At 29.1% G+C, this 67106-nt stretch overlaps 2 protein-coding genes across 12 annotated transcripts; both read right to left on the bottom strand.

Annotated features, from left to right (window-relative positions):
• Nucleotides 1-6458: 6458 nt before the first annotated feature.
• On the bottom strand, nt 6459-56044 carry LOC129616307 (transcription factor HNF-4 homolog). Of its 10 annotated transcripts, none has more exons than XM_055531898.1 (7): nt 56025-56044; nt 54444-54660; nt 31695-31959; nt 29916-30415; nt 29719-29856; nt 29431-29667; nt 6459-11752 (listed from the first exon to the last, which is right to left on the bottom strand). In XM_055531898.1, the coding sequence occupies exons 2-7, from the start codon at nt 54532-54534 to the stop codon at nt 11049-11051; spliced, it is 1935 nt and encodes a 644-aa protein (XP_055387873.1). In that variant the 5' UTR covers nt 54535-54660; nt 56025-56044; the 3' UTR covers nt 6459-11048. The 10 variants fall into 10 exon arrangements, with proteins under 10 accessions (XP_055387873.1, XP_055387870.1, XP_055387868.1 ...); XM_055531895.1 differs by lacking the exon at nt 56025-56044 and adding an exon at nt 55363-55679; XM_055531893.1 differs by lacking the exon at nt 56025-56044 and adding an exon at nt 55595-55673.
• Nucleotides 56045-60643: 4599 nt separating this feature from the next.
• LOC129616308 (uncharacterized) lies at nt 60644-61643 on the bottom strand. 2 transcript variants are annotated; one of them, XM_055531903.1, is made up of 3 exons: nt 61189-61643; nt 61008-61124; nt 60644-60952 (listed from the first exon to the last, which is right to left on the bottom strand). In XM_055531903.1, exons 1-3 carry the CDS (start codon nt 61581-61583, stop codon nt 60646-60648), a joined length of 819 nt encoding a protein of 272 aa, XP_055387878.1. In that variant the 5' UTR covers nt 61584-61643; the 3' UTR covers nt 60644-60645. The 2 variants fall into 2 exon arrangements, with proteins under 2 accessions (XP_055387878.1, XP_055387879.1); XM_055531904.1 differs by having other exon boundaries at nt 60644-60949.
• Between the last annotated feature and the right edge of the window lie 5463 nt (nt 61644-67106).

Below are 67106 nucleotides of genomic sequence, written 5' to 3'. Positions count from 1 at the left end.
AATGTAATTCGCTTGATTTGATGATTCGCAAATTTCTCAATTGACATTTTAAGAATGATTTCTTCGCATAAGTGAACTTTAAACGAAATGTAACAAACAAATAGTACAATAATCAGTTGCGTTGACAACGTGCTATAAACTAGTGCTTGTTGATGATGAGGGACGACCTGGCAGAGCATATCATCCGCCACTGGTTGGAGCGTCGGTCACCAGCTACCCCAGCCTGCACCTGGGTGTGTCCCGGAACTTCAGCCTGGGGTGGGTTAAACAGAAATAGCAGGTTACCACTAATGGCTACGTATCATAACCAGAAAAAAATTATACACCCGTTGAAAAAATAAAAAAAAAGTAAAAAAAATTAGTGCGATTGCAAAATAAAGTAAAGTTGGATTTAGCTGTAACATCTTGCAGTGAACCAGATCGTGAAGCATTGGTATACGGTGCACCACACGGTACATCATTATGCTGACAGGGTAACAAATCACCCCGAGCCCTACCTTTCCATGAGTCTTCCATGATGATGTTGAAACTCCCAAATTTTGCTCGATAACTTCTAAATTTTAGTATTTAGTACCCCAGGTGGTAATTCAACTACGTTGGAGAATCCATCCCCTTCGGAGGTCGGCTCTACGGATTGTGGGGAGAGCCATTTATTGCATTTGATTGATCCGGTCAGGAGGAACGCGAAAACCCGGCGTTCACCATCTACATCTGATGTGCGGATTCTAGAAAAGAATAAAAATATAGAAGGTGAACTACCGAACACTCAAATTCCACGGACCAATAAGGATATAAACATGAGTAAAGCTCAAGCCAAAAAAGTGATGATCAGAATGCTAACATACATAAAAGGATTAGCCAACTAGAACAGCTCTGTGTGGCTTTGAAAAACGAGGTTCTTCAACTGAGGGTTGAGAATGAGAAGCTAAAGAAGGAGAAACATGTGGAAATTACAAACAATAAGTCTAATGATAGTAGTCATAAAGAAAATTACGCTGCACCACAAGCAAAGCAGGTGAGATCAATCTTGGACGCCTACTCAAAAACTCGCCAGAGAAACAGATTGGATCCTAAAGCAAAAGAGGTCCAGTAAAAAAAGAAAAGCGGAATCATCTCCGGAAGTGGTTAAGGTGACGATCAACGCTGAGAAAGCGGATGTTCCTGATTCTAAAAGTCGAGGCGATGTCACGAAAAACTTTAGGCCGCCACCAGTAGTCATAAGTAATGTGGCTGACTATAATCAAAAAGAGTAAACATTAAAAAATAAAGACATCAATTATGAGGTTAAAATGAAGAATAACAATCAATTTAAGTTTACTGTAAATTCCGAAATGGGCTACAGAACTTTACCAGGCCCATGAATGGATCTGAACTAGAATGGCATACCTATGAAAACAAGCAGGCCAGACCAATAAAAGTCATGGTAAGAAATCTTCACCCCAGTTGTAAACCGGAAGATATAAAAGAAGACTTAAGCTCTAGGGGTTACAAGATCTTAGATGTAACCAATAAAATTAAAAAAATAAAAGAAAATGGCAAAAACATTATGGTACCTCTACCGCTGTTTATGTTAACATTCCCAAATGACGAGATGATGAAAAAAATTTATGAAATCACATAAACAGGATGAAAGTTAGGATAGAGGCACTTCGAAAAGATATAACAATTCCGCACTGTAAAAGGTCTAAAAGGTATGGGCATACCTAAAATTTTGCCAAAAAGAACCGAATTTGCGTTAAATGTGTAGACAGGCACATAACATCAGATTGCAGTAAGCCAAAGAGTACTGCAGCAAAGTGTTCCAATTGCTTGAAGGCCCACCCAGCAAACTATAGGCGATGCCTTGTAGCTAAGGAGCTGCAAAAACGTAGAAATAAGAACAGCAACAACAATTGAAAAAGAGTTCTGACCGGCCACCGAGGCAATTCACCTCGAGAATAGTCTCAAAAGATGTAACATACAAGGACGTTCTCCAAACGAGAACTGATGACGGTGGTACGAGCAATAAAGTAAGGGTCAGTGACGTGGGATTTTTGTATAAAATTCAAAATGTGATGCAGAACATGCTAGATATGATGGACAAAATCTCTCAGAGATTGAGTATTTTAGAGAGCGAAGGGGAAAAATCGAGTACCAAAACAGCTGGTAAATAATGGCACGAGGTAATTTTAAAATGGCAACATGGAATTGCAATGGTATTGCAAATAAAAGGGACATGCTTGAAGTTTTTCTACATATACAGAATATAGACGAATTCTGGGGAGAGCCATTTATTGCATTTGATTGATCCGTTCAGGAGGTGTCTCGTAACTGAAACACATATGACCTTAACCATTGACACCATTGAATTATAGCGAAGGGCGGAACGGCGATAATCATAAAAGAAAATATAATGCATTGCGATCTGCACCATATGCAAACCAAGGGAATGCAAAAGACGGCTGTTCAGATCACTTCAACCAAGCAAAAATTTAGAGTGGCTGCCTTATATTGTCACCCTAGATTTAAAATTACGGCAGAAATGTTTCAAGGCATTCTGACAGAACTAGGATTTATATTGGGGGGTGACTCTAACGCCAAGCGCACTGATTGGGGTTCAAGGCATACTTCAACTAGAGGAAGAAAACATGATAACTATGATCTTAACTCCGATGATTCTGTGGTTATTCTTGAACTTAAGGAAAATATAGTTATGAAAAGAGCGAAACCTGCGCTGACAAATGGAACTACAGATTGGTCAAAATTTTGCTTAGAGATTGAACGACAAACAGATCTAAGGAAAAGAATAAGAACGACCCAGCACATAGATGAGGGGACCGAAAACTTTACTAAAATTATTCAAAATGCGGCTTGGAGTAGTTCCAAAATTAATGTTATTAGAAGGGGGGCATTAACTATCCCCCACATATACTAGCAAAAGTAAGACGAAGCAAGGCAGCAAACGCGTGATCCTACTGATAAAACCAGATATAATCGTGAATCGCAGTAACTAAGACGCTGTACTGGAAAATACAAAGAGGATTTGGTTGCTGATTATATTCAAAATTTGACGGCGTGTGAGAAAACCAATTACTCACTGTGGAGGGCAACAAAGAAAATGAAGCAACCTATCAAACATCTCGCCCCTATTAAAAACAAAGATGGAACGTGGCCAAAAACTGACAAGGACAAGGCAAATACGTTTGCGGATCATTTGGCCGATATATTCTGCCCGCATAACAGCCAAGGCGTGTATGAAAATAAGGAATCTGCTTTTGTTGAGAATAGCGTGACTATTCCAATTGTCAAGAAAAGAAATGTAATAGAAGAAATCAAGACTCTTAAACCTAAAAAGAGCCCAGGATTTGACCTAATAACGGCGGATATTTTGAAATAATTACCCAAAAGGGTATAACGATGCTTACGCACCTAATAAATGTAATAATTGAAATTAAAAGGTTAATCCCGAATCATCAATTTCGTTTTCGTCGGAACCGCTCAACCATAGATCTGATTCATAGAATAACAGACCTAATAGAAAATTGACTGGAAGAAAAAACAATATGTGGTAAATTGTTAAACGTCAAATTTTACAAAATCTGAGTTGTCTGAGTTTACGAATACTCTACTGCGTTTTTACTTTCAGTCAAAGTTTAAATTCTTAAACGTTTAAAAAAAGTCAATTAAGCGTCAAAATTGCAGATTTTTTTTTTTACATGCAGACAGTCTGACGTAGTAATTCAGTAAATAAATCAGATGTATTGAGTGACTATCATTACGTTAAAAATAATATAAAAAATATTTTTTTTCTTAATTTTTAATATGTAAGTATAAAATTATTTTAAATCTAAAAAAAATTTTTTTTTTGTTTTGACGTTTACGGATGATCAAAATTCAAAGTCAATTACCGGTAAAAAGTTTACTACATTTCTGTCCGTAAAAGTTTTATACGTCAGACAGTTTGCAGACTGAAAACAAAATTTTGACGTTAAAGAATTTGCGGATGTTCTATCATATTTTTGAACGTAGAATATTACATAAAGAACAAAAATTTTAAAATACCTGTTATTTTACAGTCGGAATTTTTGAGTCATTTGTTAAAATACCATTTATTTCAAAAATAAAAGAAATATTCAAATCCGGCCATAAAATATATGATTGTTTTTTCCAAACATTTTAAATATTTTTTTAAATGATAGTAAGTTTTTAATATTTTTTCAAATAAAAATAGAGGTAAAATTTTGAAGTTTATATAAAATTTGTATTTAACAAATAATATTTGATTGTATTTTAGTTATTATTTTCTAATTCCCTCTTCAAATTTTTTCTTTACTATGTATTTATATCAATATTCAATAATTATCTTTCAATAATTATATTTTCAACCTGACACCAAAGTTACTCCCCATATCTTGAGTTAACTTACCCTATGAGAAAAAAAAGCCGTTCGCTTAAAAATAATCCCCTCTATTATGAACATCGGTATCGGCCGATATATTATCTGCAGTTCTAATCGGTTTTAGGTTTCTTCTGTATTATGAACCGATACCGATAAAAATATTTCAACCGATTAAAAGAAGCTTTTTCATACAAATTTTTGTTTTTGTAAATTGGAGAAAAAGTTTTTTTTTTCTAATGACATTTGTTTTCTTTCAAAAGTTATTTTCAAAAAATTTTTAAAACTATTTTGAATTTGGTTTTGATGTGCTAAAAAGTTGTTGTAAGCAAATTATTTTCTGTTAAATTTGTAAAATAAAAATATACATACATATATCGGGAAAATGTCGCGTGCATTATATTTTGAAAGTGAAGAAACGGTAGTAAGTGAAGAAACGCAAGCTATTCAAAGACGACATATAAGAGATTCAACTAATCCATTGGATTTAGACAACAAAATGTATGTTTATGTACCTATTTTATTTTATTATTTATATAATATGTACACATTTTTTAGGTTTATCCAGAATTTCAGATTACCATTCCTTGCCAGGTTTAAGTCCTCTTCCATTTTTTCTACTAACCGCGCAATTTGTTTTTTGTTGCTTACGATTTTACTCCTAAATAAAATATATGTATGAATAACATTTTGAAAGAAAATAATTTAGAAAAAATGCTTACATTTTAAAAAAGCAATTAATTACACCAGTTTCCTTGATAAAATGAAGATTTTACAAAAAAAAAAATTTGTCGTCTAAAAATTTGTACCCGCTTTTAAATCGGTGAAAACCCGACAATTTATCGTTTTCATAATACCAGCTAATACGTTTCCTATACAGGGAAAAAAAGCTTTCCAGACTCCGATAAAATTTACCGATAAACAATGTTGGTAATACAAACGCAAAATTTTGCCGATAAATTATCGTTTATCGGCCGATACCGATATACATAATAGAGGGGAATGAAATGCTTTCAGTAACATATAAAACGTTGAAGGCGAAGGATGTGCTTGTTGTTTTTCCGCTTTTTTTTTAATTTTAAAATAATTATCAATGAAAATATTAATATATTTTTTTGATTTTTCAAATATATTTTCTAAATTTTACCTGCTTTAGAATAAGTGTGAATTTATTTTAATATTTCTTCTCAAAAAATAGCCACTTCGATTTAAAAAAAACCCATATAAAATAAGGTCGTGCTTTCAAGTTTCTCTCTGACCATTGGGACTTGTTAGATATAAAGGCATTAGCATGGGTGTTGATCTTATCCATATTAGACAATGAAAATTATATGTACATGTGTATTTTTGAATGTTTTTTGCGTATTTGCTTCTATGTGGGATTGAATGGATAAGCTGTATAAAATAATATTCTGCATCTATAGGCATATACGAATTAACGTAGAAAAAAAGTAATAACAATTGTAATTCTGATCATTCATATCAATCAAAAAAATGTATAGTATATTAGTAAAATAAATAGAAATGAAAAAGTAGTGTAGAGTAACAAAATGTATGGATAATTTTAATTCTATGAACATTTTTTGTTGTATGGTGGGAAAGGAAAATATGTGTAGATCAATAATTAATGTTTGGGGTAACTGATTTTTTTTTTCATACACATTTTTTATATTACTAGGAACAAAATGTTATGTTTGTATTTAAGCACATTTTATCAAGTTAATTTAGCTGTAAATTGATATATGTAAAACAAAATTTTGGAATCCTTTTTTTGAAAGAAAATTCTTTTTTTTTTTTTAACTTAGGGTTTTTTTGAAGTTCGTGATGGCACCCCTGTTTTTTGTCGCCCATTGCAAATGCATACTTTGCATATATGAGAAATCCGGCCTTGGTGATATTAATACCCACTTTAACTTACATATATTAGTTGTAATTGTTGAATTATCACAATACCTGCTAGGAATAGAAAAATTAAACAACAAATTTCGATCTTTTATTTAACATCTTGTTTCTTTTATACACTTTTGAATTTTTGAAAACGACAAAAGATTCATTAATATATGAAAATAAGATATAACAAATATTGAAAAAAATTACGCATGAATATAATAATATGTGTATTAAACAAGAAATCTACTTATGTATATGAGTTCACATCAAATTTTAATTCTCTTTAAATTGTAAAATAATTAGAAAAGCAGTTAACTAATTAATAAAATACATTTGCAATAATATCAGGCAAAAGATTTAACCTTATCACTGCACACATACATAACGTAGATCTTTAATATATTTATAGGATAAACATATTATAAATTTATTATAACTAAAAATACTATTTATTGTCAATCAATTAATCATTTCGATTCATACGGGTCGAGAAATGATATTCTTAATTATCGTGCTACATGCTTAATTAACTTATTTTAGGACTACCGCCAACATCCTCAAATATATTATCTTTTGCGATTTCCTATGCCTGATTTTCTATTGCATATGATTTTAATAAACTTTAATATTTTTTTAATTGTTTTAAGTTATTTGTTGGTAATCATAAAATTCTATTTAATTTGAAATTCACTATTGTAAAGCCTATTTTTTAAAGAGAGAAAATAAATTGAAATCAAATATTTTGCAAAGTTGTGAACTGTAACCATGTGCTGAATAAAATTTCTATTATTACAATATATAAAAATCTTTGCACCAATGCCAAATAAAATGAAAAAAAAACTTATAAGTATAATATGTATAAGTTTTTGTTTTTGGTTTTTGTAAAAAAAATAGTATTAAATGCAATTAGTTTCGTTTAATTGTAATTACATTAAAAAAAATTCTTAACCTATTTCATTTTGCTGTCTGCTTATTTACAATTAGCAATGAAACGAATATTTGAACAAGTGACTTTATTATCCATATTACAATTTTATATTTATTTTACTGAAGCAAAAAAAGAAAATAGTAGTGCCTTGTGACGACTATTACTTATTGGTTGTATTTGGTAAATTGATAAATTGCAGATATTAAACTAAAATCGATTAGAATAAATATTATATGATAAAATTAGATAGAAAATTAGAGCCACATGTGTGATTGTGTTGATTTACAAAAGTTAAATATTTAATAAAAAATTATGGTCCTTTTTTTATATATGTATATATGTCTGCACATTTAATTTTTATTACTTATATGTGTTTTAAGTATCGTCATCATGAATGGTTCATTTGACTTGTTCAATTGACAAATTTTTAGCACTTTTCCAAAAATTTTTTGAAAAAAAGTGCTTATTAGTTTCACTCTGTCCGTCCGTCCGTCCGTCCGTCCGTCCGTCCGTCCGTCCGTCCGTCCGTCCGTCCGTCCGTCCGTCCGTCCGTCCGTCCGTCCGTCCGTCCGTGTGTCTGTTTACAAAACTTTTACACCCTTGAAGATAGAAAGCTGAAATTTTGTACGTACATAGATCTTTACTAGAAACTTATTTCCGTAGAACAAAATTTTCACCTATCTCCCCCCCTCTAGAAGTTATACCCCCCCAAAACCCTAAAAATGGCCTTTTTTAACTATTTGTTGCAATGAAACCATAAGCATTTTTTAAATTTTGCAAACGCATAAAGGCAGCGGCTTGCTTCCCCTAGCGCGGTATACTATGGTTAAACTTTAGAAAAACAAAATGGCCGTTCAAATTTACCGTTATCTAAGGTCTTTTTTTTCCAAATTTTTGATGTCGTTTTTCTTCTAGACCCCAGCTTGTAGAAGCTTTAAATTTTAGGGACTTTTAGACATTAATAAATAGTTCATTTCATTGGAAGAAAATTTTTTTCCATCTCCACCCCCTCACAAGTTATCGCCTCTTGAAATTTGTAAAATTTGAATTTTTGACACCTTATATTTTCGAAACCGCAAGCTTTTTCAAATTTCTATAAACACAAAAAGCTAACGGTAAATTCCATGAAATTAAAAAATATAATTATTTTTCTTATCCCACACAATTAACCTTTAAAATCGAGCATTATGTTAACTCCTTTTTATATTAATTTTTGCTTTATTTCAAAGACTGCATATATGCGTCATCCTAAATATATGCAATCCTAGCAATAGTTTTGTATATGAATGAAAATAATTTTAATAGTATGATAGGTATACATAGACTGTATTTAAAAGCAGAATTTTCCCTTGTTGAAGGGAAAAGTGCTATAATACAAACCATTGGTTTGACCCAACTTTATTATTCGTATATAATCAAATGTTATATCGCCGATTATAATATTAAGACATGGTATTTATTAACTTATCTGCGTAAAACGTTTTTGGTATGATTGTTATTTTTTACATTCAAAATTTTTCTGACTCATATAATTTATAAACTTAAAATAGCGCTATTGATATTCTACACAAACTGAGCCCAAAAGAATTCTTTTATAAATCGGAACCTGCTTTTTGGAAGCGCGATACATACATATTTCTCAATAACAACTTTATTATTAATTATTATTTATATAATTAAATTTATGAAATTTGATAATAAATATTGTTCTTTCTTTTTATATCCTTAAAACACAAATATTAAAGTTCTCATTATAAAACTTATCAAAGAGGTTTCCGCTCTTAAGTTTTATGTTTCTTTTGAAAATATTAAGAGTAATTAAAAATAGTATTAAGAGTTATTACAATAATAAATATTTTATTGCCTCAATGTAGCAAGCGTTAAAATTTTCGGGTATAAGATATTGTTATTTATTTTTAAATTCAAGCGATTTATTTTTTTTGCAAACATCTGGACGTTTCTGGTTTTTGGGTTCAAAAATTCGTAAACGTTGCTTCATTGCATCACATTATATAGGAAAAAGCCATTATAATTTTCTTAAAAATAATATAAAAATTAAAAAAAAACCGTGTAACAAAAGTTAAATAACCATAGTATGCACATTATATCACTTGTATACATTTATGTAGGTATTTTTCATATATATCAAAAATTTTTGAAATATAAAATAATTTTTCAGCTATAATTGACTAAAATTGTTATCAAATTTGCTTTTTTTAAATAGTTCTTAATTAATAGACGTTACATTCACATATTAGCCAATAACCAAGTTTACAATATAGTTTATACATAATGCGATTTGAATTATAATTACATTATTACCCCTTTAATGAATTCCAATAGTTAATAATTTCTAAGAAAACACTAAAAGTTTTTTATTAATTTCGAACTTACTTTCAAAATTCGATTTAATAAGTTTTGCTTTCAAAATTTGTAATACTATTAATTATGAGTTTCATTCGTAAAAAAACGTCAAAAAGATACGAAAGAATTATCTATTTTAGGGTTTTTTATCAGAATATGATTTCTACATTTTTGATTGACAAAAAAAAAGTTATGAATGCTTATTACTTAAAATTTTAACCGCTTTCTAATGCAAGAAAAAAAAATTTAATTTTTCCAGTTAGTAGTTTTTAAAAAAACTCCTTGAAGAACATTACTTATAACTAACCAATTATTCCAAAAATTTTCCTGACAAAATTAGACATCTACAATTATTTACTTCTCAAGATCATAAAATATTCTAAGAAGACATTGAAATAAAGATATGTCGCGTTGCACACTTTTGAAATGAAAACGTATTCTTGTTTTTTTACCGTTTCGTTTCAATTTGAAAATGCAATATCTGCACATATTCATTTTTACATTTCGTATTTAAACGTTCACGTTGGTTATTTTCATTTAAGTGAAACCGCACGTTTAAAAACTTTTAAAACTAGATAAGTAAACTTATTCAGTTCTGATTGACATTAATTGCCAGTGGAAAAAGTGTGTATCTTATTTGATATACAAAAATATGTTAAAATTTTAATAATACCAACTTCACTAAACGTTCACTACTTAATGTTAACACAAAACAAAACTAACACAAAAAAAATTTCAGTGATGTTTTACTCGAAATGGCAAAATTGTATATATCATGTTCTGATAAAAAAACTCTATAAATGTTGCCTTCTTCACTTGTCCAAATTTGTTTTACTTTTTTTCTTAAAAAATTTAACCTTAAGGCATTAATTAAACAAATAATTTTTGACTTCTCCTCTTTATTTAATTTTCATTAAAAATATTTTAATTTTTTTATTAAATCATTATCAATATTTAATTTTTTAAATATAAAATATTTAAAAAATTTAAATAAAATCTAATTAAATATTGATTTTTATTCTTTTTTTTTATTGGTATGAAGAGGAAACTTCCTTTTATTCGGAATAAAATACTTTTTTTTTATTTTTTGCTAATATATTTCGTGCGCTACATACGCACTTTATCAAAGCTGATTTTCTTCTGAAGAAAATTTTCTTCTGAAAATTTTTCAAAAAATAAAAAAAAGTATTTTATTCCGAATAAAAGGAAGTTTTCTTTTCATACCAATAAAAAAAAAAAAAAAGAATTATATTTCGGAAAAATTATCAACCATTGAAAAAATTTTTTGAATTGAATTTTATATTTCAAAAAGTAGTGCTACCATACCTTCCATACGTTTTCGACTGAAATTTATAATAGTTCAGTCTTCAAAAGTGACTTTGTTAATAATTATTTGTAAAAATCTACAATTGGAACTCATTACAGGGCCGTACTAAATATATGTATATATAATATAACCATTAAAGGTTTTTTCTTATCTTTTTAATAAAATTATAGCACTGTTTCTATTTCTTGTTTTAAAATGTTTATCTGATTATTTGAAAGGGTACCTTTTATACTTATACTACTTCGATTCCCTTCACCCTCATTTTTAATATCTTTATTATAATCTGTTTTCATAACAGGAATTAATGATTTATTATATGGATTAAATTCTTCCAAAATATCTCCATTAGAATTTGAATTTTTATTGCTGTGGCATTCAGCTAAATTAAGCTCACTGTGGTGATTCCGTATATACCGAATACAGTTTGAAGACATTTTTAAATTAACGTTATTTGGTGAAATTGTTTGAAAATTTTGATTTTCAAAATGATGTGATATTGTTGACAAATTAACATAATCATTAACTTCTAATTCTGGAACATTTGAAGTAGTACTACAATTATTAGGCGAAATTGGTTCCATAATAGGTGGCATAGTGGCACCTTCCATATTATCATCAACACTATTTGATTCCACATTTCGAGAATTAATTTCTGAATTAATTACTTGGGCATTATTTAGAAGAGAGATTGTATTCTTCATTTCTTGATTGTTATCGATAGCAGATTGAATATTTAGTTGATGATCATGATTTTGTTGAAGTATATTTATTGAATTATTTTGATGTTGCAATTGGCACTGCTGTTGCGATGGACTAAAAGAGCTTAAAAGCGGGGGTGATAACGGCGATGAACTGTCGGCCAATTCTCCTAAAAACCATTAAAAGAAATCCATTAAATTACTGACGTTAAATTAATTACATTACTGACGTTAAATTAATTAAATTACTGACGTGATTTAATCTTTATGCTTTTCGACATGCAGCTTTTTGCTGTATTATTATTTTTATTATTTATTTATTCAATTTTAAGACTAAATAGTTAACAATTACATATATAACTTAATAATAAAGTAAAATGAAAATAAAGATGACCCTATCTATTGCCGTTAACGGCAAGTGACGAAGTGAGATTTATACTAATTTAAACTTAATTAATTCAACAATTTATTTGTGGTGGGGATAGCAAAGAAACCTAATTAAGTAATAAAAAATTCAAAAATTCCGAAAAAGCAAAATCTAGAATCTAGAAGGATGAGTGATAAAAAATTGCAAAAATTTATAATTTACTTGCTAATATATAAAAATACAATGTACAATTTCATACAATTTATACATTTGAAAAGTTATTAAAGCTATTAACATAATAAATTGTAATCAAATCTTTATTCAAATATAACTTTTGGAATCACTAGATTGTGCATCAAACAAATTTTGCTGAATAAAAGTTCGATTCGTTTGTGATCGAAATTAAATAACCATTTTTTAAAAGTCTTTGCAAAAAGTGGCAAAGTTCAAACTCTTCTGAGATCCACTGGCAATAAATTGAATACTTTTGGCGCAACCGAGATATAGAAATGAGAAAAATGATAAAGTCTAGCGCTTGGAACAACTGCAATATTCATATTATTAATTCTCAATTTATAATTAGAATAAAACCTTTGCACCAAGTAGGCTGACCGCGTGAAGAAGACTTTTAAAGATTTATAAAAACATAGGCGCCGAAGGGGGAGAACATTTAAGTATCTAAAACAATGGAAAACTAGGTACAAACCTATTCTTCCTCGGTAAGACTCTTATGCAATGCTTCTGAGCATTCAAAATAGAGTATATCTTATTAAAATCAGATCCATCCCAACAAACAATACCGTATCGAACAGTACCAACTTAGATGAAAAATCTTTCTTATAACATTTCCAAAATAATTATTTAAATTACGTGTTCTGTCATATATTTATGTGAGTTAACACTTTCAGCTTTAAAGCACAATTTATCACAAATAGAAACACTATTATAAGAGTGCGAATGAATAGGGAATTTGCAACAGCTAGATGAATGATAAAATAAGTTACAGTCGGTGATAGAGCTCTCTGTTAAGTTAAATATGATATATTTAGTTTTGTTGCTCATTATCATACTATGAGAGAAAAGCCAACTTCTAATTAAATGTAAATCATAATATAAAGCGCAGTAATTTCCGTTATATTTTTTCACAGTATGTGAAGACACAATCATCTGCAAAAGCTGTAGCATTTCCTATATTAAATATAAGAAAGAAAATTGAATAATTAATAAAAATAAGAAAGAAAATTGTTCCTAAAACGGAGCCCTGAGTCACTCCACATTTTATTTCAATAAGATCACTCAATACATTGTGGATTTCAACCCTTTGTTTCCTGTTACAAAGATAAGAGCAAAACCAATGAGAAACGAAGCCTCTAGATCCAGTTATATAATAATACATAAACAGAGCTGCACAGGAATAGTCATCATTTACGCTTTAGAGATTTCACTGCAAAATTTTAATAACGACCCTCTGTACTTAATTTATGGCGAAACCCAATTTGCGAATTACCAAAAAAAAATTTGTTTTATCTAAAAATTTAACCATCCTTGATTGAATGCCTATCTCAAAAACTTTGGAAATAGTGGATAATAGCAAAATTGGTCTATATTTATTTAGATTTTGTGAATCAGCTTTTTTAAAAAGAGGATAGACCTCAGCAATTTTGAGGGCACTTGGGAAAATTTCATTCAAAACACTTAAGTTAAAAATGTAGCATATAACATCCGAAATGAGAAAAGAAATTTCTTTCAACAAAGTATTTGAAAATGAACCAGTTGAAACAGAAGTGGGGGGTAAATGGATAGAATGCGTAACATAGTTGATAGTTTCCAGCTATATCAACCCAGCCTCTACTATCTAACGCCTAGTTTTACCTTCACGTGGTACCCCCTGTACGCTGAGTAACCTATACGAAAGGTCAGGTAATCAACCCTGGCGGTGTAGATAGGTCAGCAACAAACAACACTGGCGGCTTCTGAGAGCGACTTCGACATTTCAATTTAGGGGTCCAGGAGTTAATAATCGGAGCGTCTGACCTAGAATAGATGGCCCCAAACAGCGTCTGTTCCCTTGTTGGGCGGCTGAGTCAAAAAGAAGGAAAACTACCGAAAACCCTTCAGAAGGCAACGGGAAACCACTGAAGTATAATTTCCCTAGAAAAATACAATGTGTGAAACAACAGATGAACGGCCCTCAGTCTCCGGCAAATCGAGGGTGCTAAGAATCCCCGGAGGTAAAACCAAACAACATATAAACATCGCAACATGGAACGTGCAAAGCCTATTTGAAGCTGGTAAATTAGCCAATACAATTAAAGAGATGAAACGTTTAAGCATCAATGTTCTCGGTGTAAGCGAAACATGGTGGTCAGATGTGGGAGAATTTCATTCAGAAGAAACAAAAGTTTATTACTCGGGAAACAAATCGACAAGACACAGGCAAGGTGTAGGAATAATTGTCTCAAAAAATGTAATAAAATCTGTTCAACAATTCATCCCTTTCTCAGATAGGGCGTTGTTACTCAAAATAAATGCTAAACCAATTCCTATAAATATAATTCAGGTCTACGCTCCTACAGCTGACAGCAGCGATAGTGATATCGAAAGTTTCTAAAGTGAGATTTCGGAATTATTAAAACTTACCAAGAGACAAGAAATGAACATCATCATGGGCGATTTCAATGCAAAAATTGGCACCGGAAAAGTAGAAAATATTGTTGGTCCATTTTGAACCAGAAATGACAGAGGTGAACGTCTTATACAATTCTGTCAAGAAGAAGACTAAAAAATCACAAATACCTGGTTCTCTTTACCGCCTAGAAGGTTGTGTACGTGGAAATCTCCCCAAGATACTACAGGAAATATAGTGCGAAACCAAGTAGATTTCATTTTAATTAATAAAAGATTTAGTACATCCGTAAAAAGCGTGTCTACTTATCCAGGAGCCGATGTTCCGTCAGACCATTATCTACTTTTGGCTAAATTCAAAATTAAATTAACCGTAACCAGACCGCACCAACCGCGGAAAAAACAGCTAGATCTAGATAAACTTCAAAATAGTGAGACAGGAGCACAAACCGCTTTAGAGATAAACGCTCAACTTAGATCTATCAACGTAGGAAGTACTAACATTGCACTATGGAATCAAACCAAAGAAATTTTAAACAGCACTTCTAAAAGAATACTAGGTTACAAGAATTTCACCCCAAAACAAAAGTGGATGACAGAAGAAATATTTAACTTAATGGAACAAAGGCGAAAATATAGAGGCAAAAATGATGCTACATACAAGCAAATACATCGCTGCATAAGAAGAAAAATAAGACAAGCGAAAAGCGAATGGCTCACTCGAGAGTGCGAAGAACTAGAAAGACTTCAACGCACCCATGATACTTTTGCATTACATAAAAAGATTAAACAAACTGCTGGCATCTACCGATATACGAAACCATCTGTTCTAGTGAATGAAAATAATCAATTCGTAACTGATCTTAAAGAAAAAGAAACAGTCTGGGAAAAACATATTGAAAACCTCTTCTCAGACGGTACAAGATCGGCGGAAACTTTAATTATTCCGTCATCAGGAAGATTATTAACAGGACCACCTATTACTAGAGGTGAAATTCGAAACGCTATTCAGTTGTCAAATAACAGAAAAGCCGTAGGACCTGACGAAATACCAGTAGAAATTTTAAAACTTATTGATGACAACAATCTAGGAGTGCTGGAAAGAATTTTTAATATTATATATGATACCGGGACATTTCCAAAAGATTTCTTACAATCCACATTTATTCCGATGCCAAAGAAAAATAGCGCACGTAAATGTGACGAACACAGACTAATAAGTATAATGAGTCATGTTTTAAAAATTTTTCTTAAAATCATCCATAGCCGAATATATAAAAAATGTGAAACAAAAATGGGACATGAACAATTCGGTAGCCGGCATGGGAACACGGGAGGCATTATTATGTGCCCAGGTGTTGGTGGAAAACTGCCGCGATGTCAAGAAAGATGTCTTTCTATGTTTCATCGACTATGAGAAAGCATTTGATCGAGTCAGACATGACAAATTAGTTGAGGTGTTGTGCAATACAGGAATAGATGAAAAAGATATAAGGTGTATCGTTAATCTATATTGGCATCAAACAGCAACAGTCAAGTCAGGAGATATTAACACGGATGACGTTAAAATCTCAAGAGGTGTGCGTCAAGGATGCGTATTATCTCCGTTATTGTTCAACATATATTCCGAAGCAATTTTTGAAGAAGCCTTAATGAACATAGAAAAAGGAGTTAAAGTAAACGGAAGATATATCAATAATATACGATACGCTGACGACACCACCCTGAGAACTGACAGTTTGGAAGACTTGCAACACCTAGTAAATGCGATAAACACACACAGCAAAGTCCTTGGTTTAAAAATGAATATCAGCAAAACCAAATACATGATCGTAAGTAGAAGTAACCACCAATACAGTAACGCATCCATCATAATCGACAATTTAGCTATTGAAAGGGTGTCAAGCTTTAAATATCTCGGTTGTTGGCTGCACGAAAATTGGACCGCGGATAAGGAAATTAATTGTCGAATACAAATGGCGAGATCCGCGTTTACCAAATATAAAAAGGTTTTCGTCAACAGAGACATCAACATAAATCTGCGAATACGTTTCATGAAATGCTATGTGTGGTCAGTCCTGCTTTATGGTTCTGAAGTATGGTCGTTGAAAACTAAACATATGAACAAGTTGGAGGCTTTTGAAATGTGGATCTACAGAAGAATGGAAAAAATATCGTGGACAGAGCACATTTCGAATGCAGAAGTCTTGCAAAGGGTACATATGAATAGAGAACTCTTGATTACAATAAAAAAACGCAAAGCTGCATACTTCGGTCACATAATGCGTGGTCCCAAATATAGTTTGTTGCAACTTGTCATTCAAGGGAAAATCGAAGGCAGGCGTGGTGTTGGTAGGAAACAAATGTCTTGGTTAAGAAATATAAGGCACTGGACTGGTATTCGTACAATAGGAGAATTGGTTCATATAGCAACAAATAGAGAGGAATACGCAGAAATCGTTAACAGTATTCAATAAAAACAAACATAAACAGCAATAGTAACAGCAAAGAAAATCAAGATCAACAAAGTTGCACGAGAAATAAAATAAACATTGCGCAACAAATAAGATTAACATCAAAACATTGCACAACAAATAAAATTAACATCAAAATTTGCACAAAAAACATTGTATTACGCAACATTCCGGAGTGAATAGGCAGTTGAAGAAGAAGAAGAAGAAACAGAATCCGAATTTTTTAAAACCTTAATAATTTTATAAATTTCCGTTGGTTAATAAGAACCAAAACTTTCCCTTTGAAAACCATGAGTTTTCAGATTTAAAACACGCGAATCACAATTATGATGTATTTAGATAATTATAAGATATCTTTTACATTTAGATAATTATTTAGGTATGGTTAAACTTAACATACAATGATCTGTAATTCCCAAGTCTAATACATCTGCAACAAACTCATTTTTATTATTTCCGTGTTTCCTTACAAAAATATGGTCAATACAAGAACCTGAAATTAGACGAGATTCTAAACCAAAAAAAGAAAATAAAAATATATAATCATCAATATCGCGGCTTTGACGCAAAATATCAATGTCAAAAATGTCTACTAAAATTAAGTTTTAAGAATTTTCCTTATACAGTATATGAGCCAGGAATCCAAATAGTTCCAACAAGACAATAAAGAAGCAAAATTTTCGCTTAGACTGCCAATATTCTGATGCACCAGCCTGAAACCCGAAATTTGCTTCTTCTTCATATGAAACCCCAATAAATAATTTACAAATTCATAATGTCAAAATTGTTCTTGCATATGGCACTCACGGTATTTGGAATTTTAAAACTCATACTCGATTGAAGCCCTTCGTATTCAATTTCAAGTAAACCAAACATTCAAGACCACTTTTTATAAAAAAATTAGTATTAGAAGAATCGTAAAGCGCCTCTTTTTTATCAAAAGTAGTCTGTTCTGGCCAAGTGATCACCAAGAAGGCCAAATCGCCAAAACATTGGATATGTCACTTCCAGCTATCGCAAGGAGTATCCGTGACTTAAATAATGCGTTGCGACGTAAACTTTACAAAGTATCACCAGAAATAAGTAAGAGATTTTGAATTGAAACATTTTTTAGTTAGATGTCGCTAGAAATTGGAAAGGGACTTTTTTTCTTTTGGGCACAAAATAAACATAAAAAAAATAAAAACAAAAAAAAAAAAAAAAAAAAATTAAATTTTAATATTTTGAAGATTTTAAAAAATATTTAAATAATTTTAAAAATGATGTTGATGAATTTGATGCTAATGATGTTGATCATTTTGTCTTTCATTTATTTTCATTTAATTTTTTTGGGACTCTTCAAAAATTTTGAAAATTAGTGCTTATGGTTTCCCTCTGTCCTTTGATAAGATAAGTTGAAAACTTTGAGTTTGTCATTACGCAATCAACAACAGTTTTTCAATAAATTTAATGACCAGAAAGAAAAATTTGTTAAAGCAAGTTAATATCTGAAATGATTGCAAAAAAGTCAAAGGCGTTTGCAGAAGGTGAGTTTATTAAAGAATGCATGCTTAAAACATCAGAAATTATATGCCCGGATAATGCAAGAGATTTTGAAAACATTTCATTATCGCGCAATACTGTCGCTGATAGAATAGTTGATTTATCTTCCAGTTTAATAGAAGTCTTAACAGGCAAATCTCAAGAATTAAAGTTTTTTTCTATAGCAATTGATGAATCGCGCGATATTCGAAATGTTTCACAATTGGCAATTTTCATAAGAGGGGTTGATAACAATTTGACAGTTACCGAAGAATTTTTGGATTTAGTTCCAATGAAAGGTTTTACAACAGCTAAAGATATTGTAGAGTGCATTATGGCAACTTTTGCAAAATATAATTTAAGTTTGAAAAAATTTCCTTCAATAACAAGGGATGGTGCACCTGTTATGTTTGGAAAAACAACTCTTTCGCAAAATAAGAAATCATCTCATTCAATTTTAAAATCTTTTCATTGTATAATTCACCAAGAAGCCCTATGTACAAATATTATTAAAATGGACCATGTCCTTAAAAATGTGGCACATATAGTTAATTTCATCCGATCTCGAGCACTGAATACTCTAATAATACTGAGCCCTTTTTCAAGTCTTTTGGCTGAGTTAGGTTATCATTATCAAACATTACCCTATTACACCAAAATAAGGATGTTGTCATGCCAAAAAGTTTTAAAAAGATTCGTCGAATTAAAGGAGGAAATAGTTTTATTTTTAGAAATGAAAATGGAAGATGTTTCAATAATTAAAACAGAGGCGTGGCACATGGATCTATTGTTTCTTACTGATATTACGGAACATCTTGCTGAATTAAATTTAAAGCTGCAAGGAAAAAACCAAGTAATTACTGATATATATTATCATATCCGTTGTTTTCAATCGAAACTAATTTTATTTGAATTGATATTTCGTGCGCTACATACGCACTTTATCAAAGCTGATTTTCTTCTTCACTAGAAGATTCTTCTTTTTCAGAAATACATTAGCAAAAATAAAAAAGTATTTTATTCCGAATAAAAAGGAGTTTTCTTTTCATACCAACAACTTTATACCCTGCACTTCGTGAAGGAGTTTGTAACTACTTGAAGGAGTCGTCTCCGGTATGGACATACATATATATTCTTGCTCAGTGTAAAATTTTCCGTCCGTCCGTCCGTCCGATCGCACGATAACTCAAAAACGAATAATGCAATCGCCACCAAACTTTCACAAGTTTTTTTCATTTGTGCCAAGGACGAACCCTATTGTTATTGGACTAAGTCGGACAACGGGTTCGGGTAGCTGCCATACAACTCAAAGAGTTTATTTTAAATATTTCAAAAACTAATAAAGCTATAAATATTAAATTTTGTATACATGTGTCCAATTATATTCTACACATGCTATAAAAATTATAATGGGATAGCTGCACCGGTTCGGGTGGCTGCCATACAACTCCAACAGGAAATTTTTTATATTAGGCAAAATAATAAAGTCAGATTCATGAAACTTGGCAGTCAGATGTCCAATTATAGGTCAGACATGTCCGTGAAGTTTGTAAAGAATGATTTCACAGGTTCGAGTAATTGCTACACAATAACGAAAGGTGCAGGGTATAATTCAATCGGTTTATACCGATTGAAACGTTTTCACTTGTTTTTAATTTTGTTAGCTACTTTTAATAAAAAATCATTTCGATTTGTAAATAATTTATTTTGTTCATAAAAAACAAATATTTATTTGTGATACTATGGCAAAATGTGTACATACTCGTATTAATGCAGTCAGTACTTTTAATAATAAAAAAAAAGTGTTCTTTTGAAAAAAAAAATGTTGAAAATCAAATCATATGAACTAAATAATTTGAAGATTTTAAAAATTTTTAAATTTTTGACAAATGTTTGAAGTGTATATTTATTATAAGCATGTGGGGTTGCGTATTTCTAATAAAAATATTTGTAGTTGTGTTTGTATTTTTCATAAATATACGCAGGCAAAGAAACGGTTTTTATTAAATTTTTTTAAGGGAAATTTCTATTTTCCAGTTTTTTAGAAAAAATATTGGTTCAAGTCATCAACTATAATTTTAATATTTCATTTTTGTACCTACTTGAATAATTTTATATGTTTTGTAATTTTCAGCATACTTTTCTTAAAAACTGAAAAGTAAAAATTTCCCATCCAAAAAAACTGAAGAGTAGAATTTAAAAAGCTTAAAAGTAGGAGAATAAAATGTTCACGTTTTTCTGTATGAAATTCTAAGTCTATAAAACAGTTTCTTTTATTTCATTCCAAAATGCTTAGCAAAAGCTCTTGATATTGTACACGTTTCCTAAATGCGTTCTATACGTAGTGAATACGTAAAATAAAAGTGAATTGGGTATCGAAAAAATCGAGCATGCTTTTCTTACATGTCATATAAATATTGTCAGAAATAATCAATTAAATAAACTAGCATACATTTTTAGCAATAAAGTGCTGGTTATTAAGTTTTTTTTTCTAAATTGCAGTATAAAAATGCTATGTTTTTAATTATGTGGTAACGTTTGCTGAAAATAAAGATTTGCACAGAACTTTGAATTGAAATTTTCAAACAAACGTTAAAGTATGTATTGATATTGTAATAATTGTATTCGAAAATGTATCAAAAGCTTTAGTAGTTTTGTTTTACAATGTAAAGTTATTAAAAGCTCTGAGGCGGTACTAAAATCGTATTAATACCGTAATTAAACTTTTTATAAAGCATTATTGAAGCCCCGGTATTTCTGATTTATTTCAGTCGTATTTAGGCCATATATAGCTAAACCTTTCCACATGCGTTCAGAAAAATATTAATCCATGAAATACTAAAAGTGTGTGTGTAAAATAATCTGACTGATAAAATCTAACAATTTGGTAAGAACAAGTGTAAAACTGACAATTAGGTCGATAAACGGCTGCATCATTTTTTGTAAACCTTTGGTTTCCTTACAGAAAAAAATATTCACCAAATGATAAGCAAATACATTACACTTCATTTTTAGCACTTTTCCAAAAAATTTTTGAAAAAGTGCTTATTAGTTTTACTCTGTCCGTTCGTTCGTCCGTCCGTCCGGCCGTCCATCCGTCCATCCGTCCGTCCGTCCGTTCGTGTGTCTGTTTACAAAACTTCAACATCCTTGAAGATAGAAACCAAAAATTTTATATGTACATAGATCTTTACTAGAAACTAATTTTCGTAGAACATAATTTTTACCTATCTCCTCTCTCTAAAAGTTATACAAGCTCAAAACCCTATAAATTCCATTTTTAAACTGTTTACTGTAGTTGAACCAGAGAGATGCTTCTTATATCACGGCATACTATACTTGAACTTTAAAAAAACAAAATGGCCCTTAAAATTTATCGTTACATAAAATCGGTTCTTTTTTAAAATTTTTGATGTTGTTTTTCTTCTAGACTCAAGGATGTAGGAGCTTGAAATTTTAGTAGCTTTTAGGCATTAACAAATAGTTCATTTCGTTAGAAGAAATTTTTTTCCATCTCCACCCCTCTCAAGTAATCGCCTCTTGAAATTTGTAAAATTTGAATTTTTGATGCCTTATATTTCCGAAACCGCAAGCTTTTTCAAATTTCTATAAATGCAGAAAGGTAACGGTAAATTCCATGACATTAAAAAATATAACTATTTTTCTTAACTCACGCAATTAACCCTTAAAATTGAGCATTACGTTAACCGCTCTTTAAATTAATTTTTGCTTTATTTTAAAAACTGCATAAGCTGTTCATCCTAAATATATGCAATCCCAGAAATGGTTCGTATATGAATGAAAATAATTTTAATAGTGTGGTAGGCATACATCGATTGGTTTGCAAATCAGTATATTCGCTTGTTGAAGTGAAAAGTGCTACAATACAAACCATTGGTTTGACCTAACTTTATTAATTTTTGTTTTATATTTGATATAATAAAACATATTGCATCAGGGCAATTGTCATGTTTCATGCTTTCACAGTCTCCTGCACAGCTGGCAGATTGATGTGTAATGTGAAAAATCATTTAAAAGGACTCAACCAGATATAGAAACGAGCATGTGAAATGTAGTAAGAAGGTTTGGGTTAATGCTAGACAACATAAATATTAAAAATACTGGAATATACAGACTTCAACAGTTATTATATAGATGACATCCAGCAACTAACGTGGATCCAATTAAAAAAAAACTTGTTTAAACTATGTTGCAAATAGTATTTTTATTTTACATGCTTAGTTCAAACATATTATGATATAATATACACATCAATTAACATATTTTGACTTACAGAAAACTAAATAATATTTAGTTGTTTATTATATATTAAATCCAAAAAAAACAATGGTTGTAAAACAAACAATACAAAAGATTAAAGATATTCTGAGAAACTGCGTCATTTACAGAACGGATTCTATTGAAAATTTGTATATCACCAGCATAAATTAACACTCCACTGCAATTCCAAACGGACGCAACATCATTAACGGCGATGATGAGGAGCAATGAACCAAGGTAGCTGCCTCGGAAAAGTCCAGAACTAGCCACAAGCAGAGATGATACCGATTAACGAAGAAGGACCATATATTTCCTTCCAGAAAGATAAGAGCCAACGCAACTTACAAAATTATTGGAAAATTTTAATAACCTTGATTTCAAAAGAATCGGTCTAATGACGGCTTCCTTTCAAACGGAAGAGAAAATTCCTGAGTAAGATTTATTGAAACAAAACACAGCCAAGCCGTTAAAGTGGAACAGTACTTACGCAAAATTATTTCAGGAATACCGGGAAAAGGGCTAGAACCTAAGTTGAGGTATTTTTCAACTGTTCAATGACAAAATTGGAAAGTGGTTTTTGGAAAGTTGTTGATGTGTCGAAAATCATCCAAATTCACTGCAAATGGAGTAGAACAAAAACATTCGGCGTTAAAGTCCCGAAAAAGTTCAGCAATCACATTAGAATTATTAATTGAAGAACCCTTTAACTTCAACAAAGTTGGATAGCTGTAACATTTCCGCTTATGATTAATAAATATCCAAAAACTTCTAAGATTATGTATTTTGTCGTCAGAAATTCTTAAAATATGCATATCGTAATGTTGTTTAGCTGTTAAATTGAAAATATCATACGCAAGCTGAAACTCGCCATAATCGCTAACACTCCCAGAAGATAGATATGTGTGCCAAAGAATTTTTTTTTAATAATCAGAAATAAAAACCAAATTCATTTGCTTTGAATGGTGGTTCAAAACTGACGAAATTTGCTGCAAGTTATCCACAAAAGATAACTCCAGCTCACTACCACAATCTATTAGAACCAAAAATGGTTCCTCGTCACGTGTCGTCTACGTTATTTCGGGAAGATTGAAGTCTCCAAAACAGAAAACCTCGTCGTCTGAACTAATAAAATTGTGTATGTTTAAAACCATTGAAGAAAATCTAAAATATACGTCAACACAAGTTTTTTAGAAATTAATTCAATTTTAACCGCTTTTAGCTGCAACAAGTACCCTACCTCTGTTAGAAGCACGTTCCTAAGAAACATTTACAAAACGGTCCCTTCTAAATACTGAAAAAGCTGAACCAAATAACTCTAGGATATTAACAGAAGGAATCAACCATATTTCTGTTGGAGAAAAAACGTCACACCCCATTACGGAAAAATTCAGCAAAACAACACTTTTATATGCGCAGCATTTTAATTACAAATTGAAATAATATCCAAAGTTATTTTAATGTTACGGATGTTGGTACGTACGATCTTAATGTTACGGATGTGTCTGAACCCAAATCAGATTATTTCGAAAAGATTTTGCTTTTTCTTTTTAATTTTATTAGTGCAAATACTATTACACATTTAATACAATTTAGTATTTCATTAACTCATAACCTTGTCCAACAAAATATGTTTTTAAAATATCAATTTTTCAAATACGTCACTTCTAATATGTTTCAAAAAAGAAAAACAAATAAAAAATTTGAAATTATATAACTTTAAAAAATCTTAAAATTAAAAAACTTAATAAAAAGGAGCTTTAAATAAAAAAATTGTAATTAACGAAATCATTATTAAACTTTAATTAAAATCAAATAAAATAACAAAAAAGAAAGTAGTAGAAAATAATTATTTATAATATTAAATTTCATTATGTATTATATATTAAATTCTATAATGTATTGAGTACATTACTAGAATATTTTTAAAATGACTCAAACGGCTTTCATTTCTTATCACAGCAGGCAGATTATTAAACGTCTTCGGAAAAACGGCAATCTCAACAAATTAGTTCTCAAATTAGTTTGTAACCTTTCCAACATAATTTTTGAGATAGTTGGGAAGCAAATGATGTTTTATTTTAAAAGCATACACCAAAACCTTGAAAGCAAGGGTATAATCGGAAAGTAATCAAAAATGTGCATCAATTCAGATTTGATGCAAAAAAAAGTTGCTGATGCTATACCGATGTGATGCGTTTATCTAGCTGATGCAATATTATTTTGACATTTTTGGGGACTTTCTAAATCATTTTTTGGCGTTTATTTTGAAAAGGTTTATAGCTTTAAAATTATTTAAAACACTGAAAATTTATTAGAAAAAATTTTTTTAAATTTCAATTAAATTTTGGAGATTTTAATATAATGGAACATTTAAAAATACTAATACCGTGCATAAAGAAATAATTAACTTTTTTAGTTATTGAGTTAAAATAATAAATTATTAATTACTTCTGAGCTTCCATTTAAAGAACTTTTCATCAATACAAAATCACAAAGAATATTGATGCACAACTGATTTAATATGATGCGTATTTTCGACATTTTTGGACACCAAACTTTAAAGAATTACCGTATTGACGCATTTTTGTACAAGTTTTTTACATGATTACACATGTGATATTTCTTCTTCTATTGCATTTTAAAATAATACGTGTTGCCTGATTTTGCAATAATTGTAATTTATCTTTTTTACTTCATTACATAAAAATAATAAAGACGAACAATAATCCAAATGAGGCAATATTGTTACATTTTAATGTGAGTTTGTGTCTTATTCTGCCTAAATATCCAACTGTTTCAGTTATTTTAGAGCTACATGATCTGCATGTTTATCTAAATTCAATTCCCTGTCTATCAACACTCTCAAATATTTAATGCAATCCACTCAGAATAAATCATTTAGATCGGCATTCATTTTAACACAAGATTCATCAACACCACGTCCAAGAATATCAACTAAAGCATTATCAGCAATGCAATAATTATACAAGATCCAACACTTAATTTGATTTCATTAATATGCAACAAGAAACTTAAAACACCTAGTATTGTATCCTTGAGGGATTCCGTTGTCTGAAAATTCCTCGTCTATAAATGCCTTTTGCTTTCTACAATTTTTAAACTATTTAGAATTAGTGCCACTACACCATATTTTTTCAAATTTGTCCAATAATATTTTCGGATCAACTGTCTTGACAGCTCTCTTAAAATCTAAAAATACCGCTAATATCTCACAATTATTTTCCTTAGCTTTTTTCGAATCATAGAAAACAATATTCAGAGCTGTTTGACATGAATGTTTGCCTCTGAACCATTCTGTTCATCACATAATATGTTGTTCTCATTCAAGTATCTTTCTAATTGTAAGCTTACAGTTTTTCTAATATTTTTTATCGGTGTTTATATTGATTGGTGTAACTTTGCATGATGACTTTTGTCTACCTTTGTTTGCATGAATACCTTTTGTATTCAGACAAACAATTGATTCTTTTCAAGTAAGTAGGAAAATACTCTGCAAAGATGAATTTATCAAATGAGCCAAAACATCGTCAAATATATGATACGAATCTATTATTATTTTAGTGTTTAGTCCTTTTTGCTATTCATTGATTTTATTGTTGTATACAAGTCATCTTTGTCATTTCCTCCAAATTTAAATCACAGCTTGATTCATTAATTAAATTTTGATACTCCACAAAGAGGATGTTATCGAAAATTTTTTTAATACTATTTATGAAAAATCTGTTAATTGTAATTATGCTATTATTTGCTGTTATCTTTTCAATTACATCATTTTTATTTTAGTGACATATTTTTTTACTGATCTCCACATTAAATTAGAATAGAATATTGAAGCCTTTTTTCAATGAACTCGTCTTTAGCTCTTCTTATAGCAATATTGTAATGATTTCGACTAGTTTTGTAATAATTCCATAGATTTCTATCATTTGTTAAAGACGCGCGTTGGCAAGCTAATGTTTTTCTACTGTTCAACTCGCGTAATTCATCATTACACGACTCTTGATTATTAAGATATATTGTTACTTTCTTTCTAAATATTTTAATCGAACTCTCTACTATTTGTTGGAACAAGTTCTCACATAACATTACACAAATTTTGAAATTGTTGCTCATACAAAACCTCTTCTAATCTGTTCCTAAGAATTTTAATTGAATCAATCTCAATTCGCCGAAAATCATATTTTTCTTTGACACAAATTTTGATTTCAATTGCTTGATAATTAGAAATTAAATAATCAACTTTGTTGGAGGTAGTAAATCTATTTATTTCAGGTAAACTAATTATTACGCAATCACTTAGCGTCGAAGAGGAGTCAGTTATTTCTAGTTGGAAAGCAAAAAACTTGTTTTAAACTACTGATATCTATTATTCCTTTGATGGCTTGTTTATCATTGTTCTCTTTTAACCAGTTCACGTTAAAATCACCACAAATAAAATCTTTATTTGCGTTCATAAATTCTAATGCAGCAAAGTCTTCCGTTATTCCATCGATATTTCAATATATGTATACAACTTAAGGAATTTATTATATTTTTTGAACCTATCTGAAATTTTTTTGTTTTTCAATTTCAATTTTCTTCATTAACGTGGACAATATCTATCATATATTCTGCGCTTAACATCCAAATTTAGGTTCAACGATCTATTTGCTCTGATACAATTTATATATTGAATGATATTGTTTGTGCATTTTTTTTGCTAAGAGTTCTCTACCACTTTTAATACAATAAACGTTTTCAGCAGAAAATTTGTCCGCATTGTGGGTAAAAGCCAAACATTTAAAGCATCTCCTAACATCAAAGTTTTCATAAGTTTTGCATATATCCCATCCAATTTAATTTTTCCAATTGACATTATATTCTTAAGGTCTTCTCTAGCAACTTGAATAATGAAAAACGAATCGTTTTATTCTGCGTTCACCAAGAATTCCAATTCCTTTTCTCAGTTTTCAAAAAATTTTTGCAAATACATAATATGTAAATATTTTATTCGCAATTGGAAATTTATATACATACATAGTATTATACATATTTCTAATTGTTTCATTAAATTTTTTTCAAAAAAAAAAATTAAAAAAAAAATTAATAAAATTTTCAATTTTTTGAGCTGTGTATTGAAAAGAGAGTATAAAAAACACAAACATGGTAATAATTAATAGCTCATTATATTTACAAGTATGTACACACACAACCATTGATTTTTTTTGTAATATTTATGATTTTATAATCATACATTAATCATACAAACATAATTTTTTTTTTCTTTTTTTGTTAAAAAAAAAAAAAAAAATATAAGTTACTGATTTTTTATTTCAATATTTTCTTTATAAATTTAAAACACATACATATTTCCCATAAATAAACACGTATCGATATATTTCACAAAGTACGAATTAGTATTAATTCACATTTTTTTTATAAATTGCTTTATTTCTATACCTCGTTAATTGACTTGAAACAGTGCGTGTTGTGTTTTTTACCATATCAGCTAGAAAGCCCGAAAATGACGTTTAGATATTAAATTTCAAATCACTATCAACATCGCAAGCCAAGTACGCAAAATTTTTATTGACTTGAGGGAAGACAGCTTCACATTAAGTAATATTTGTACAGACATAAAATAGGCTTCAATTTTTTCCTGTAAACAGGCTAATATATCGCTACATCATACTGTGTATCTATTCTTATGTCTAATATAACTATCCAATATACAAATTCATATATACCTATTGCTTTCATACATTGAAATGTTTTTATCTAACTTTTTTGAATCGGAAAAAAAAATAAATTTTGTTCTTATTAAAATAAAAATAAAATTTTTAACAAAATTTAATTTTATTTCAGTTCGGTATTTTTGATACACTCGTTTGTTTACAATATTTTTTTTTTGCCTATGCAGCTCCTACTAACATTTATTTATTAAAAACGAAATATTTTGAGAACAGTGGAAGTGGTGTGCAAGGGAAAATTAAGGGCTAGGAACAAGTTTCGAACTACTCCTTAAATAGATATACTTTACTTAAAATATATATTAAATGTTGATATATTAATAAAGTATACAACACAAATAAAACTAAAAGACTTAAATAAATATCTATATTCAATTTAATATAAATGAAATGTACAGTATTCTACTACATTCAATGAATTTAATAGAATGCTATACAAATAAAAGTGCTGATTCACTTGCATCGTGAATACTTTACTATAATTCCATTAAATTCTACTACAATTTAGTTAATACAAAATTCAGTTTTTACTTTATTTAATTATAAAACTTCAAAATTTTCATTTTATTTTGTTATAAAACTACAAAATTACAAATATATTCATATATATGTAAATAAATTCCATGCGAAGTTTTTTTTTTTTGTATTCTTTATTTTTTGAAAAAACTTTTATTTTTTCCATTTTTTTCATTGGTTTTGTTAAAAATGGGGTCATGTTATGAAAATTTTTTATCTTGAATACAAGGAAAATCGGGTAAAGTTTATTTACGTAAGTACTTCATAATATTGTGAATATAAATATTTAAAATTTATGATCAAAAGTTTCATACCTCCTAATAACATTTCTTGCAGTAGAGAGTCAATGTGTGCAACTCCAAATATTTTGGCAAATTGTATTTGTTCAATCATTTGCCAGGTTATGGACTGCAAAACTGGAAGAATTAGTAATATTTCTCCGAATCTCCCTCTTGACTCATAAAGACGATCAGAAACGTAATCTTCTAGGTTGTTTAAAATTTGATGACGCAAGTTCTTAATACGCTGTGGTTCATTCAGTCCGCGGGCATCTAATTAAAAATAAAAATGAAAATTCCGCAAGCAAAAAACGTTCTACTTACTCGGATCAAAGAAAACCAAAGCTTTAATGCAAGCTAGCTCTGCATCATCAATATTTATATCTTTAAGAGCATAAACAAGTTCATCTATAATTCGTGCTCCTATTCTTGAAATATCTAAATTAGGTGATAAACGCTCGTCTAGAATGTGGTTTCAGAATAAAATTGAAATAATTCATATTTGAGCAAAATGATCTCACCAGGACAATGTTTTGTTATGATACAATTATTTCCTAGGAGAAGCACTTCCTTTAAATGCATTGATCGCCGAGATAAACCGAGTAATAGATGCTCGCCTGCATGCGCTCTCAATAATGCAACCTGATCATCTAGCTGCAGCTCATTAAAAGCTGGAATATGTTTAGCCCATTCAACCAAAGTTAATAATTGTTGTTTCATGGATTCACATACATCATTTATGCTAGCATATTGCCTATTTTTTAAATCAATGTCATCTGGCCCATTCTCCATTGCTGCTCCTGCTTTTGACTGCCGGCTTTCCATTTCAGCTTTTAGCAATGCAATAACAGATAGACCTTTCGATGGATTAGAATCTTCATACGACGTGCGCCGGCAACTTATTCGATCCCGCTCGTTTTGAACAGCTTCTTTTTTCATTCCCGCTTTGAAACATTTTCTGAGACGGCAATACCTACACTGATTACGTTTATCTTTATCGACAACACAGTTTCGCGAAAATCTGTAAAGGAATTTAAGCTTTATTTTACTGCTTACTTTTTTGATTAAAATTAAAACATTGTTTTGTTAATTCAAGAGCAACTAAAGAGTGGTCATAAGAAAGTTGGCAATATCAAATAGAATCTTGATTAGAATTAAAGATATGATAGCTCCTATTGCAACGAACATAATAAAGTTTAAGGTCAATTTATATTTAGCGATTTTTTTCATAAATATGTTCAAACTTTACCGGGGATAAAGACAGAGACAATAAATTGAATTTTCCTTAAAAACGAGAAAAAAAGTAGAGTTGACCTTGTCAACTCTGTGATACCCATACGAATTTGTTATCCTATGTGCGAATAACTAATGTGCCATAACTAACTATGGGGCAGACTATGACTTTAAGTTGCCGTATTACCATATTAATTCATGCAAAATTTCAGTACTATGTGTTTTTCAAAATACTGGTTGTACCAAACTACTATTGAAGTTGTATGGCAGCTACCACAAGGAGCCAAGAAATTTTAGCGAATTTTATCAAGCACATCGGCCCTACTAATATATTCACTTGTGTGAAATCTCAATATCACAACTTTTATAGTTTCTGAGATATAGCCAAATAACTTTTGAAGTTGTATTGCAGGTACCAGAAGGAGCCAAGTAATTTCAACGACTTTTATGAGACACATTGGCCCTACTAATATATTCATTTGTGTGAAATTTCAATACCACAACTTTTATAGTTTCTGAAATATAGTCAAATAACTTTTGAAGTTGTATGGCAGGTATCAGAACGAGCCAAGTAATTTCAACGACTTTTATGAGACACATTGACCCTACTAATATATTCATTTGTGTGAAATTTCAATACCACAACTTTTATAGTTTCTGAGATATAGCCAAATAAATTTTGAAGTTGTATGGCAGCCACCCGAACCGGTACCCCGATCACGTCCAATTTAAATAGGGTTCTGGCACTTACTACAATAAATCATTTGTGAAAATTTGGTGAGCTTAGCTCAATTAGTTTTTGAGTTATCGTTCGGACGGACGGACAGACAAAGCTAAATCAACTCAAAATTTGACACTGATCAAAAACATACACTCGAGTCTATATCTAACACCGTTATTTCTTAGCGTTACAAACGGTAAAGCAAATTTAGTATACCCTTCGAACATACGTTCGTATGTGTATAAAAATGATGGCTACCAATACACTTTCAAATAAGGGTATGAACACTTAAAATGTTTTCATATATGATTCAGATATAAAAACATTTTTTTAAGAAAGGAATTACCTGCAATTATAAAGATGGTTTTTTCTCACACTTCTTCTGAAAAAGCCTTTACAGCCGTCACAACTTGAAGCGCCATAATGTTTTCCAGTTGCCTTATCACCACATATAGCACAAGAAGTCACTCCTTGAGGGTATGTATTTGTCATTGTTCCACCATTGTTGTTTATAGCAATTGGGCTAGATGTAGCACTATTTGACACAGGAAGTGGACTTGTGGAACTCGTTATATGATTTGTATTAAAATTAATCACGTTATTGTCAACATCTGGAAGAAAAAGAAGCTGATAATATAAATAAAAATAATACGTATAGCAAAAAACTTTATTTATTTCAATGAATATCTAATGGAGGTTTGCTTAGAAAAAGTTTCCAAAGAAGTATGTTAAAACGGAAAAAGAAAAATGTTCTATATTTCTTTAGTGTGTTTTAGTTTTTGTTTTTTTGAAAGCCAAAGAGGGCTATAACAAATACCATGGCCGTCAAAAGGCTATTCTTATCATGAAAAAAGTATTTCAGATTTATTTTTCAATTTCTCCGAAACAACTGAACTAATTTCAAAATTTCAGGAAATATTTGATACTGAAATTTTTCTAAAAAAAGCCCCAAATAATGTCATTCTTTTAATTCTGCCTAGATTAATTGTAAAGATCTTAAAAAGCTCCTCAGCTCATTTAAATTAGGATAATAATGGCACATAGCTACATTCATTAAAAGCGTTTTGGTTAATATATAGAAATCACAGAAGTACAAAAAATTATCTACATGTAATGTATGCCAATAAATTTGACAGACCTATTACAAAAAAAAATATTGAAAAAACTTATTTTTCGTAAAAATCAATATAATAAGAAAAAGCCAATCTCATTATCCTGTTTGCTGGACCCAGCAAAGTTTTCAATAGCCCGTATAAAAGAGAAAATGGGACTAGCTGACTATATTAGTGAAACAAAAACCGACTTGGTTTTCTCAAGACACAATAATTTTAATTAAATTTTTGGCAATTTGAATGCAACAGTACCTTAATCAAACAAACCAACCAAATATCTTTCAATTACGCCTATCAACTTTGAAAAACACAAAATTGAAACAATTCCATTGAAAAATCTCTTTAAAATTTTTATCATATGTCCATGTGGTTGCTTTAATTTGTATTCAAGAATAAAAGAAATTGTTAGAATTGAATTTAATTAAATATGAAAAAAATGAAGCTGTTAAGAAATATTGTGAAAATTTTAATCTTTAAAATAAAAACTGAAAATTGTAGCCAAGAAGTTAAATATTAAAAAATATGCATGATTCAGCTTTTTTCTTTTTAAATATAAATCCCGATTTCAAGAATCCGGATCCGGATAGATGAATATTTGAAGTCCTGATTTCACGCTTAGAAAGTTTTTATACCCTTCATAAAAATTCAGTCCAAGTCAATAATTCGCAAAATAACATATTTCCCTTAAAAAATCAAGGTTTCTATTTACACATGTCTCAAACATGAAAAAATTTTATGTCATATAATTTTGGATAAGCTTTAGAAAAATTTTAGAGCAATTATATTCGAAACATGTATACTATTATAAAGTTTCAATTATATTGCTAATTAATTCAGTTAATAATGTAAGGATAACATTGCGGTAAGATGACGGCTGCTATTATAATATTTTAACACTGTTATTTATGTTATTGTTCGATTTATTTTAATTTTAAAATTTTCCAATTTCTTTTAATATCGAAATTTACCTTATGCATTGTGTTCCGAAACAAAATAATTTCGCATTTATTATAGTTAATCTTTAGAGACCATACTTTGCTACTATCGTTTGTTAAATTAAACATTTTTTGAACTCTATTTTCAAATTCTTTCAATGTATTGTTTGTCGAGTAAAGCATAATACCATCCACAAATGGAAATACAGTCCGAATAGAATAGCTGCAGTTAGAATAGAATAGACATTGGACAAAAGACAGTAGATAGGGTTTTGCCTCCACGGTCGCAGAAAAAGTATTAATTCCATCCACCCTCTCCTTCACCCCCTCCCAAGATGCTTTACGACCGTTTTTTACAAAATGGTATTACATCCTGCAGGGGTAATTTTTTATTTACTTTTGATGGTATAAATATTATATGTAAATTTATATTTGGAAGTGTGAGTTATAACAAGAAGTGAACACTTCCCCAAGAAAATTCTTAAAGTTACTACAATCTACGTTGTTTTATAATAAGTATGTACGTAGTGTTCATATTTTTATGTATTTTTGTTTTACACATGCGGGAGGTACGAAGCATGTTTAAAATAAAGCCATGGAAGGTTATAAATAAAGAAAGTCTGAAGACTAAACATAAAGAAAAGATAAAGAAAAAGAAAAAAATTTGATTCATATAAAAGCGATTTAGAAAACTTATTTATACAAAGAACTGAAAAATAAGATTTGCAAACTCAAGGCGGAAAATTTCAAATTATTTACCGGAATAAAGTTTCAAATGTCATCAAGAACAACAAAATGAATTTTGTGGTGTACGAGCAGATGAGGAAGAACTGAAACCAAAGCCAAAAGAAACTACAAAAAGACAAAAGACTAAAGTTCACCCGAATTGGAATCGCCTTTAGAACTAAATAGCACTAAAGTGGCGAGATCTCCACTAAAAAAAATTTTGAGCTTAAAAAAAATTAATCTCCACCAGTAATTATGAGTAATATAACCAACGACTCGTAATCAATAAAAATTCTTAAAGAGGGGAATATTAATAACAGAGTAAATATGATGAATGTTGATCAACTAAAATCATCAACTTATTTTTAGTAAGTGTTCAAAATGCATACTTACGAAAATAAATTAACAAGGCTAATTAAAGAGATCATGTGAGCCTGAGTATATTATACAAATAAAATCCAGAAAAAAAATCTGATGTGAACAGCAAATAACCGACCGAAATGTGTATTGTCTTGTTAAGTGAAAGTGTTACAGAATATTTTAAAAATGTCTGTAAAGTACTTCTTTCCAATTTTTAGGGCATTATTAAGCTTTTGTTACTATATCTAGAAAAATGTAAATTTGGCTCTTAGTCGCTTCTACCCGAATTCTCTGAAATGCTCACAAGTTATTTCGGTTAACAACCAGAACTAAAATATCAAATTTCAAGAAATCCATCAATTCGTTCCGTAGATATGGTAAAAAATGTAAAATCGGCCCTCAGATCAGTTTCCGAGCCGTGATCTTTCGAAAAAATTTATAGATTCATTGTTTTAATACGAAGAATTTAAATATTAAATTTCAAGGAAATCGATTGATTATTTCTCTTTATATATGCAAAAATGTATATTTGGCCCGTAGCAAACCTTCAGTTGCCGACAACTGATTTCTTCCAAAAGTTGGGAGGTTCCGCGGACGGTCGAATTAAACTTATATACGAAACTCCAAATAAATCTTTTGAATAGTTTCTTAATAATAATCAAAAATGTACAACAGGCCGCTAAAAAGAACTTAACATACACGCGTGCACAAGTTATATATCCTCTTCCAGCATAGACAAAATTTCAATACTAATTAAGAGATACCTTTTATTTTCTTTATTTTGTTATTCTTATTATATATCGCATTTCAATATAACTCAAAATACACTTTTGTTTTTCTCGTCTTGTTTTTTTTATTATTTAAATCACACATGTTGGCTTAAGCCGTCGTACTAAGAGTTATGTTACGTAAATAATGAAAATAGAATCTAATATTACAAACATTTAAAATAATATTTTTTTTGTTTCTTATATATCGCTTAATAAACTATTCCGCTTTTTCTATTTCGTTTATTAAGCGAAATTATCGCTTAATAAACTATTCCGTGTGAAAATATTTCTAAAAAAAATGAAAATCTAATAATTTCGTGTGAAAATGTTGATAAAGAAATAAAAATCTAAAAAATAATTCTCTTCAGCAAATTGGTTTCCTAATTTAAAATAAAAAAAAAAAGTAAAAACAAATTTTGTTTTTAAATATTTTTTTGTAAAAGCAGGGAAATACTATTATAACTTGGTTTAATTTTTCCTTTCTTAAATCAACTGAGTCGAAAATTGATATTGAATTGAATTGTAACGAGAAAAAAAGAATGTTAAATATTTTTTTGAAAGTGGATATATAATTAAATTAAGTTTTTTATTTTTTTTTGTGGTAATTAAAAGAAAAAGAAATTAATAAATAAAAATAAAAAAAATAACAATTAATATTAAAATTGTGTTTTTATAAATCGAAGAAAAAAAAATTAATTAATAAAAAGTAACAGGAACTTTTTTGTGATTTGTTAAAATAACGAATAATACAAAAGTGGCGCAGTCGGTAAGGATACCAACACTGCTCCATATAATAAAATAAAAATAACAAATCGAATTTTAAGCGAACCGTTTTTTATTTTTTTTTTAATTACAGTTAAAAATTAAAAAAAAATAAAAAACGGTTCGCGAAAACAATACTTTATTAACTTTGAAAAAAAAATAAATAAAATAAATAAGTAGTGAATTACAAAAGAACAATTAATTTACTATATTGTATTCGAGTTATTAACATTATTATAAAAAGTGAACAGTGTTACTTTCAAGTATTTATCGGTAAAAAGAAATAAATAACCTGTTACTTATACTTAATGAGCGATTCTGATTTAGACGGAATTGCATTAACACTTCAACGATTAAAAATACAAAATAATAATCATAAAATGGTACTCTCAGGCTTTACCCTAAGTGATGTCGTAAGGGAAGTCAGAAGTGTCCCAGAATTCTCCGGTACTGGACACTACGAGGAATCTAGCTTCATCAACGAAGTTGAGTCGTTAACAGGGATATTAACCGACGCAGAACACAAAAAATACGTACTGAAGATATTGCTCGGAAAAATCCAAGAGTAAGCGGCGATATTCATCAGGAGACTCGACGAGGCAACATGGGAGCAAATCAAAACACAGTTCATCAAATCATTTGGGGTACAAGAAACATACCTAAAATTGAAGAAGAAGCAGAAAAAGTTCAATTCCGAACGGTAAGCCAAGTTTATCACGATCTTAGTAATATATATTAGACAAACTAAATTATAAGTACCAATTAGACACTCCAAAACCTATTGATTACAAAACAACGTGTAATGAAAGTAGTATATTGGAGAAATTCCTTTCAAAAATAAATAGGAATGACTCTATTTATTTAAGAACAAAAAATGTTAAAAGCTTGGAAGAAGCTGATAATGAATTATTACAAACCGGAATTACGGTTAGTCGTAATAATTCCAGTGTGAATGCTAGGTCAACTCGTTTCAATAGCAATTTTCAAAATAGTAATTACAGTCGCGGTAACAATTATAGCAATAATAATAACTTTCATAATAATAGTAACAACTTTAAAAATAATAATCGCGATAGATATAACAATTATGATTGCAATGGTTATCGCAACCAATTCTCTAATAATAATAATAACGACTGTGGTAATCGTAGCCAAAATAATAGAAATTTTTTTTCGAATAATAACCAAATTAATAGAAATTTTTTTTCGAATAATAGCCGAAATTTTCGAAATTTTTTTTCAAGTGACACAAATACAAATAGAAATTTTGATAAAAATAGAACGCGAAATAATAATCGAAATGATGAACCAATGGAGGTCGATTACAATACAACCAACCACAATAATTCCGCATATAACTCTATAATCTGGGTGGTTCCAAAGAAAATGGATAACTCAGGTAAACCTAAGTGGAGAATCGTAGTCGATTATAGGAAATTGAACGAAATTACAACGAACGACAAATTTTCTATCCCGAATATGGACTCCCTTTTTGACAAGTTGGGTAGAGCTCAATACTTTACCACTTTGGACTTGGCGAAAGGATTCCACCAAATTTTAGTAGATGAAAAAGATGCAAAACGGCATTTTGGGCTGAAAAATGCCCCCGCTAACTTTTAACGCGTCATGAACCATGTTTTAAGAGATTTAATAAATAAAATTTGCGTCGTTTACCTGGACGACATATTAATTTTCTCGACTTTTCTACAGGAACATTTGGAAGCAATAAACATTATATTTAAACGACTAAGACAGTTCAATTTAAAAATACAGATTGACAAATGCAACTTTTTTTCAAAAAATACTGAGTATATAGGTCATACTCTCACACCTAATGGTATAAGGCCTAATGACAATAAAGTAAAGGTTATCAAAGAACTCAAACTACCTACGACTAGAAAACAGATAAAAAGTTTCCTTGGCATTACAGGGTACTACCGCAAATTCATAAAAGATTACGCTGCGGTAGCTAAGCCCATGACTAATTATTTGAAAAAAGATAAAAAAATTGACATTTATAACCAAAATTACGTTTTGTCTCTTGAGAAATTAAAAGAACTTATAACGAATTATCTGACTTTAAGGTATCTAGATTTTAAAAAACCATTTATACTAACAACGGATGCTTCAAACTTTGCAATTGGTGCCGTCTTGACACAAGATTGACACCCAATTTGCTTTGCAAGTCGAACTCTTAACGAGCATGAAACTCGTTATTCTGCGATAGAAAGATGAATTTAGTGCCATACTTATATGGCACTAAATTTATTATTAGAACGGACCATCGACCACTTACGTGGTTACATTCACTCAAGGAACCCAATTCCAAATTACAACGTTGGAAAATCAGGTTAAATGAATATGAGTTCGACATAGAATATTTAAGGGGCAAGGAGAATAAAGTTGCTGATTTTCTCAGCAGAATAAATACAAATAAACAAAAAATAAATCTAAATGACATGTCTGAAAATGTAAATAACGAAAATGACACTGATATGGCTACAATTCGTAGTGGCGTTGAAGATTTGGACGACCAAACCCCGATCGTAGACCATATAGTTAATAAATACCTTACACAAATTCACATCGTTCCTCAAAAGGAACATGAAACAAAAAAATTATATGGCAAATATAAATTAATATATATATCAGAAAATGAATTAAACAACAATAATTACTTGAACGACCTATTACGTCGTGTGGAAAAATTGGTATTTTTTCAAAATTGGGTGACGAAAAATATAATATACTGCAACAAAAATTAATCGAGCTATTTGGAAATAATAATAATATAAAATTCTATAAGTTCAACTCAAGTGAAAATAAAGCAATAGAAATAATAGAAAAAATTCACAACGACTCAAACCATCGGGGTATAATTGAAAATTTCAATCAAATTAGAAAAAAGTTGTTCTTCCCAAAAATTAAAGAAATAATCCATAAATTTATAAACAATTGCAATATATGCAATAAAGCAAAATATGATCACCACCCACAAAAAACTAAACTACAAATAAGTGAAACTCCTGACGAACCTAATAACATTGTTTGTGGCGATGTTTTCCATTGCTACAAACTGGCTTTTTTAACAACTTTCGACAAATTTTCAAAGCACTTGATGGTTCAACATTTACCTGACAGAAATGCTTTAACTATTATAGATCTATTTAGAACTAAATTTGCTATATTAGGAAAACCCAATAAACTTGTACTAGATAACGAATTTAATAGCCTTAATATAAGAGATTTTTGTAGGAAAGAAAATATCGAAATTCATTTCACATCACCTAGATCCCACACGGGCAACTCTGACATTGAGAGAGTTCATGGAACTCTTAACGAACATCTTAGAATATTTGAAACAACAAAATGCAAACTAATTACGATTCATAAAGTTTTTCTTGCGGTGCAAAAATATAATAATCAATCCACTCGACAATGGAAGTTAAACCACTTGATATTCTAAACGGTAAAGTTTCAAACCTAGAACAACTCAGAAATTTAATTCATAGAAAAAAAGTAACTAATATAAATAAACTAAACATTAATAGAAGTGAATTCAAACCAGACGACTCTGGTAAAATTTTAGTTAAGAACCCTGAAACAGAAAGGTACAAAACCGCCCCAAGGTATATTCAGATTGAAAGTCGACGGGAAGACAATAAGTTAATAGATAATAATAATCGTAATTATCATCCTTCTAGAATTAAAAGGAAATTTAAATTCATTTCAGACCAACATACAACACTACAAGGTCAAACCTCAAATATAAACCCACAAGTATAAAATTTTTATTTTAACATTTTTGCTCCTTTCTTTAAACTCTACACAAGCAATTTTGCGGTTAGAAAAACTTGACACTCAGGGGGGGTTTCAAATCCTTCAGTTACACGAAACTCCTTTAATACAAAAACACCAAAATACTTCACGTAATAGACACAAATAACTTGCAAGATACGCTAATAAAAATCGAACAATCTATCAACACATTTTTCAAAGGTCCTGATTGGCCCTCAGGACCACTATATTATTAAACATTTACAAACCCAAGTAAACAAAACATCTCATAACATAAAAACACTTATTATACATAGAACGAAACGAGGTTCGATTAATTTTGGGGGTTCTACATTAAAACGGTTATTCGGCACTATGGATAACGAAGATCAAATCGAATTGCATCTTTACCAGGTGGATCTAAATAACCATAATTCAATAGCAGCAATAAACCAGCAAGTCAAAATTAACAACGACTTAGAAAATAAATTCTTAATACTGTGATAGTTAAAAACCGCCAATATATTAAACAAATTCGATTCTTACAAATCTTAACTAATATTAACATCCTAAATCAAGAAATTAGTAAAATACAAGGTAACCTAGCATTCCCGAAACACGGAATTATGACTAATTTGATACTAACATCAGATGAAATAGAACATTATGAAATAGACTCATTTAAATATCAAGAGATTAAAAGTTGAATATTTCAAAAGGGTGAGAAACTAATTTTCGTTATCTCAATCCCAAATTTATCTGACCAATTAGCACAAAAAATTAAAATTTTACAAATACCTAACGATAAATTTGAAGAAATTTCGCTGATAAATTCGAATTTCATTACACACAAAAATAAAATTTTTATAGATGACAATAATTTTTACGTAAAAAATTTAAAAATTGCTGACAAATGTATTCAAAATATAGTTAAATCTAATGTTAATAAATGTACTAAAGAAATTGAAAAAATTTAAAAATTATCGAAATATCTTCAAACAATATATTAGTAAAAAACGCAGAGAACCTAATATTAAAAACCTCTGTTAATAATATTACTTATATTTTAAACAAAAATTTTCTAATTACATTTAGTAACTGTTCTATTGAATTAAATAATATTGTATTTACAAATAAAGAAAATTATATATTTGAACATATCATGTTACCAAACTATTTAAATATAGAAGATGTAGAATTAAAAGCAAACTTAAATGATCTCCACTTAAAACAAATTGAAAACATAAAAAAAATTTAGTAAAAATGTCATTTGAAAATAATAACAAAATTTTATATATACTAATTGTAATTTTGGTGACTATGGCATTAACTATACAAATTTTATATTTTGTTAAACAAAAGAAATCAAAATGCATTAAATTTAAAAATCAAGAAAATGCTCTAGGATTAAATATTAACCAATTACCAACCACATCAAGAAAAAGTGATGACCAAAAAGAGCGATACCTTTTATTTTCTTTATTGTGTTATTTTAATTATATATCGCATTTCAATATAACTCAAAATATACTTTTTGTTTTTCTCGTCTTGTTTTTTTTTTATTATTTAAATCACACATGTTGGCTTAAGCCGTCGTACTAAGAGTTATGCTACGTATATAATGAAAATAGAATCTAATATTACAAACATTTAAAATAAAATTTTTTTTTGTTTCTTATATAAAATTTATGCATTGAAATTAATGCTTAATAAACTATTCCGTGTGAAAATATTTCTAAAAAAAATAAAAATCTAATAATTTCGTGTGAAAATATTGGTAAAGAAATAAAAATCTAAAAAATAATTCTTTTCAGCGAGTTGGTTTCCTAATTTAAAATAAAAAAAAAAAGTAAAAACAAATTTTGTTTTTTAATATTTTTTTGTAAAAGCAAGGAAAAATTATAACTTGGTTTAATTTTTCCTTTCTTAAATCAACTGAGTCGAAAATTGATTGTCAAAGAATTAAGTTTAAAAAAAAAGAGTTTTTGTAACGAGAAAAAAAGAATGTTAAATATTTTTTGAAAAGTGGATATATAATTAAATTAAGCTTTTTATTTTTTTTTGTAGTAATTAAAAGAAAAAGAAATTAATAAATAAAAATAAAAAAAAATAACAATTAATATTAAAATTGTGTTTTTATAAATCGAAGAAAAAAAAATTAATTAAAGAGTAACAGGAACTTTTTTGTGATTTGTTAAAATAACAAACAATACAAAAGTCACACACAAACACACAGTCCGACAGACTGGTAGACCCACAGGTTGCTAGAAATAATTTATTCACACTTCCCTACCATGGAGAAATGCATTCCCACCGAAAACTCGATATGCAAAATTAGTTGCCATAATATAACCTACCTATTGTATACAGTATACACAATGCGGTCGGTAAATATAAAATAACATGCATGCTATAAGAAAATTACCAAAAAAAGTTAACCATATCTTTAAACATTTTTCATGTTGACCTTGGATTATACCGAAGACAGAAATAAAGTATATAAAATAAAATATTTTCAGCTGATGAGAGTTAAAATTGTAACTCTCATCATAAGAAGTAATAAGTACATTGCTCAATGCAAGAGATGTCAGAGGATCTGATATTCACAAGGTTTTTGCCAAAGCGAGGATAAATGCGTAAAATGTGCGAACTAATCAATATTCTAACTGAAGCTGATTAGTGTCTAAGGAATTACAAAAAAGCAAAATTGGGAAAAAAGTTGTTTAAGTAGGTCCTGGGTTACCCTGAAAAGTATAGTAACAAGTAGCTAGGGAGCTATTCATAAATTGGAATGCTACATAACTTTACTGGCAATCAGGCTTATTGATTCAGAGATGCCATTCAAATTCCGGATCCTTTTTATTTTTTTATATCCAAAAGAATTTCATAAAATTTTTGGGATTTAAAACGTAGTTTTGATATAAGTTCAGACCACACTGCTATGATATTTATCTTTAGTGAGAAAGCATTCAAAAGACAGAGTAAGCTTACTACTTACCGAAACCACAGATTGGATAAGCTTCAAATATGATACTGTCAAAAAAGAGAAGGCCAACTCGTAAATAGCGATTGTAAATAGACTTTCTTAAATACTCTCAAAGCAACATGGAAAATTTTAAATCGGTCTTACACTTACACCTCTTTCTTTACGTACCACATATGGAGAGTAATATGCGGAGGAATATGATACATTTTTTCTTAAAATGGTTGCATTAGTAAGCCTAATTCAATAATTTACCTAAACTTCCTCGTCAGAAAATTTAAAAACCGATTCAAGTTTTTTTATGATATTCTTATTTTGAATAAAAAACTTGCATCGGTTACAAATAAAAATTAAGTTTTCACTTTTTGGAAACCTATTCAGTCGCTTTCTAGCAAAAACGAAATAAGTATATACTACTCGTACGTTGCTCCTGTTTCGTGAAAGTATTATGTTGGACGAATTTTAAAGATTGAACATAAGCATCAAATTTTATTGTTATGGTATCACAGGCTCTATTGATTCTACGTATTTATTTTAATTTAAAATTTAAATTTGAAAAAAATCGGTTGGTAAATTCTATCTGAAAAATGCATTTAAAAAGAAAAAATTGCAATTTTTAACACAGACAACCTTTATTGTCTTCCAAATAGAAGGACACTGAATTGCCGATTAAAATTTTTGAATAAGAAATAGAATTTAAAAAGAAATTAAAGAAAAAACCAAAAAAATATTAATAATAAATTATGTGGCTTTTAAAACTATACTTACTAAATAAAATGCGAATTATAATGAATACTCAAAAATTTCACAAAAAAAAATAAAAAAAATATTTCAATCGGCATACTTCGAAAACAAAACATTAAAAATTTTTTTTGTATTTTTTTCGATTGAAAATTTCGGAAAATAATTTCAGCTTGGAGGCCATATACATTGAAGATGTACGTATATATAATTTGTACGTATAAATAATTTCCATACATTGAAGATGAACGATTTATGCGTAAGTTAAGGAAATGCATGAAGCTTTCCTTGAGAAAGGTTACAGTTTCGGAAGTAAATTCAAATTTAACAAACTTCGAGAGGCGATAACATGAGAGAGAACTATTTATTAGTGTCTAAAAACTATTAAATTCAGACTTTCACAACCTGGGGTCTAGAAGAACCGATTTTAGATAACGGTAAACTATTATTATAACTAAAATGCTTATTGTCTTATCTATCTCCCTCTATATAAAGAGATAGATAAAACTTTCTTCTATGGAAGTAAGGTTCTAGTAAAGGTCTATGTACGTATAAAATTTCAGGTTTCTATCTTCAAGGGTGTAGATGTTTTTTAAACAGACACACGGACAGATATACGGTAGACGGATGGACAGAGTGGAACTAATAACCACTTTTTTTTCAAAAAACATCAAAGTGCTGAAAACATAAAATTGTCATTTCTTTGCAAGTTTACTTCGGGAATTTTCCATAGATTGTTTATTGAAAATTTATTAGGTTTCTCAGCTAATTTTTTTCATCACAATTATCAAAAAACAAAAAAAAAGCTCGAAGGCATCTTTCTTTCTATAGTTTTTTTTTGTTATTTACATTTTTATCTGCCACTTCTTTATTTCAAAATAATTTTGAAACTTTTCGACATGAGTAAATTTCGAGTTTTGTCTCAAAAAATTTCACTTTTTCTCTTGCATCGCATTTTGCGTCTAGTAAAATAAAGGCTAATTTTTTTTCTCTTTTGTTGCCCTAATGACGCACCCTGTCAAAACCCGTAATGCTTATTGTTTTTTGTTTCCTAATTGAAAGAAAACAATTATTGGAGTTGGTTTAAAGTTTCTTTTTAAATTTCAAATCAAAAATTTTTCTCTGCAAATCTTATTGTTAATGTATGGCAATACTCATGATCATTTGACATTATTCATCATAATATCATTTTTGTTAAATATTATTTAAAATTTTCTTCGATCAACTTTCAACGAAGCAGGTAGTTGCTTTATAAAATATATTAGAGTTTGGTGCAAAAATTTCAAATTATGATAATTGTAATTTTTATGCTGGTTAAGGGGAAGACACGTTATTAATATTAGTGTATGTCGATGACATTCTAGCGGCATTTAAATATTAAATCGGCATAAATAAATTTCTTCAGAATTTTAATAAAACTTTCGAAACTGAAAATTTGGGTTAACTCAGCTATTATCTAAGATTTATACGCTACAAAAAAGATTTTTAAGAACTTTAAGATATGAAGAATTAGAAATACTAAAGGAATTGGCAGCTTGAAAAAAGAATTAAGCCCAGTTCTTTCTAGTTGCCTGTTTCTTTGTTCCAAGAATTTTCAGGTTGGAACAGGAGCGTATTTATATTATTTTTTCATCTATCCTCTACTATAAAATATATGTAATTTGTAAGAAACATAAGTTAAAAATTTTTTTAAGTAAAATAAAAACTATTTTAATATATAAAATATATTTTTATTTAAAAAATCTATAAAAAAAATTCAAATTGAAAAAAAATTCATTCATTTTTTTCCTCCTTGAATAAATTTATTTTATAAATTTAAATTAAATATATACATATATGTACGTATTAAAATATCTTACTAGCCTTGAAAATGAATATATTTTTTTTTGATAATTTGTGCTGCCTTGGGTGTACTGCTTTCGATACTCTAAAACAATATAATTTTCAACAAATTTTAATTAATATTTCGGTTATTACTCACTAAAGTAGATGGTATTTTATCATAACTTCCTCAGTAATTAATTGAGCTTCAAATACTTATTCATTCTAAAACACTATCTGTGACTTCAATAATGCCTTAAAAAAGATTTAAGTACGGTATTAATGTCTTTATATCTAACAAGTCCCAATACTCAATTTTTTTTACGAAATATTACGAATTTTTGGCTTCGTTCCTGTTTTTTTCTTTAAATGCTACTAATCGTGTCATATTTCTTATTTTTTTTTTTCTTTTTTTTTACGTAAAAAAAGAGTTTAATATTTTAAAAAATCTCAAGATAATATACACATTTTTCAAAAAGCTTCCCATTTAACTTCTATTGCACGAAAAAGAAAGAAAGGTAGGAGGAAAGAAAAAATTAAAAGAAAATTCAAATTCATATTTCAGTATGGTTTCAAATGTTAATGAGGAAGGATATATGATTTTTCATGCACATTTTGTATTTCTCAATAAGGTAAATTGAGTAGTGTCGGCTAGCAAAATTATTAGTAAAAGTAATATAGGTTGACATATTTCAACAACTTGAATTATCTCATTTCGGTTATTTATACGTTACTTATAAAATTGTTTCAAATAATTTCAGTTAGTTCTTAAATTATTAAAAATAAATATGTATGTACCTACTTCCAATCAATTTTTTTTTAAATAATTATTTTAAAACTATTTCAAACATGTTATATTGAGTGTTTCAAAAATTTTGCTGTGCACTTCTTTCATATTTTATTAGCAGGTAAACAAGAGCAATTTATTTATAAAATGGCCCTGCCTGTGTATGAGTCTTAATAGTAAACGCAAACGGACAAAAATTTACATCAGTACCTACTACCTGTCATTTTACAATCGGAGTTTTTGAGTCATTTGCTATTCGTAAAATACTATTTATTTCAAAAACAAGTAAAAACGTTTCAGTCGGTATAAACCGATTGAATTATACCCTGCACCTTTCGTTATTGTGTAGCAATTACTCGAAGCTCTGAAATCATTCTATAGAAACTTCTCAGACATGTCTGACCTATAATTGGACATCCGACTGCCAAGTTTCATGAATCTGACCTTATAATTTTTCCAAATATGTAAAATTAGCTTTTGGAGTTGTATGGTAACTACCTGAACCTGCCAAGCAATTCCATCAAAACTTCACAAATATATCTGATCTATAATCGGACACACAACTGCCAAGTTTCATGTATCTGACTTTATTATTTTTCCAAATATTTAAAATTAGTTTTTGGAGTTGTATGGCAGATACCCGAACCTGCCAAGCAATTCCACTAAAACTTCACAAATATATCTGATCTATAATCGGACACACAACTTCCAAGTTTCATGAATCTGACTTTATTATTTTTCCAAATATGTAAAATAAGCTTTTGGAGTTTTATGGCAAGTACCTGAACCTGTCAAGCAATTCCATCAAAACTTCACAAATATATCTGATCTATAGTCGGACACACAACTGCTAAGTTTCATGAATCTGACTTTATTATTTTTCCAAATATTAAGAATAAGCTTTTAGACTTGCATGGGAGCTACTCGAACCTGTCAAGCAATCGCACCAAAACTTTAGAAATATGTCTGACCTATAATTGGACAGATGACTGCCAAGTTTCATGAATTTAACTTTATTATTTTTCCAAATATTTAAAATAAGCTTCTAGACTTGTATGGGAGCTACTCGAACCTGTCGAGCAATTCCACCAAAACTTCAGAAATATATTTGAGCCATAATTGGACACATGACTGCCAAGTTTCATGAATCTGACTTTATTATTTTTCCAAATATTTAAAATTAGCTTCTGGAGTTGTATGGCAGGCACCCGAACCTGTCAAGCAATTCCACTAAAACTTCACAAATATATCTGATCTATAATCGGACACACAACTGCCAAGTTTCATGAGTCTGACTTTATTATTTTGCCGAATATAAAAAATTTGCTATTGGAGTTGTATGGCAGCCACCCGAACCGGTGCAGCTATCCCATTATAATTTTTAGAGCATGTGTAGAATATAATTGAACACGTGTATACAAAATTTTATATTTATAGCTTTATTAGTTTTTGAAATATTTAAAATAAACTCTTGGAGTTGTATGGCAGCTACCCGAACCCGTTGTCCGACTTAGTCCAATAACAATAGGGTTCGTCCTTGGCACAAAAGAAAAAACTTGTGAAAGTTTGGTGTCGATTGCATTATTCGTTTTTGAGTTATCGTGCGATCGGACGGACGGACGGACGGACGGAGAACGGACGGACGGACATGTCTAAATCGACGCAGAATTTTACGCTGAGCAAGAATATATATATATGTCCATACCGCAGATGACTCCTTCAAGTAGTTACAAACTCCATACCAAAGTTAATATACCCTTCACGAAGTGCAGGGTATAATAAAAAAGATATTCGAATCCGGTCATAAAAATATATTATTGTCTTTTCCAAAATCTTTCAAATATTTTTTTAATTAAATAATATATTAAGTTTTAAAAATTTTTCTCACAAATAGAGGTAAAATTTAGAAGTGTATATAAAATTTGTACTTAAAAAATAATATTTGATTGTATTTTAGATATTATTTTCTAATTCCCTCTTCAAATTTTTTCTTTACTATGTATTTATATCAATATTCAATAATTATCTTTCATTAATTATATTTTCAACTTGACACCAAAGTTACTTCCCATATCTTGAGTTAACTTACCCTATGAGAAAAAAAAGCTGTTCACTTAAAAATAATGAAATGCTTTCAGTAACATATAAAACGTTGAAGGCGAAGATTGTGCTTGTTGTTTTTCTGCTGTTTCAAGAATTTTAAAATAATTATGAATGAAAATATTAATATATTTTCTTGATTTTTCAAATATATTTTCTAAATTTTACCTGCTTTATAATAAGTGCGAATTTATTTTAATATTTCTTCTCAAAAAATAGCCACTTCGATTTAAAAAAACCCATATAAAATAAGGTCGTGCTTTCAAGTTTCTCTCTGAGCATTGGGACTTGTTAGATATAAAGACATTAACGGTATTAATACGGTTGTAGTACCGTCCCAGAGCTTTCAATACCTTTACATTGTAAAAATAACTACTAAAGCTTTTCGTACATTTTTGAATACAATTTTTACCATATCAATTCAATGTTGACGTTTATTTGAAAATTTCAAGTTCTGTTCAAATGTTAATTTTTAAAAAACGCATTTAGGAAAAGTGTACAATAATGTCTTTACATCTAACAAGTCCCAATACACAATTTTTTTTACGAAATATTACGAATTTTTGGCTTCGTTCCTGTTTTTTTCTTTAAATGCTACTGATCGTGTTATATTTCTTATTATTTTTTTCTTTTTTTTACATAAAAAAGAGTTTAATATTTTAAAAAATCTCAGGATAATATACACATTTTTCAAAAAGCTTCCCATTTAAATTCTATTGCACGAAAAAGAAAGAAAGGTAGGAGGAAAGAAAAAATTAAAAAAAATTTCAAATTCATATTTCAGTATGGTTACAAATGTTAAAGGTGAAGGTTGTGCTTGTTGTTTTTCCGCTGTTTCAAGAATTTTAAAATAATTATAAATGAAAATATTAATATATTTTTTTGATTTTTCAAATATATTTTCTAAATTTTACCAACTTATTATATGTGTTAATTTATTTTAATATTTTTTCTCAAAAAATAGCCACTTCGATATAAAAAAACCCATATAAAATAAGGTCGTGCTTTCAAGTTTCTCTCTGAGCATTAGGACTTGTTAGATATAAAGACATTAACGGTATTAATACGGTTGTAGTACCGCCCCAGAGCTTTCAATACCTTTACATTGTAAAAATAACTACTAAAGCTTTTCGTACATTTTTGAATACAATTTTTACCATATCAATTCAATGTTGACGTTTATTTGAAAATTTCAAGTTCTGTTTAAATGTTAATTTTTAAAAAACGCATTTAGGAAAAGTGTACAATAATGTCTTTACATCTAACAAGTCCCAATACACAATTTTTTTTACGAAATATTACGAATTTTTGGCTTCGTTCCTGTTTTTTTCTTTAAATGCTACTGATCGTGTTATATTTCTTATTATTTTTTTCTTTTTTTTACATAAAAACGAGTTTAATATTTTAAAAAATCTCAGGATAATATACACATTTTTCAAAAAGCTTCCCATTTAAATTCTATTGCACGAAAAAGAAAGAAAGGTAGGAGGAAAGAAAAAATTAAAAAAAATTTCAAATTCATATTTCAGTATGGTTACAAATGTTAAAGGCGAAGGTTGTGCTTGTTGTTTTTCCGCTGTTTCAAGAATTTTAAAATAATTATGAATGAAAATATTAATATATTTTTTTGATTTTTCAAATATATTTTCTAAATTTTACCAACTTATTATATGTGTTAATTTATTTTAATATTTTTTCTCAAAAATAGCCACTTCGATTTAAAAAAAACCCATATAAAATAAGGTCGGAAAAATAAAAAAAATCAGAATACCTTATATTTTCTTTTTCTTACTGCGTTCAACGGCATCGGTGCGTCTTCATGTATTTCTTTTTTGACCAAATCTTAACACTATAAAGGGAAATATGGACAACAATTCACATTAAAAAAGCATATTTATTACATATAAATTAAGTAAAGCACCTGATGTTAAATAAATTTTACCACATTATTTCATTTAACATTTTGAATCAAAATGTTCTGAACATATTGTACTATTTGATAAAACATTTACAATTAAATCTTCTGTACTGACAAGTACAATCCGCCATCATTTCTAGAAAAACTGTAACTACATTAAAAAGTCCATTTTAAATAACGTTTGTATGGTACATTTTGGTAAAACAAAACAAAATGTTTTGTTTCCGAAATTAAAAACTTATATTTAAATGTTAGTATATTCACATACGTGTGGTAGAAAAATTCATTTGTTTCCCAAAATAAATATGCATAGTTTGGTTTTTTTTGGTGTATGAATAAAGCATAACCTTAATTTTTTTCGGCATAGCCATTTTTTATACAGCTTTTTTTATTGTTCAAATGACAATTTTATTAATAGATATATTTAAAATATTATGGTTAAATGCCAAAATAACTGCAAAAACATGCAATCCATCTGCTGTATATTAGAAATACTATTTATATGAGATGTGTTTTCTCTCTAATGTTTCATTTTACTAACAGTAAGTTGATAGGAAGAATAAAGCATTACTGTTCGTGCATCCATTTTTTTTGAGTTAAAACAAAATTTAAATTCTGCCTAGAGGCTAGAGCAAAACCCACGTGATTATTAATCTTACATAGTCGTCGGATAAAAAACTTGAAAAAAGTTTAAAAAGAGAAACAATGACGTAAATTTTCGCAAAAAGAAAACAAAATTATCATTTAAAAAAAATAAACTAGACGGAAAAGTTGAATAAACTTTTCCAAACTTTATAAATACATGATAAACGTCAAATTTCAAAATATTTATCAAACATAAACAAATATTTTTTGGTTATGCAAAAAACCTAAAATTTTGATTTTGGAAACTGTGTTTGGAAATTTTTAAAAGTTTTGAAAAAAAAAATGTTGTTGATGAAATTTTTTTGAAAAATAAAACCTTCAGAAATAACCAAGAAAAGCATGTTTCGACAGCTGTAAGATTTTAAAATTTAGGTTTTTAAAGTCTAGGACTGCCTGGCATAGAAAGCGCCTGTTATAATACTTTTTGAACAAAAATAGAGAAAATGATGACGTTTTAATTTTCTCAATGTTTAAAGTGTTTTTCAAAAACAAGCATTAATTTCCCAAATTTCCAATAGAATGCAACACTAACCGCTACTTAGTTCTTTTTTGGCAAGAAATTTTTTTAGGAAGTGTGAAAGTCTTTAGCAGTTTTCGAAAAGCATTACTCTTTTAATCACTATCTTTAAAACATTATATTTGTTTATACCAGGAAAATTACGTTTAAATGAGAGTTCAAAAATTTATAAACCGGAAATTTTTCTCCAGTTCCAACGAGTTTAGAAATTGATACTTAGGTAAAAAATTCTGTTTCATAAAAATAGTGTTGCGGAACTATCGATATATTAAAGCATCGATATATTAGATATATCATAGCAAAACTGTCGCTATATGTACATACATATACAGTTTTGTAATATAAACTCTGCACAGTTTAAGTGGCATGAAATTTTGAAATACTAAAGCACAAAACAGACTTTCTTCAAATTTAAAATTTTTGAGAGCGACACCATAACACCAGTGCTAAATTGAATCACATTAACATTTAACTTGGAACTCAGTATTCAAATGGCATTGTTAAATTTCAATTTTGAGTTTTGAGATTGTTCATGTAAAAAGAAAATAAAAAAGAATAAAATAATGCAAAATATTTAAAATATTCTTTGACTAAAACTGAAAAGAGGTATGAACTTAGGTATGTATGTATATTATTAATTTGTATATCCATTTATATTGTTATATAATTCACAAATTTAAATAAAATATTTAATGAAAATTCTTTCGTGTCAAAATTTCCATTTAAAAAGAGTATCTTCGAAATTGCATTTACAACAAATCAGAAACATTGTATTCTTCTGAAATATCAACAAAAAAATTTGACGATGTATCTTATTTGGGAAATTGTGTACCGAAATTTTTTTGGATACATATGTTTGTTTTTTATATACATACATATTTCAGTTGTAAGTAGAAACTTTTAAATTAAAATTGAAATTTGCTATTAAAGTAAGCAATGGAATGAAACAATACAATGCATCAAGATTTTTAAGTTTTCAAATGTAAAATAATACAATGTGTTTAAAAAAAGGATACATTGTATCAAAAATTAAATTTAAATTTTTTAAGAATTTATTTTTTTTTGATTTTAACAAAATCGTACATCATTTATTTGATGATTATGAACAAATCTAAAATTAATAATACCCTAACAAGATTTTAAATATTTTGTAGATAAATATGTAAAATCCTCTCAAGCAAATCAAAAAGAAAGGATTAGATGGCATGTAAATAGTAGTTTTGTATTGGTTATCTATCAAGTATTAACAGTAGATTTATTACTAAGTATTTAATTTTTCAACAAATGGGAATTTTAGATTTCACTCTTAAAACTGTGATTCAATTAAAAAAAAATTAAAAGAGCCTACTTATACTTTCATGTCCATATTCGGTGATGCAAAAATATTTCATTCTGATAGAGTTTACAAAGCAGAAAAGTTTGAGAAGCCGTGATATGATACTTACACGATTGTATATATGTATGTACATATGTAACAGTAGGTTAATGTCCTTATATCTAACAAGTCCCAATACTCAATTTTTTTTACGAAATATTACGAATTTTTGGCTTCGTTGCTGGTTTTTTCTTTAAATGCCACTGATCGTGTCATATTTTTTATTTTTTTCTTTTTTTTTAAGTAAAAAAGAGTTTAATATTTTAAAAAATCTCAGGATATTATATACATTTTTTAAAAAGCTTCCCATTTAAATTCTATTGCACGAAAAAGAAAGAAAGGTAGGAGGAAAGAAAAATTGAAAAAAAAATTCAAATTCATATTTCAGTATGGTTTCAAATGTTAATGAGGAAGGATGTATGATTTTTCATGCACATTTTGTATTTCCCAATAAGGTAAGTTGAGTAGTGTCGGCTAACAAAAATGTTATTAAAAGTAGGTTGACACATTTCAACAATTTGAATTATCGCATTTCGGTTATTTATACGTTACTTATAAAATTATTTCAAATAATTTCAGTTAGTTTTTAAGTTATTAAAAATAAATATGTATGTACCTACTTCCAATAATTTTTTTTTTAAATAATTATTTTAAAACTATTTCAAACATGTTATATTGAGTGCTTCAAAGATTTTGCTGTGCTCTTTTTTCATATTTTATTAGCAGGTAAACAAGAGCAATCTATTTATAAAATGTCCTGCATGTGTATGTATGACCTATCTTAATTCTAAACGGAAAGAATATTACATAAAGAACAAAAATTTTAAAATACCTGTTATTTTACAATCGGAATTTTTGAGTCATTTGGTAAAATACCATTTATTTGAAAAATAAAAAAATATTCAAATCCGGTCATAAAAATATATGATTGTTTTTTCCAAACATATTAAATATTTTTTTTTTTAGGTAATTGATATAAATGATAGTAAGTTTTTAATATTTTTCCAAATAAAAATAGAGGTAAAATTTTGAAGTTTATATAAAATTTGTATTTAACAAATAATATTTGATTGTATTTTAGTTATTATTTTCTAATTCCCTCTTAAAATTTTTTAATTTTTTCTTTACTATGTATTTATATCAATATTTAAGAATTATCTTTCATTAATTATATTTTCAACTTGACACCACAGTTACTCCCCATATCTTAAGTTAACTTACCCTATGAGAAAAAAAAGCTGTTCACTTAAAAATATGAAATGCTTTCAGTAACGTTTAAAACGTTGATGGCGAAGGATGTGCTTGTTGTTTTTCCGCTTTTTTTTAAATTTTAAAATAATTATCAATGAAAATATTAATATATTTTTTTGATTTTTCAAATATATATTTTCTAAATTTTGCCTGCTTTATAATAAGTGTGAATTTATTTTAATATTTCTTCTCAAAAATAACCACTTCGATTTAAAAAAACCCATATCAAATTAGGTCGTGCTTTCAAGTTTCTCTCTGAGCATTGGGACTTGTTAGATATAAAGACATTAAGTAGGTATATATATGTACATGCATCCATAATATACTATAAAAACATGCAATAATAATGTGGAAGCCAATTATAATAATGTATAATATTCGAAGTGTTCCCTAAAATAAGTAGTAAGGGATACAGCAAGTGCCCCTTAAAAATTTGAAAGAGATATTTGATAATTAACACTTAGGAAACTTAATATTAAACCTTGTAAGTCTAAGTTTGTTAAATACATACTTACCTAAGGTATAATTATCTTCATTGCTATTTCTTATAAAATAATTAGATTCACTGAAATGTGTTTTTGTTGAATCACTTTTCATTTTGGACATTGCGTTTAGCGTATGACCCACTAACTTTTTGCTATTTTTGTTTTCTTTTATCCATTAATTGTGAAATATTATTCTAATATGTATGTACATATGTACATATGTATACAAAAAAATTAAAACTGAAGCCTTAATTAATAAAGTAAATTAAGAATTAAATTAAATAAATTAATACATTTTATTGTCGTTATTATATTATGTTCATACTTATAATTGCAGGCAGACATCAAACATAATATGTACCGAATTGTATTTAAATATGTGTTAAATATATATGTATATGCACGTATCCATATATGTAAACATATGTATCTTTACATACAATAGCAATACATATATACCTTATAGTACAATATGAATGCAGTAGATATACGACATGCATACATGAACTATAATGATCACACATTCTGTTATAATCAAATACGCATGATATGTATTACACTTTTTAATTAACATTATTTCTTTATATAAAAGGTTATCGTAATTTAACCTCAATATAAAATATACATACGCTTTATTCACATATGGATACGCTTTATTCACATATGCACATATTTAATGTATAACAGATTATAGAACAAAGTTACTGATTCGACCAATAAATAAAGAAAATTTATTTTAAAGAAAAATTATTTAAAAAATATTACATTTTAAATCACTTAATTTTTTTTTTAATTTATTTGTTGAAATAAACCAAGTAATTTGATATATTTTATTAAATTCAAGTGAAGCTTATTGACAGCAATATTTAGTAAATTAACATTTCTATTTTAAGTTAAAATTTTATCTGATAAGATATTAGTTTGCCTGAACATATTCACATCTACATACAAAACACAACAATGAGTTTCTATTTTTTATTATATTTGTTTTTATTGTGAACACATTTTTTGTTGAATTTTCAGAAATGTACATTTGCTACTTGTAGATATAAGTAAATATGTACTTGGGTACGTATTTACTTATATCTACATTTATGTATGTATATTTGTACTGTATCAACATATATTTTATAAAGGGTTTTTATTTCATATTATTGCTACGAATATAATTCTAAACAAACATAAAACAAAATTTAACGTGATTTTAACAAAACGAAAAATTGTTGCAATTTTATAAAAATTTAATTCAATGCAAAGCCACGTCTACTTTATATATTTTTCGGGTGATTACTAAACATACATATCAAAAAAGCTTTTCAATTTATGGCAAAGCGAAAAAAAAATGATCATGTGGTTATTATCAAAGCATATCTATTAGGAAGAACAAGTATATTCACTTTGAAGTAACTTTCAATTTCTTCTGCTTAAATCTATCAGTTCTTTTTAAAATTTTGTGTGGAGAAAATAATAAAATACGTATTGAATGAAAACTGGTTTGCCAAAAATGATGAAGCGAAATAAAACAAACCGATTACATAAACCCTTACTATGTACAGCAAATAATTCCCAATATTTCAAAGGCCTGATATTACAGAGATATTTTCCACCAACCTAATTCCAAAAATGTATTTATCAATTTTGTAGCTCAGTTTGAACAATGTAACTTCAAAAAGTTGCATTGTTTTTTACCTTATAATTTTTTTATGGATTAGCGTATATACTTTAAAGGTAATCTACTTTTGTGAAACATATTTATGTGACTTCTAGTCCCAAACGGGCAAAGCATTATAGCAGAGCGTTGTTCAAGTTTTGATTTTTATTAATTTCAAATCAAACTTCGCTTCTGTCAAATATTGAGTACATCGGAATTCATTTCGAAAACAAATATTTCACTACGTGAAATACTCAAAAGAGACTATGAAAAAATTAACATCTATAATGAACAAAATTTTACTGCATTCATATATAGCTTTACTTCAGTCGGCTTCACATCAAGCGAATTTAGAGCTCATATACACGCAACTTGACTTGAAAATTGACTACATATGCGCGAATTTAAAAATGCCTGTTACATATCAGATTTAATCGTAGATTAAATCTGCAACTAAATCTGAATCTAGTGAAAATCTGGTGTTTAATTGAAGTCCGAAATCATGTAGAAACAATAAAAATATATTCAATTATCATGGGACCTTAAAATAACATGGCTGAAAATTAATTTTTAAAAAAGCTTTGTCATGATCACTTGATTTTTGTTTTTTTTTTCATTTTTGTTACGAGTTTATAGATTATAAATATTAAAAATATTGCCATCAAAAGTTTGATGCAAGAGCACAAATAGAATCTAATGTGTAAATGCTCATTTTAATGTAGATTAACATCCTAATCGTGTATCTCCCTTTTTTACTCACTTTTTATTCACTTTCAAATTAGAATTCTACATTTTTCTACTGAATATTTAATTTTTCCAAAAAAAAATTACTCACTTTTACAATTTGATTTTTGAATTTTTCTCAAAATATTGACTGAACGTCTCACTTTCAAATACGAAAAGAATAAATTTTGTAAACATTTTAGAACAAAACGAGATACGCAATGCAAATTATTATAGCGAATATATGATAACCACTCATCTTCTTTTCACTTGCCGAGTAAAATAGCGAAGTAGACATTTATGCCCTAAATCGCAGATTAGAAGTCTGATCGTGAAAAAATCCATTTGCAAAAATGAGTAATCTTGGAAAAAGAAATATCCACTACAAATACGCAAAATTCTGGTTTGAAAGTGAACAAGAAGTTAGTAGAAAAAGCATGATGCACAATTAGTCTGAATTGGAAAAATTAATACACATATATTGCTTGTCAGCTAATGTCAAACTGAATTCTAATTCAAGTACATATATAATATTATTTCAATTCTGCACGGTATATACGCAGATTAAAACATCAACTCAGGTACACTTTCAGCCATATCGATGAATTAGAAATGCTAAATGAAGGAGCATCTTTAAAAAAATATCTTTCTCGTTCCCTCTTTCATTGCTCCAAGAATTGTCAAAGTTGTAACATGAGCGTGTTTATTTTATTTTTTCATTTAGTCTCTACTATTAATATGTGTAATTTGTAACTTGATTTTTTTTTTTTTAATAAAAATAAAAAATATTTAAAAATATTTTTTCATCTGAAATATGTACATAACTAAAAAAGACAATCAAATTTAAACAGAGCTCATTAATTTTTTTTTTCTGAATAATTTTATTTCATAAATTGAAATTAAATATACATATTTTTATATTACAATATCTTACGCTGCTTGAAAGTGACCCAATTTTTTAAATATTTGTTTCTGCGTTGGCTATTACTTACAATGCACTTTTTGTTGAAGATGATGATGTTATCAAAACATTTTTCAATGTGAGACATTGTTGCAGTAACATTATTTTCATTAATTTTCTGAATAAATATTCGTATATCATTTCTTTTTTTCATTTCGCTTATTTTGAATAATTGCTGAGGTCAGCATAAAATTGTTTTTTTTTATAAAACTTACACAGTAAAATTGCTTACTTTTACGTATTTCTAATAAATTTAAGTTTTACATGATAAAATTGCTTACTTTACGCTTTTACTATATAATTATTTTTCACACTTTTAAATGAAAAGTAACCAATTAATTCCAGGGTTTTCTGTCAAAACATGATAACGTATATTAATGTCTTTATATGTAACAAGTCCCAATGCTCAGAGGGAAACTTGAAAGCACGACCTTATTTGATATGGGTTTTTTTAAATCGAACTGGCTATTTTTTGAGAAGAAATATTAAAATAAATTCGCACTTATTTAGCAGGTAAAATTTAGAAAATATATTTGCAAAATCAAGAAAATATATTAATATTTTCATTCATAATTATTTTAAAATTCTTGAAACAGCAGAAAAACAACAAGCACAACCTTCGCCTTTAACATTTGAAATCATACTGAAATATGAATTTGAAATATTTTTTAATTTTTTCTTTCCTCCCATGGTATAAAGAAAACATGGTAGTATATTCAGAGTTTCAATTTTTGTATTTTCTGCGCATCTACGTCATCTGCATGGTGGAAATTTTTTTAGGTTATGTACAATTACATTGTTTAATAGGAAAATATGAGTTTCTCATAAAAGACCTATTTTGTTTTTGAAAAAATAAAAGATGAAGCTATTTTAGTTTTTTTGAAATTTTAATTCTTATTCATTGTCAATAATATTAAACATATTTTGTAACTTTTAAATTATAATTTTTTAGTATTTTTTATTTAAAACTTTTGAAAATAAACTAACATTATGTTAAAATTTTATTTACTTTTCTTTTTCTTTTTCGACTGTTTGATGATATTTCAGAATTATCTATTCGTATTTTAAAAAATATTTTGCAGCGGAAAAATTTCTTTTTTATATTTGAATCTAATTCTACATCATTTGCCAGCGTCAATAGATTATTTAGATAATTAAGGTTGACCCTTGATAATTTAGAATTATAGTTTACGAATATTTGGTTAAGTTTCTGTAATTTCTCCATAAAGTTTTCGTTAGGTTTGTGTAACATTCCTTCGGATACCATATCAGTCCAAGTGAAACTGGTAGTTGGGTTTTGTTCACAATAGTTTTCTATTAAATTTGGAATATTTTTTTTGAGCGATCGAATAATATATCCTCCAATATGTTCGAGTCCATCAAATTCTAAATCATTCAATTCTTCAATTGTATCATTTACAGTAGGCTCTGTTAAATCTGAAAGCATCCTATTTGCTAAGAGATTTTCACAATCATCGATTTCAATTTCTTCGCTGTTACTATTCGGAATTGAATACCCTTCATCAGCATTCATTTTAAAAGCTGCTTCCCGATCTTCTTCTACATTTGCAGATTGAGATATGATTGATTCATTTCGGCCCAGCAAATAGTTTCTAAGACGATACTTAAATTGTAATCCGGAAGGATGATCATATAGTCCTCCTTTTGCTCTCATAATTCCAAAAAAAAGTTCTAATGGATCTTGATTTAGCCTATACGTTAGCAAATATTTTGTGTTGTATTTTGCTTCTAAATCCTTATACATCATTTGTAATGCAACATTATTTTTTAAAATAGCTTTTTGGAATGGTAATAATTCTTTTCTATTTCCGATTCGCATATTTTGAACTAAGTTATTGATGTCTGTTAATATTTTTTCATGTTCCTCTGCAGCTAAACCATAAGCAGCCATTCGTGGCCGGGAATCAATTTTAGGTACTTTAGAATTGAATAAATCAAACCAATCGTTAACCTTAAATAAAAAAAACTAATTAATCACTTTTTTAAAACTTGCTGAAAAATAACTTACTGTTTTAAGAATTATTGATAATTCAAGCCAATATTGAGATTTTGCAATGCCTAAAGCTCCCATTCTTTTTAAAGCACAAGAATTGGTGTGGGAAAAAAGTTGTGTAGCAAATTTTACTTTTTGTCTTTCGGCTTCTTTTACCGTCAAATGGGTGGATGTTATACGGCTTATTTTTAAATCAAATAAGGACATATTTTCTAACAACTCCACTAGTGGCTCCTTTGTTATTAGTTTTTCTTCAAAAAATATTCCTGAATCCAAGAAATGATTTCTAAAAAGTTTAATTAGATGGGGCACATCACTAAAAACATAAATCTTGCTTTTAGCATCGCAAGGATTCACAAAAAATGGTTTTTCAACGGTAACTTCTAATGTATTCCATAGCTTTTGATTTGAAGCGCCTAAATCTGAGACAACACCTACGACGTCATAGCCAATTTGATGTAATTTTTGTATGAGTTTATTCAATATATTTTGTGTTATCGGTTGATCGTAGCTATAATATAATGGTTGCTTCCAATTTTCAAAGAGGCCTCTGGCCATTACCACCTATAATATATTTTTTATTCGATAATTAAACAAAAAAGATATAAATAATAAAGCATTTTCTTTTTTTTTCCTTCTTCACTCCTGGAAGGAGTATAGGGCTAGTGCATGATATCTATCATGCCCCAGTTTCTATACTCGTAGAGAGTTAGCTATAAATAATAATAAAACATACCTGAACATAATTAGCTGGCTTAAGCAATATATCGCTTTTTTGATCGTATTCGAATGATTTTTTTATTTTCATTTCGTCGAACATTAGAATACAAACTTTTTGATACTTACTTAAACTGGCACTACCCATCAAAACAAAAACAAAAGTTTAACATCCAGGGTTTATATCGATTTTAGATACCCACTTTTTTAAAGTTGAAACAGCTGGAAATGGATATTTCTTTTTTAGTAATAATCTATAAGCCTTAGGACCGCTGGAGTAAATTGCAATTGATTCAGAAATGTCTTCGATATTCCATTTAACTCGATTTCCTTTTTTAGCCATTTTTTTCCTTTGATTCGGCGTAAAAATATTTTTTAAACAATCATTTTCCTGCTTCAAAAAGTAACATTGTTTGCTCAACATCTTGTTATCGTTTTTCAATTGCTCCTTAGTAGGTGATTTTGGTTTACTACTATGAAACGAAAATATTACATTTTCGAATTATTTAACTAAAACTTTTGAATTACCATTCATTTAAGTCTTCCGTGCTTGTCGATTGATCACATTTTGAATTTTTTTCTTGAACTTCATCGTTAGTGTGAACTTCAACACAGTCAAGATTTTCGATCTGGTTGTCTATTTTCCTAAATAAAACAAATAACAAAAGTTAGTTGCCAAAAAATCTAAAAATTTTGAAAACGAACTTACAAAATATTAGTGACTGTTTCCTGTCTTTGTTTTTTAATATATCTTCCTAATCGTTCAGAAACTGTTTCACTTGACTTGGACTCAATTGCAGAAGGCAAATTTTCTGTCGGAACTGCGTCATCCTTCAATTTTTTACTATTTTTTGGCGAATAATTCAGCAGTTCATGCTGTAAGTTTCGCCGATAATGTTCTTGTACAAAATGTTTACTACATATGTACGAACTTTGGATATTAAATTTATCTTTCCTTCCACATTTTTGTATCCATATTTTTGCGATTTCCTTATTTTTTGGAAATCGAAAAAATTTCGTTTCCTTGAACGATGAATCATTCATATTTCTTTTTAATTTTTTATCGCTGTTGCTATTGCAATTAAAAACCGCGCAAATAACCATTATTAAGTGTATTTTTTAAATTATTAATTTTACTCTAACTATACGCCCGTCACTTTTCTATGAAAAATATTTTTGTTTACATTTTTTGCCATGCACGTGACGTAACACATTTAAAAAGAGATAGCAACAGACATGCGCAATATATTACCATGTTTTTCTTTATACCATGTTTCCTCCTACCTTTCTTTCTTTTTCGTGCAATAGAATTTAAATGGGAAGCTTTTTGAAAAATGTGTATATTATCCTGAGATTTTTTAAAATATTAAACTCTTTTTTACTTAAAAAAAAGAATAAAATAATAAGAAATATAACACGATCAGTGGCATTTAAAGAAAAAACCAGCAACGAAGCCAAAAATTCGTAATATTTCGTAAAAAAAAATGAGTATTGGGACTTGTTAGATATAAAGACATTACGTATATACATTTCTGCCATTTCGATAAAACACCACTGAAGTTTTTTTGTGTTATTTTTGCTTTATCAAAAAATTATCAGTGAAAGTTTAGTGTAGATAATACATAGTAAAATGTTAGCATTTTAAATTGTTGTAACAAAATATTACATATAATTAAAACTTTAACATATTTCTGTATATCAAATGAGATATACACTTTTTCCAATTGCAATCAGCATCAATCAGAATGGATTAAGTTCACTTATCTAATTTTAAATATTTTTAAACGCTCGTTATATATGAAAATAACCAACATGAATATTTAAATATTAAATGTGGAAATGAATACGTGCAGATGTTTCATTTTCAACTTGAAACGAAACGGTAAGAAAGCTAGAATACATTTTTATTTCGAAAGTGTATACTCGTAATATGACATATCTATATTTCAACACCTTTTTAGAAAATTATGACCTCGAGAAGTGAATTACTGTAGATATCTAATTTTGTTAGAAACATTTTCGGAACGATTAGTTAGTTATAGTGTTTGTCAAAGATTTTTTTTAAAAAGTACTGGATAAATTAAATTTGTTTTTCTTGCATTAGAAAACGTTTAAAATTTTAAGTGATACTGCATTCATAACTTATTTTGATCAAAAATTTAAATATGTTCTGACAAAAAAGCTTAGAATTAGTATACATATAACGTAATTGTAAGTTGGAATTTAAGTGATATTTTTCTAATAAATCTACATACATTGATTGAGCTTCAATAAAGGGACAATTTTGTCCAACGAAATTATTTTTTTTAACTCAAACATTTCCCCGGTGGGTTGGGGGGTAGAAATACCCACATCAGGCATGCTTGTTGTACGAGTCCTTTAAAATCAGGACAAAATCCAAGCGCGGCTGATCAAGCGTAGACGGCTTCCTGGTCTGCATCCGATTTTAGAGGGACGGTAGTGGAGGAAACCCTGGCTGGGTTAATAGCCATGTGTTGCCAACTTATAAACAAGTATGAAATGTCCAATAATAAGAAAAGTGCGGTAGGAAAATCTACCAAAGTGTATCAGTAGAAACCGACTGGATTCTTAAATCCAAAAAAAAATCCAAATAAGAGAAAATTCAAGAAATTATCAGAAATAGAGCTGCACTAAAAATTAGTAGCACCAAAGTGAAGAATTCCCCACCAAAGAAAAATATCAACTTAAAACACATAAAAATCCGCCGGTAATGGTAAGTAATACAACTATTTACACGCAGCTCTAATGATCCTCATAGAGAAAAGTATTAACATGAAGGTGAACATGATGAACAATGATCAACTAAAAATAAATTATGAAAATGAAAGTGAATATAAACCATTAACCAAAGTTGTTAATAAGGCCAAATTGTAATGACATGCTTAGAAAAATAAATTGATTAGGCTACTTATAAATTGACTAGAAATGGTCAGAAATCTACATCCATCATGTGAGCCAAAGGATATTAAATGTGAACTTATCCAAAGAGATTCATTAATTTTTAATTCCATTTATCCATGCCATAAATGGAATTAAAAAAATAAAAACCAAAGACATAAATAAAATATATAAAGTAGAATATCTTCAGCACATTAAAGAAAAGATGAGCCACAAAGAAGATCTAAGAAATAATGGTTCCATCCAGCAATGCAAGAGATGCCAGAGCTTCGGACACACACAAAATTTGTCAAAGATTAAAATTATTTATTTATTTATTTATATAACATTATGTAATAAATTGTGATAATATTATCAATACCCTCGGCTGCCACGGCCATTACGGATTTACAAAATTAATTTAACTTAATATTTATGTTGTTATTTTAATATTATGTTAGTTTGCAATTTCAATATTTTTAATTTTATTTTTTTGTGCATTATGATTTTTACATACTTCGTATCAGATTTAATTAAATCAAATTCCACATATTAAATAGGTCTCAAATACTCCTAATAAAATTGATATTCAAAGTTATTAAACCTTTGGAACAGGACTCCAAATAATCCCTAGAAACAGAGTGTTGCATAAAAATATGTTTAACCTTCAAAGTATTGCCACAAAAGGAACAGGTCAGCGAACTAGTATTATCAAATAGATATTTCTTCGTGAACAGCGTATGACCTAGACGCAATCTGCAAATTTTTATTTCTACAAATCTGTTACCTATCTTACCTCCTCCGTATACCGGAAGAGGAACACGCAGTTAATGGCATCTAAAAAAACTACCAGAGGTACACCACCTCTCCTGCCTTTTGGTATCTATGTAGTTTCTAATTTCTTTTGCCTTAGTTGCTCGAAAATAAATCTATTGAAGCTAGGACTACGTATAGCAGATCTGGCTTCCCTATCTGCAAAAACATGCCCACTTATGTTGCAATGACCCGGTATCCATACTATTCTAATTCTTTTAGTGTAAGAAACAATAATATTACGAATCGCCCGAATGATTGGCTGTCTATTTTCTAAAAATCCTGATTGCATTCAGAGCGGAAAGATTATCTCAGAATATTATTATTGATTCGCGATCGAGCCCATTACAGTATAGCAGTGCCTCGTACAAGCCATATTTTTCCTGATTAACAATTTTTGTTCATCAACTATAACGTAAGCTATCCCCTCCGTAGTTTGAGAAGCGTCTGTGTACACCCTATATGAATTAGTCCAAAAAATGCTGGTTGTAACTATGAGCGCCTGACTTGCAAAAACGAGATATTGACGTATCGGTAAGCTTTTGTATTGAAGCTCTGTTTTCTGTATTGCCTAAAATTGTGTGTGTTTGGCAAAGAGCTCTCGAAAACTCTTTCCGCATTTTTAGACAATTGTAAAGCTCTGACAGGCAAAGGCTTGTAGGGCACCATTACATAATTTCTATACAGCGCTGCGACTATCCTATTCATAGTTCTGCTTCTGCCACCATATTGATCATGAAAAAACCTACGAGATAAAAAATCTCTCCTTTCGGTGAAGGCTGGAAAACACAACTCAACCAGTAACGCATCAACGTTAGTCATTCTCAAGGTCCCCAAAGCCAGCCGAACAGCTTGATTCAATTGCACCTTGATCCTAGATTTTGAGTACAAAAACCACAAGTCCAAATTGCATAACCAATTCTACCGATTTGCAAGCCTCTGACAATCTGCTGTGTCACTCCCAAAGAAGGGTCAAATTCATTTACCTTTGACAGGTTGTTAATTCTTTTTAATTTTTGGACTAGTCGGTAAACTAGTCGGATTTTGGACTAGTCGGTTATGAGCCTCATAATTTAACCTCCTTGTAAAACCTAATCCTAATAGGGACATTTCATTCCTGAATGGAATCTTACAGCCTTCATATGTCAAAGATCTCGTAAAACTGCTTCTTCTTCTGCGTATATGGATGGCCTCCAACTTGTTTATAGGGAACCTAACGGCACGTGAATCGCCCCAACCTTTTAACAGATTCAATGCACGCAGTAGCCTTTTATTGATTTGATTATCCTTACCAACAGCATATATTAGCACATTGTCCGCTTATATTAAAACATTAATGCCCGTGACTTGCTGCAAGGTCCTAGGTAACGACGATATAAAAACATTGAACAAATGCATAGATAGAGGTGTTCCTAGAGGTATCCCCCTAAAAAGATTTTTAACGCCCGAATGTAAAGCATTTACTCTCATTAAGATCCTCCTATTTCTTAAAAATCTTCCATTGGTCCTGGTCATTTTAGCACCAATTTCCCACTCAATGATGTGCTTAGCCACCCCGTCGTATTCCCTTTCAATATAGCCGGAAACTGCAGTAACGTGCTCGTCCATGTGTAATGCCATAGAGCGATCACGTTCCAAAGTGCGTAGAAGGGTGTTTGTAGTCCTGATGGGCCTATATGCACGAATTCTACTTGATAATTTTCTTTCTAAAAAGTAGCTTAATCTGTTGCCAATGACTTTTCTAAATTTTTTGACAAAATCGACAGCAAGGATATAAACCTATAATTTTGGGGATCGTTAGGATTTCCCGATCCTTTCGGGATGGGTACGAGCTCCAGTCGAGGTGGATATAACGCAACAAGTCGGCTTCTAAAGTTTCTCGTGGTATGTCTCCGGCGTAGTTCCCCTATAATTATGCAGAACGTTTTCAAAATCACTTAAGATTATTTTCTTATTGAACAGGTCGGAAGTCTCTGCTGAGGCCGGCATCACAAAAGAATAAGAGGTGTCCTCCCATCAGGTCACCCTCACATAAATACTTCGAGCATATTTCACCAATGAAATTTGCATTCCTTTTAGAGTCAACAACCAGAGGACCCAAAGAATCATGTCTTATGGCAACTGTTGCCGAGTTTTTACGACCCTCATAATATACTAATGTAATAATATATTAGTATATTACATAATATAATAATAATAATTAACATCATCATTTCCAATGCTATTGCAAAATCCGGCCACAATTTGGCCCATGCCTGCTTATTTCTCTTCTTAAAATTGTGTTCATTCTGCGAACCCTGACTAACTTTTCTCGATTTGGATCCCTCTTACAGCTTTTTCATATTTTATCCCTTTCTTTTAATGATTTACCTATTCAATTTTCGAGCCATGGGGTTTAAATTTTAAGGAGGGGCCGAGAGTTTCATGGAACAACTGCATGCAAATCTAACGCTCATTAAGGTCGCCGCTTTCCTATTTATATCAAAAGACCTAGGTTTGAGAGCCAAGAACTCATCAAGTTTCAACGAAAAACTTGATCAATTTGCCGTAGCCTCAATAAACCTAGCTCTACACTTGTATTCAGTCTTTCTAACATCCGAATATAAATAAAGCAAAGTGATCACTACCCTTTGGGTTTGGCACACTACACCAGAAAAATTTCGTAGCAATATCAGTGGAACATATCGTCAGGTCTATGTAAGTAAAAGTGCCACGCGTACTAAATAAAGTTATCGCCCTCAATCCATTCTTCTATCACTTCACCCCTGCTATTTGTAAATTTGATATCGCCCCACAATACATTACGGGCATTTAAGTCACCTAAAATTATGAATGAAACCCGAAGAGGGGACTCTAAATCTGCAAAATCTTGCCTTGAAAAAACGTTATCCTGCTTGAGATACAAATTAACTATTG

This window comes from Condylostylus longicornis, unplaced genomic scaffold (assembly GCF_029603195.1).
Source record: "Condylostylus longicornis isolate FDR11 unplaced genomic scaffold, ASM2960319v2 ptg000179l, whole genome shotgun sequence".
NCBI lineage: Eukaryota > Metazoa > Arthropoda > Insecta > Diptera > Dolichopodidae > Condylostylus > Condylostylus longicornis.
The sequence above is the reverse complement of the archived record's forward strand: the minus strand, read 5'-3'. Positions and strand labels throughout refer to the sequence as shown.

Bases quoted from the DNA above. Each gene is read 5' to 3' on its own strand.
- LOC129616307 (XM_055531898.1), bottom strand. From the start codon at position 54,534: ATGTCCAAAATGAAAAGTGATTCAACAAAAACACATTTCAGTGAATCT. The intron at 30,416-31,694 runs GTAATTCCTTTC...ATTCCTTTACAG, and splicing joins AACCATCTTTATAATTGCAG to ATTTTCGCGAAACTGTGTTG. The intron at 29,668-29,718 runs GTAAGTAGAACG...ATTTTTAATTAG, and splicing joins TTTGGTTTTCTTTGATCCGA to ATGCCCGCGGACTGAATGAA.
- LOC129616308 (XM_055531903.1), bottom strand. From the start codon at position 61,583: ATGGTTATTTGCGCGGTTTTTAATTGCAATAGCAACAGCGATAAAAAA. The intron at 61,125-61,188 runs GTAAGTTCGTTT...TGTTTTATTTAG, and splicing joins GAAACAGTCACTAATATTTT to GAAAATAGACAACCAGATCG. The intron at 60,953-61,007 runs GTAATTCAAAAG...TTCGTTTCATAG, and splicing joins ACGGAAGACTTAAATGAATG to TAGTAAACCAAAATCACCTA.